At 41.7% G+C, this 72089-nt stretch overlaps 1 protein-coding gene across 1 annotated transcript; it reads right to left on the bottom strand.

Annotated features, from left to right (window-relative positions):
• Positions 1–47682: 47682 nt before the first annotated feature.
• LOC134475153 (zinc finger protein 120-like) lies at positions 47683–66537 on the bottom strand. The gene is made up of 4 exons (XM_063244545.1): positions 66421–66537; positions 66162–66222; positions 64199–64661; positions 47683–47709 (listed from the first exon to the last, which is right to left on the bottom strand). The coding sequence occupies exons 1-4, from the start codon at positions 66452–66454 to the stop codon at positions 47683–47685; spliced, it is 585 nt and encodes a 194-aa protein (XP_063100615.1). The 5' UTR covers positions 66455–66537.
• Between the last annotated feature and the right edge of the window lie 5552 nt (positions 66538–72089).

Genomic DNA, 72089 nt, shown 5'->3' with positions numbered 1-72089 from the left:
AGTGCTGTCTAATGTTGCCTCACCCCAAGGGATTTTGTTTAACCAATATTAGCATCATTTTGACCAGCTGGCAACTTAGGTGGAAGCATGTCTTTTAAATCTGTTACCCAAATAAACCTTTATTACATGATCTGAAAATATAAATGTTGAGGGAAAAAGTTTTTGAGCTTAAGTAAAAAGAAAAAGCTGCTAACAGAGCAGACAATTGGACAAATGGACAACAGATATATAAACTGGCAATCATCTTATAAAATTAGAATGCACTCAAATATATTTTGCCAACTCATACTGTAATAAATAGAGTAGAGTGAACCTTCTTATAGATCAATAATAGAGATCTCTTGAAATAAATATGCCAGAAAAGGAACCTAATTGATGGTTAACCTGAGGTAGCTCAGAAAGTTAAAAAGAAGGAACACAACTATTAGTTAATCTTTTAGGTCCAGCCTGTTCCCAAAGCAGCAGTAGAGATGAGCCCAGCAGGTTCATGTGTGTAATCAATATGGCTGCTGGCAACTGTGTGGCCTGCCACAAGGCTGCAATGCCTGAGACTGAGTATGCTGGGCAGGCCGAGAAAATGGCGATGCAGGGGAAGGAGAAAAAGAACCCTCAGATGGGACAGACGGCTAGAGCAGGGGGATTGAGAAGTCAGAGCCTGGTGAGAAATGCTAGGGGAAGGATGAGAGACCCTAGGGGGAGGATTGGAGACCCTACGGGGAGGATTGGAGACCCTTGGGAGTGATGGAGGAGGAGAGGATGACGCAGGGGTTATAGAATCCTTTGGCTGAGAAAGCAGCGGGATTTGGTAAGAGAGATATGGGAAGAAGCTGTAAAGACAGGAGCCACATCATAAATTTGGGGAAGGGGAGATCCTGGTGGAGCAGAGCGAGCCAGGAGTACTTGGGCCTTCACAGAAGACAGAGTGAGAGAAAACCACGTCCTTAAAGTGAAGAAGGCCTAAAAATAAAGGGTTTTTGCCAACTTTTCACCATTTTTACAAAAGCATAAATAAAAGACCAGCCTTTTGGTTGTTGTAGCCTTTTAGAGGCCAAAAGCACCAAGGTTATGAACCAGGCACGAAGAGGTGTGTTTTCTGGAGGACAGGAAGTGGCCCCCATGACCGAATTATAAGGGAGCTGAGAGAACAATTTCACCTCAGGAACTAAGAGCTGTTGCTCCTCCAAGGAACGTGGAAGCTGTGCTTGGTCACACACAACATAAGAGATCATAATTATTTTGAAAGTGTGTTAGGCGGAGTCCCAACACCCATTCTTCTTGACAGGTAACCAAAGAGAGCAGGGCGGGGTCCCAGCACATAAAAATCTCCATGTTACCTCCAGCTGTGTGGCCTAAGGAGTGTGGAAACTAGTAACCCTGTTTGGGGATGGTAGGATGTGTTTTCTGTCACAAGCTTGCTAAAGAACAGAAACAAACAAGCAAACAAACAAACAAAACCAGAAGGTATCTCACCCATGTTCAGTGAGTAAGGTTGCTGTTGCATGCATATTAGCAGTGGCAAGTTACCCATCCAGGAGGAAGAAACTGGTAGTTTTAAAGCAAAGGGACTCAAAATGGGAGGGATTTCCAGGAGACACTCAATTTGCCTTAGTGGTAAGGGAACCAAATGATAGGATTTTTGGCGTGGTAAAAGAGAGAATACACAGTAAAAATGTCATGTAGGGGCATACATATAATTTTCTATTGGGGTGGTGCTTAAAGGTGGCATTGCTGATGTGCAAGTAGCTGATTGGGAGTCTTTTCATGCCACAGGTAAGTTGCCAAGGAGAGGGGAAAGTGACCTCAAGGTAAATGTCCCCTGGTCTCACCTCCCAGTGCTGAAACGTCCCATCTAGAGCAAAATCCTGTCAATTTATTTCTCTCAAAAAATATATTCTGCTCTTACCTCCATTGTTCCTAATTATTCATTCTTCAATTTTAGAGAACCTAAACTCATACCCAACATAGTAGGTCAGGAGTTGCATTCCCCTATATCACTGTCTGACTGCATATATATATATATATATATATATATATATATATATTTTAATGTTATTTAAGAGGAAAAAGAGAAAAACACAAAACAAAACAAAGCGGTGTAAGGGTACACGTGATACAGAACTACAAAAAAATAAAAACATAACAGTAAGAAATCACCTGTTAATAGATTACATATTATCATCTTGAAAATAGTTGCTCAAATCACAGTATCAAAGAATACAAAGTGGACATTCAAACAGGGAGACTGCAAACAGCTGTGTTCAATGATCCAAAAACATTAATATAGCCAGCTATTTAACACCCCTAAACACATTGGTGTTATATCCGTCTAACGGATATGACTGCTTATATTTCTAACTAACTCAGCTGCCCATAACATTAAGTACCGCTTATCAACTTCTCTTAGCATAATTGTAGCAAATAAAATGTACTTAATGGATATAGTGAAATATATGATTAAAATGAAAAAATAATTATCACAGTTTCTCTATCTAGCATCACCAAATATTTTCAGGTTTCACGTATGTGGAAAAATAAAAACTAAAAACAACTCTCAGCAAATACCCAGAGTATAGGGGACAGTATATCATTCACTGTATTTACCATGTTATCTGTACATATTTTGTAGAACACAAAAGAAAAATTGAGCCACTGAATGATCAACTGTCAATTTCAATAATTGTGCTCATAGTACTACATGCTTGACAACTGTAGAAATTTTATATTTTGTACCAGGGATTGAACTCATGACCTTGTGCTTGCCTGGCTGGTCCTTGTACCACTGAGCTCAATCCCCAGCCTGAACAACCTTAGATTCTAAATATGACTATTACCACTCTTTAATTTGCCATTGACAGATTCAGATTTGAAAATTTTGTTCATCTACACCTTCACAAATGAAATTATTTTCTTTCCTTGCATTTTAAATCTTTTTTTTTTAGGTACTGGGGATCAAACTCACAACCTGGCTCTTGCCAGGCAGGTACTTTTGCCTGCTGAGCTAAAACCCAGGCCCCTATTAAATGATATTTTTTTAAATGTATAAATATTGCTTTATCCATTCAAATAGTATTGTGATTTTACTACAGGATGCCAAGGTAGAAAGAAATTAATATACATTAAGAGAGGAAATGGAACCTCAAAGTAATCAATGTAAAAAACTAAATACAACAATCTCTGCTAGTTGCACAACTGAAGAAAGCCAGACCTGAAGGTGAAGATGCAGTGACCATGTCTACATGCCTCTTAAAGAGAAAAACAATAGCTTGAAATGCACTACAGTTACCACCACCTTCCCCAGGAAGTCCAGGTAGGCATCTATTACCATACTCAATGAACAGAACACCTGGGCTATTGTTCCCACACAATTCCTTGGCTCTTTCTGCATATCTTTTCTGAGTGACTTGTTGCCCTTCTGAATAATATTAGTTAAGCAGCTATACACTTATAGGTAGATTATAGTTTGAGACCCACACTGTACTAACATTCTGACTTTGATGTATAAATCACCCCTGACAATAGATCTGTGGGCTAAACACTGAAGACCACTCCTGCAAAGGCAGGGCTATTCTGTCTTTTTTTCCAAGAAAACTTTTTGAACTTCTTTTGATTTGTGACTTCATTCTTCAATGCCGTAGCCAACCAACTTGCTGAATTTGCCATCAAACCAGGTAGGATTATATTTCTCCTATTTCAACTTGAATATCAAACATCTGCTAAAGCCCATGATTCAAAGCCTTGATTTCAAGCTGTTTATTTGCTGTGAGTTTGACATTTCCATGAACTTTTGGACCTCCTGTCTAGTAGACTCCAGATATATTGGATGAAGGAGGTCACTATTGTGATGTAGCACAAAAGGTCCCATTCATAATTGTATTTTTCACTGCCTCCTGGGTAACACTTCAGGACCAGCTTTCCTCTGCAACATCATTCCATAATTTTCATTTTACTTAAGTCAACTTTCATTCAGCTCTAATATTTTTGTTTTCTTTTAATAGTCTTTCTCTGTTCCTTGGTTTTTATATTTTTTTCATTTTTTTTTTGTTTGTTTTTAAAGACATAGTCCCACTTTGTAGTTCTGGCTCACCTTGCACTCACTATCTAGGGTAGTCTGTCCTTGAATACATGGCCATTCTCCTGTTTCAGCCTCTTTAATGCCTTATAAAAGGTGGGTATCATAACACATGGTGTTTGTCTTTTTTCTTCCCTCCTTTTCACTAATATTCTTTCATTAAGGTGACACTGTATTTAATCTAGGTTCTTGCTTGTGTCAGTAAACTTTCTGGAGCTTGAGGTCAGTTTGTGAACAACAACATACAAATCCCCACAGATAAAGGATAAATTTGGAATTTAAATAGCTGCTCTCAGAACCACTTCTCCCATTTCAAAACCTCCTCCATTTCAAAATCTAAACAAGTGATGCTGGACAGGAATATTAAGAGTTTTTAAAAGAATCACAAAGAACATCCTATTGGAAACAATGTAGCTAGAATCTTATGTTAATTTTTTGTTGACACCTGTATCCTGTTTTTGTTGTTGTTGTTGTTGTTTTTGTTGAGCAGGTTAATTTTTTTTCCTTGGGTACAGCTCATTTTGCTTCTCTCATGGTACTTATATGCTGAGTTATTTTCCATTTTCCTGGCTCAAATACAAGGCACTAGTTAAATGTAGGGCTCAAGATTGTATGATTTATGCCAAGCTACAACACAGCTAGGATACAGTGCCAAGCCTTAATATTTTCTTGATAAAAATGCATAATATTTGACTATTTCAATATTTGTGATGTTCATCATTATAATAAAGCCTGATCTAGAGTCATGAAAGGCTAAATTCACCAGGTCTCTCATTATTTTCCACTGGCCTTTTCGCTCATCTTCCATAAATACTCTCTTAACTCATAATACTGGTGCTCAGATTTGACACATATTCCTAGATGTGATGTCTCCCATTTTTGCAGTAGTGTAGTCTGTTATCCTCAGACCATAAGAGATAGAAACACGTCTTCTGATTCCCTACACTCCAATGGTATTATGTGTTAATTTGAACACTTTTCCTTTAAGGAAATGACAGTTAATGAATACATGTGTATCTCATGACTGTTTCTTCAACTTTCAAATAACACCAGGAATTCTTTCAGGTATCAGGTGTACACCTGTAATCTCAGGACTTGGAATGCTGAGGTAGGATTATCAGTGTGAATTTACTGGACTAAGATGTGAGTCCACAGTCAGCCTGAACTCCATAGGGAAACCCTGTCTCAAACAAATAGGAAAAAAAAAGTATCTATTATTGCTGATATCCTTGATATCAGCAATTATTATTGAGTTTGAAACTCTTAGTATCACACCTTTTAGGATACATCAGGTGAGTATAAAAACCAGTAAGACTCTGTTTAAGGACATGGAAAACTCAAAAAATATCATATTGCAAAGTCTTATACAGATTTAATGCAATGCCCATCCAAATGCTATTAGTATAGCTCACAAATATAGAGAAAACTTTTCCAATATTCATTTGGAAACAGAAAAGATCTAGAATACCAAAGACATTCCTGGGCAACAGAGGCAAGTCAGAAGGCATCACAGTTCTTCACTTACTATAATACTACAAAGCTACTGTCACAAAATCACCAGAGTCCTGGCAGAAAAAGAGACCCAATAATCTATCAAACAGACTGGGATAGAGACACAATGACAAACACACTCTGCTACCTTGTCTTTGATAAAGGAGCCAAATATGTTCACTGGAAGAGAGATAGCCTCTTCAATAATGCTGAAGAAAATGACTTTCCCCATCCTGAAGACTTAAACTTGGTCCATGCCTATCACCATGAAGTAGATTAAAGTCAAACTAGCTTGGAGATCTAAATATTTCAACAGAAACACTAATGAGGCTTCATGAATAAAACACAAAACATGAAGAATCAACCTCAAAGAATCAATCACTGGGACTCCATCTTATTAAAAATATTTGTGCATCAAAAGAAATCACTAACAGTGAAAACACAATGCACAGTTTGGTCAAGGGATAACTTTCCATTTTCTGATAATCTCTTCAGTATTCTTTTACAAAGTACTATAATTTTCAATATGTAAGTCCTTGACTTTCTTTGTTAGGTTCATTCCAAGTATTTCATTTTCTTGGAGGGTATTGTTAAGGGTGTGATTTCTGTAACTTTTCTTTTAGTGAGTTTATTGTGTACTGGAATGCTCTTGATTTTTGATTTGCAACTTTGTCTCCAGCTACATTATTGATTTTGGTTAAGTCTAGAAGTCTTTTGGTGGAGTAATTGAAATCGTCTACATAGAATATCATGTCATCTGTGAATAATGATAGTTTACCTACTTTCTGTTATATGATTATTCTTATTTGTCCCTTATCTCTAATTGTTCTGCCTAATGTTTCCAGAGCTATATTGAATAAGAGTGGTGATAGTAATCATCCTTTTCTTGTCCTTAATTATAGTGTGAAAGTTTTTAGTTTTTCACCATTTAGTATGATTCTGGGTGTATTTTTGTCCTTGCTTGTTTTATCAGATTGAGGTAAAGGCTCTCTATTGTTACATACTGCAGGATTTTATTACAAATCAGTGCTTGATTTTATCAAAAGCTTATCATGCGTTTATTGAGATGATGACCATATTACTTTTGTTTTTGCCTGTGTTGATATAACATTTAAATTTGTTGATTTGCATGTACTGAAACATCCCTGCCTTCCTGGGATGAATCCAAGTTGTCAGGTTTTAAAATCTTCTTGATGATTTGCTACATTCACTTTGCTAGTATCTTATTAAGGATTTTTGCAACTATGTTCATTAGGAAAACTTCCCTGTAGTTCTCTTTTTCTGATTGTGTCTTTCTCTGGTATTAGTATCAGTGTAATGCTGGCCTCCAGGAAAGAGATAGGGAGAACTGCTTCTCTTTCAGTTTCATTAAAGAGTAGGGGCCTTCAATTTTCTATACATTTCTTATAAAATTCAGCAGTAAATCCCTGAAGACTTGGACTTCTATACATTGGTCAGTTGCCTTTTTGTTGTGATTATTTGCTTCATTTTAATGCATTTTGCAGAGGGTCTTACTATGCACTGGAGTGGCCTTGAGCTCACATTGTAGCCCTGGTTAGTTTCAAACTCACAACAATCCTTTTACCTCAGCCGCCCAAGTTCTGGGGTTACAGGCATGCACCACCCAGCCAGTACCCAATAAAGTTTAATTAGATCTTCAGTCTCATTGACAGATACTGCATTATGTAGAATTTTTATATCTTCTTGATTCAGCTTTGGCAATTCATGTGAATCTAGGAATTGATTCATTTCTATGTTATGCAACATAGGGAAGCATGAGTTTTTGAAGTAGATACTGATGATCTTAATTTTCACAAGATCTGTAGTTATCTTACTGTTTTCATTCCTCAATGAATGGTTTTGAGTGGTTCTTTTCTTCTTTTGATGTGGTTGGCTAAAGATTTATCAATTTTATTTATTCTTTCAATGAACCAACTCTTTGATTCATTAAATCTTTTTATTGTTTTTATGTTCTGCACTGCATTATTTTCTTCTCCGATCTCTTTAGTTTCCTCCCTTTTATTGGCTTTGGGGTTTTCTTTTTTTTTTTTTTTTTTGTCTTTTTCCTTTTTATCGGTACCGGGGATCGAACTCACGACTGCCTGCTTGCAAGGCAGGCACTTATGCCACTGAGCTAAACCTCCAGCCCCTGGCTTTGGGGTTTTCATGCCATTTTTTTTTCTGGAAGTGTGAGGTGCAACAGTATATCTTTATTTATGCTCTTTCTATTCCCTGAAGTGAAATTTGAATACTATTAATTTTCCACTTTGAACTGCTTTCATTGAATCCCATGAGAACCAAAGTTGCATCTATATTTTTGTTGTGTTGTAGATACTTTCAGGTTTCTTACTTTATTTCACCTATGACCTATTGATTGTTTGGCAGAGTGTTACTTAATTTCCATATATTTATGAAGATTTTGTAACTTATTTTACAATTATTTCCCAATTGTATTGCATTATGGTCAGGTAAAATGCATGGGGTTACTTCAGGTTCTTTGCATTTACTTCAGCACGTTCTGTGGACTACTTTATATTGCATGTTTTAGAGAACATCCCATGCAGAGCTGAGAAGAATGTTTATTCTGAATATGTTGGGTCATATACTTGGTACACATCTATTCAGTTCATTTGTTCACAGATTCAGTTCTACTTTCTTATTTCTTTGCTGATTATTAGTCTAGTTCATGCATTTGTGATAGTGGGATATTGAAGTCTCTTGGGTCAATTGTGTTATTTTTTGTTTGCATTATTTTCATGTCCTTTAACAATTGCGTTATATTGTTGTGTGCTCTTGTATTAGATGCACACATATTTATGATTGTTATCTTATCCTTTTAAAAACTTTCCATTAACATGTATACAGTGAGGCTCTTTATCTTTTTGGTCATTCTTAGTTTGAAGTTCATATTGTCTCCAAAGAGAATATCTACTTATGCTTTCTTCTGGGCCTCTGTTGCATGGAAGATTGTTTTCTGTCCTTTGACTTTCAGCCTCTGAATTTCTTTTTGAATTAAATATTTTTTTCTGTATGCAGCATATTTTTGTATCTTGATTCTTGATACATTTCACCATCTATTTCTTTTGGTCGATGAGGTGTGACCATTAAAAATGATATGTATTGGTTTGTCTTTGTGGTAATATTGTTCTGCTGTTGATACTCTGCTTTTATCCTCTGTTGAATTACTTGTGCTGCCTGGTTGTTTCTGTGTTTTTCTTGGAATTGTTGCCATTTTTTACCTTTCTCTAGTATAACTTTCATTACTTTTTCTACGGTCAGTTTTGCAGTCACATATCCCTTCAGTTTTTCTTTGTCATGGAAGTATCTTGTGTTCCCATTAATTTTGAAAGTTTTGCAGGATACATCAATCTGGATTGGATGTTCTTTCCTTTCAGGACTTGTATTTCTGTCCAACTTCAGGACTTGTTCTTCTGTTTCAACTACAGCTTTCTTCTTTACTTGGATATTTGTGTTGAGAAGACTGAGGTAGGTTCATGAACAAAAATAAAGGAATCAAAGCATACAAATTGATAAATTTGGAATTTGATTAATAGAGTTCAGGACCACTCATATATATTACCTGCCAATTTCAGAGTCCAAACATGTGACTGAACTGGAGACTTACAAAGCTTTTAAACAGAGAACCACAAAGTGACATCCTAATGGAAAAAATTGACCTAGAATCTTACATTAATTTTTAGTTGACACCTGTATCATGTTTCATTTGTTGAGCAGGGTAATTTTTCTCCAGGTGATGCAGATCATTCTGCTTTTCTCACAGGACTTGTACTCTGAGTCATTTTCCATTCTCTTGGGTTAAATATAGGGCACCAGTTAAAGCAGGGCTCAAGATTATGTCAGATATGCCAAGCTACAACAAAGACTGCTAGGAATATGATGTGCTTTCAATTATAAGTGATCTGTGACTTTTCCTTAACAGCACTTTATACTGTGATCTTGTGCTGTATTTCTGGAATCTTGAATATTATATATCTTGGTGTAGTTTTATTTGGGTAATGTCTGTTTGGAGTTCTATATGCTTCACTTATTTGTATGGCAAGTTCTTTAATCATGCTTGGGAAGTTTTATTCCATTATTTTGTGAAGTATTTTTATGGTATTTGTGTTGTCTCTGGCTTTCTCATTGACCCCAATCAATCTCATGCAATTCTTATTTGATGCATTTTGTACCTGTTGGATTGATCTCTCATAGTCCCTTGCTACTTTTAAGATAGCATTGTTTTCATGACAACTAGCTACAATTTCATCTTCAAGATCTGAAATTCTAAACCTAACTTTTGTTCAGTCTGTGCATATAATTTTATTCTCTTATAGGTTTTATATCTTTCATATAGCATTGAACTTGTTGAACTCTTGTTTGGATCTCTTTCATATATTCCATTTCTTTGCTATGTTGGGCAGCCGTTGTTTTTCATTGTTTTCCTATGTTCATCTATTATTTTATTTGTGTGTTCTCTAATATATTTGACTTAAAGTATGTTTTTGTATCTGAAAGATTTTCTCTGTAAACCTTTCCACTTTTTTTTCAAATCTGGGTGATCAATGCAAACAATTTTGAGAACAGTCTCTAGTTGAGGGGTGCACTGTCATACACCACATAGGATCTAATATGCATTCTCATTAATAAACAAACCATGTGCCTATCATCAGTGTAATCAATATACACTGCAAAGAAGTGTATATTGCATCAGGCAAGGGGTCCTTCATGCAAATGCAGGCTCAACAACAAAGCATCAACAATCCTCAAGTTAAGGACTCGCTAATGGAATTTCTGAGACCAATCTTTTTTATCATAGGAACATGTACAATTATACTTTGTTGTATAAACAACCTAACAGAGACACATGGAGATCTCACTGTGTGCTGACTGCCCACTCCCCAGAAACAGCCAACTTATTTGGAGACAAGTGAATCCACACCACCAATATCTGGTGATGACTGAATCATGGAACAGAAAGTGAAAATGAAAAGCAGGCAAATCTTCTGGAAGAGTCCTCAGTATGGCTCCAATGTCCTGCCTTTGTAGCTTTGTTCAGATCACTGATTCTAGCAAAGTGTTCAAAACTGTTGTCTCCTCTCTGACCACAGGCTACAGGCACAGAAGTGGATGTAACAGTGACAGCTGAAGGTGTCCCCTGCCCCTCTGTAGCTGCTGTCTTGGAGGACAAAGCCACTTGTCCTTCTCCACCTCCCTCCCTGCCTCTCCCACCCAGCTTTGAAGGCTGAGCTGCTACCAGACACTCTGGGTGGAGATGCTTAGCAGGGCCTTGAACATATGTTTATCTTTCACACAGCTTCTGAGTAACTTATCACGGGAAGGAAAGTTATAGTAAAAAGTGACATCTGAATGGCAGGAATCTTGCTCTGTACATCATGACTCCAGCAACAATGTGGTGGAGATCAAAACACATAGGGTTCTTGCCACAATCCACAGCTTTTCACAACACAGAAGACCTATTGCTGGTGGCACAGGTTCTTGACTCACACCAGCACACTGGCCTACAACATCACTGTGCAGCTGGACTTGGGAAATCAATTCTGCTGTGATTCAGGTGAGAACACAATGGAAGCCTGGCAACTAGGCAACCAAAACAAAATAAGCATTGATGGTGGCCATATCCTGAGGATGGTCACTGACTGAGACAAGGTCACATTGTACACAAGTGAGCCTTCCGCCTGTCTCCTGTCAAGGTGCTGTCCAGTTCCTGAGGGGCCCAGAGCCATGCCATTAGAAGGCTAACCGCACTGCCACACCTTATAATACCTTCTATTGCTCTTAGGACAGGACCAATATGCATGAGCCCAGGGGGCATGAATTTGCACGCAGACATATTTGGGCTGGGGCACACTTATTTGCCTTTATTCAAAAGTGTAGCACATATCTGAGGGTCCTGCTTCACGGTCTGGTGCACCCAGCCTTTGTTCCCTGAGTAGATACAATTCTGCCCATATCATATGAGCCATTTCAAAGATAATGTATCTACCTGGATTCTGCCAGACAGGAGCACCTACATTTGCCTCCCCACATATCTAGGAACACATGCATCACACAGAGACCCAAACCTTAGGTCAGGTCCTGGGTTGCTCCACTTTCAGATTGATTTTGATCCCCCAGTTCTGACCACCATGTCCTGAGGAGAACTCTAGAGCTTTGAACCAAGAATAGAATTCCTGGTAGCCTCAGTCCCATGTTGTGAATCAAGGACAACACATTTTGGTTCTAGTTTGTTGTGGGTGACAACAAATCAGCCATACCTGTGGGTACTTGATTCTCTCTTCTGGGGGAGTGCAGAGCAGCTCCCAATCCAGCCAGGGCTAGCACAAGCCCAGATGTGTGCTCTTGAGAGGAGAAGTGTGTATAAGAGGAGGATGGAGGGATACCTGGGGAAAGAGAGAATGGAAGCTGGAAAAAAAAGGCTAAGAAGTCCCTGAGCTGCACAGTGGTTGGTACTTCATTTTGTCACCCATCATACCTTTTAGCTGATAGCACCAAACTGCACCAGCTATATTTTGGGCAGCTACACATGCAGTGTCCCCTCTTGTGGCTCCACTGAAAGGTTCAGAGAAGACTGGGGTGGACAAGGAAGGGCCTGGGTAGAAAAAGTCAAGCAGTCACACAATCTGTGTTGTGCAAATTCACTGCCATACAGAGCCAATGTCTACTGCCACACTGACCCAGAAATAGCAGGCCAGGAACTCCCTTGTTCAATGCAAGAGGCCCATCCCGATGCCCTCAAAGGCACTGGGGTCCACACATCAGAGAAGGGCTGCCCACCTCTGTGGTTTCCACAGCACCTGCTCCTGCCCTTGTTTTGTGCCCTCCCTCATGATGATCAGCTCCCACATGGTGCCACACAGAGGGGCCTGGATTTTTCCATGCCACCTGGCACTGGTCCTGTGCTTCAGCTTGCTGTGCACAATACCAGTTCAAGTGACTCACCTCAGGCTCAGGGAGTAAGGGAGTTCACACTCCCAGTTATATTGCTGACACATGTGAAAGTGGGGCCAAGAGATGCTATTGCCCTAGACTTTCAGCCCGGGAATGATGCCCATCTGAAGGTGGTCAGAACAGCAAGCAGGGGAATGGCACATCTGCTGCTTGGAGAACCATGTACCAGTAGAGGTCAGGACAGCTGAGACCCTCAGTAACCTGTGCAGCACAGGGGCAGGATGGAAGTGAGGCAAATGTCCATCACAGGGCTTAGGAAATGATGCCAGGGAAGAAGAATGAAACTCAGTCTCCTCTCAAAAGGTGTACTCACCAGGAATTTGGGCTTTAGTTAGTCATCAATGCCATGGATCAGGGCACAGGGCATTTGGGTTTGTTCACTGTGTCTGAGATATGACAGTCCTTGCAGGCACTTGGTAACAATGACCAAAGAGAATGAAGTTGCCTCAATGGATAATTCAGTCAAGAACAACCTCCAACCCTCCCAGTTTACTGATGGCCCAGGAGGAGTCATTCACAAAGCAGTTAGGGGATAGGGTTAAGCATTCATTGTTTGGGAAGGTGAGGGTTAAGGAAAATACTACTAGTAATTGCAAACACCCCTTTAAATTGTATACTTATTTCAGATGACATCCTCAAGGTAATGAGAACCACGGAAGTCATTGCTTTAGGCTGAGGACTTCACTCAGCAGGTTCAGCACCTGCCTAGAAAATTCAAGGTTGCTAGTTTGATCCATGCTACCAAAAAAACAAAAACAAAAAATGAGAGTACATTAAACCAAACAAAACAGCACACACACACACTTGTAAGTCATTTAGAGTAATCAGTGCTTGTTAAAATCACCCTTTGAAACTGGCATACTTATGCACAACTGCAATTCCCATACTGTAGGAATCTGAGACAGGAACATCAGAAGTTCAAACTTAGGCTGAAGAATATAGAGACTCAAAAGAGAGAGAGAGACAGAGACAGAGAGAGAGAGATAGAGAGAGAGAGAGAGAGAGAGAGAGAGAGAGAGAGAGAGATGTTACACAGAAAAAAGCTATGCACACATTATAATATCTAGTTCTCCACTCAGAAGTGTTCTAATCCACCATTTGTTTAGTTTAGCTTTGTCTTTTTGAAACAAGGTTTCACTTTGCAGTTCAGACTAGACTTGAGCTCACTGTGTAGCCTAGGTTGGTCTCTAACTTTCAAGAATCCTGACTCAGCCTCTTGAGTGCTGGGATTACAGGTGTGCACCACCATGTCCAGCTTCCACTATTTTTTTTAAAACACGGGCTTTAGAAAATTTTGCTAGAGGGAGACACAAAATGCACTCAAGCATGGAGTGTGGGTGCTCCAAGAGAAGAGCCACCTAATCCACCAGTTTTGATGCAAAGTGCACAATGCAGCAGGATGTATAATGTGATTCCAGGAGAACAGGAAAGTGTCTCCCTCTAGAGGAGAGGACCCGTCCTCCCCACATGGGTGTGATAGGTCTCCCCAGTACAATCCAGCTGCCCTTGTGTTGGGGAGGCAGTTTTGACAGTTATCCCAGCAGCTCTCTTCAATTGCCAATAGTCACAGATCTGTCTTCACTCTGCTATTCTCTGGCAGTGTATGCTTTTGGCATTGAACTCTTCAGGGTTCACCCCCAATGCTGTTCCTTTAGTAGTTATGAAACTGTGTCAGCAAAACAAAGGGGCCAGAGATATAGATTACTGAACATTTATAACAATTGTCAAGACTCTTTTGAGACATGAGCCTCCCATAATCCTGCATCTTGGGCTGGGAACCATCAACCAACTAAGTTGATGGCTGGGTGCAAGGAAGGCAACTGGCAGCCTGAATTTCTGAAGATGCAGGCAGATGCCAACCAATGATGATTCTGCTTTCAGTCAAATACTTACGAGTCAGGAGGTCATTTAGCCCTAGTGCATGAAATTAGTGCCCTCTTGAAGAACATGGGGTGGGTTGCAGCTACCTCTCTTGTCTGTAGCCTGAGGCTCACAGAACAGAAAGGGAGGTTCGCCAACATCTTCCAGGTCACTCTGCCTGTCCATGGGAGCCTGACAGGAAGTGAAAGGGTGCAGAGTACCCTCCCTGGGCAGACACTCTACCTTCTACCCAAACATTGACCACATACTGAAATCCACAGTATCATGTGCCTGGGACCCACCATACCTTGCCTGACATGGGGTTCATGCTCCAGGTGACAGAATATGGTACCCTCGGCTATGGTTCCCAATGAGCCCAGCTTCCATAGATGCCTCTGCCTTTTGGGGCCCAGGTCCACCCCTCCCCTGTTGGAACATTTATTACTTACTGCTCTGTTATTCTGAGACTGTGAGGCAGCTTCAACACAGACAGTCATGGCCTTGGCCATGACCAAGTGCTAGGTCACAGGTTTGAGCAGCTATAGAGAGCATGGGTTGAGAGGACCACACACAGTGTCTGGGTCACTGACCCCAACACTCTATTCTGTGCACACAGGATGAGGGGGGCTTCCTTCCTGTGTAGAGAGAGCCTTGTGGGAAAGAAGCCACTGGCCAGCTCCTGGCTGCAGACCGCCATCATGGTGTTCTTTATTGCTCTGCATAGCTCCCATGGAGCATGAAGCCCACTCTCTGAATGGACTTTTCCTACTAATAATAAACTCCAAGCACATCAGGAGTCTGACTTTGACAGAAGCTTACTCTTTGGGGCTGAGCATCCCTGAGCCTTGATCTTTTCAGTGTGGTGTTTTGTCAGTCAAGGTTCCCATGATCTCACAAGTCAAAGGCCTGGTATCAGACAGTACAAGGCTTGAAAGGTGACCTGTGAGACACAAGGTCTATTGCAGGTCTCTATTTACACAGGGTCAGCACTGCTCCTTTGGGAATCAGATGCATGGTCTACATGGGAAATGGGTTACACTCAGCTGAATTCAGCAATGTGAGCAAGAATTCCTGAGGCTGAGAGCATTGGGACCATATAGCAGATTTGGTCTCTTGTGTGCTGTCTTAGTTACTTTTCTCTTGCTGGTGAGGCAAAATAACAGACACCCAGATTTTAAAAGGGGAGGGTTTATTTATTTAACAGTTTGGAGAGGTTTCAGTCCATTACCTGCTCGCTTCAAGGCAGGGTGGGACATGGCAGAGGGCAACAGACCAAGGCAGTGGAAAATGGTAAACACAACAGGTGAGGAGGGCAGAGGAAGTCTCCTTTCATCCCTTACAATGTAAGCAGGTACTAACTCTAGGGCAGGTGTGCCACAAACACCCTTAATCTCAGCATTAGACCATGAATCCATCACAAACTCAGTTTCAGTGACTTCTGGAAAAACCATGCTCCTGTGACATGAGGCTTTGGGGGTACACTCAGACACAAAATGTAATATGTGCAATGTATATACTGCCAGTGAGAGATGGTATAGCCTTTTGACCTGGCTCTAAAGCAGGGACTTCAATCCAGAATCTAGGTACTCACTGCTTAATATCTCAAGAACCATCCTGTGTACATAAGAAGGTCTGCTGCCCAAGAGCCCACTCAGGTGGCCATGAGTCACCAGCAAGAAACAGGAATAGAGATGGTGGTGTTTCAGGCTTTAGATGCAGAGCAGAGGCCAGGCAACCCAGGTAGAGGGAATCTCACTAGGGCTCTGAGGAAGGCCACATGGGGTCTGATAAGTGATCCTGGGCTGGTCCAGGGTTTGGGAACCACAATGTAAGTATAAATTCTAGATTGGGAGGAGAGGATGGAGGAGATCCACTTCCAGAAGGACCCAGCCTGGCTTTCCCACCATGCCAGCAAGCCCCAGGTGCTATCTGAAAGGTTGCCATGGGGAACTGCAATAAAGGACCTGGTTCATCATATGACTGGTGGCTTTTGTGCTGTCACTAGAAAAGTGAATCCTTTTCCACTTAGGCAATCCCAAAGGAGACAAAGTGAGACCTCCTGGTCTGCTGCCTGGGTGGCTGGTGGCTTTGAGGGCTTCCTGGATCATAAATGCTGGTGAACACCCCTTAGTGACTATCTGCTCTGTGGGCCTGGGTATCCCTATCATCCCTACCGTGGGGGAGCAGGGTTATGAGACAGGGTGTGGCCCCTCCAAGCTCACTGTGCAGGGCTGACCCTGCAGCTCTATGTGCAGCCTGTGCTTCCAGAAGCTGCCAGGTAACTGTGCTGTATTGACATATCTGCGAGGCTTTGTGGGAGTCCTGATGGCCCCCTTCTCTGCTGGTCTGAGATCTCAGAAGCTTCTCACCTACTACTGGGCACTGCACCACCTGTGCTGCCCCAAACATCAGCTTGGAGCAGGTCCCTGCAGGGCTGCAATACACATAGATGTACCACTGTGGGGCCTCCCAATAACAACAGATGCCAGCAGGGGGAGAGTGTGAGCTGAGGGAACTCTGTAATGAACCCACAGGAGGACAGGGGATCTTCAGGATCAGAAATTCACCTTCAGTACCTCCCTCCAGTGTATAGTAAATAGCAGCCCAGTGGTACTGCCTCCAAAGGAACCTGGGGTCTATGTCTTCAACTATCACATCCTCTCTGCCCAGCCACTAATTCGGCCAAGTGCCAGGTCACTCTCCACACATTAGTGGGAGCATCAAAATAGAGACATGGACACTAAGTCACTTCACTTCCTGTCATGATTTACTTCTGCTGTTTTAGTTCACTGTAACTCCTGGGCCCAGCTATCCCTTTGGCAGTGGCATGACTGTGTTTCTACCATATCCCCCGCTCTGACACATCATCACATCAGAAGAGGTGCACTCATCCAAAACCTAGGCCCTTGCTACTTTGTCCATGTCTCAGGGTAAATATCCAGCCCCTCAGGTCAGAGGTTAGGGGCCCACCAGGCTAAATTACATTGTACCAGGAAACAGTGAATACAGCCACTCAGCCTTTCAAGGCTAAGAAAACTGGACCAAATTTTTTCAGCAGCACCACAGGGAAGTACCCTGTGAGTCATCACATACAGGTCCCCATTCCCACACCCAGGACAAGCCTGTTTTCTCATCTCTAGAATGTGTTTTTGTCACAGGACACATGGGATGATACTCTTCATGTAGGGAGTTTATGACTTATTTGCTAACAAACTGATCTGAAAATGCTATCATTTCTAAATGCTCCTTATGAAATTTAACCTTTGAGTATCACTGCAGCTTCCAGCACTCACAGTGGGGCATGGCTGGGCCACTAACTCTAGGCTTCCTACTGTCTCACCACAGACTGCAAATCACTCAGTGTAGAACTTGGCAGTGGTCTGCACAGTGAGGGTGGCACAGGCTGAAGGGCTGCACAGCCTGATGGAGCCCCTGGAACAGGACTTTCTGCACAGCTGCCCTATCAACAGCTCTTCCTTCCCAGGTCCCTCAAGGGCCAACATTTGCACCCCACAGGCCCCAATGCTGGGATAGTGAGTTTGCTCTCAGCTGCACAGTGTGACTCGGCCACCAAAAGCTGAGTCTTTGAAATGTGCTTACATCTCTCAGCCTCACTTCACTGAGAACTGAGAATTATATCCAGTAATAGGGCAATTCTCAGAACAGTGAATTGTACATATGGACAAGCTTATAGGGTCTGTATGGTACAAAATGGGGTTTCCAGGCAATTGCTGACACCAACCAAGGCTCGATAGAAGGCCTGCCGGAGTAGCTGTGTTTATTCTCCATTGAGCTGCCCTCTCCATGGGAAAGGTTTGTTTCTCCCTCACTAATCCCTACCCTAAGTAAACATTCTCTCTTCATTGTAGAGGAGATTGGAGAGTTGCTCTATGGGCTTTCAGATGTATTATTCAGAGCTATATTCTCTGGGGACTGGCAGAGGCATCAGGAACATTCAGACATCAGGGCAGGAACCAGTTGGTACTATGTGTACATGAATATACATAGAGCCACACCATGCACAGACACATTCCAGGCACTGACCATGATCCAATGACCAGGAAAGATATATGTACTCCCCTCTTGACTTTCCACATTAGTGGGGGCTATCCTGGATGGCAGATCATGTATCACTGACATTATAGTACATAAGACCCCCTCTTGGATTCCCTAGGCATGGATGCACAACAGTGAAAGAGAAGCCCAGAGGAAGCACAGAGTACTGGGTGGCAAGTCACTGAGCAATCTAAAGACTGAGGAAAGGTGAAACAGGACACATCTCTCTGTGCTCTCACTTCTAACATACTTATGGAAGACAACCCTTATACCATAGCAGACAGTTTTCCATCCCACATGAAGGCAACATGCCAGTGGAGAGCACTAGACAGATGTGTGTAAAGCTTCCCTGAAGAAGGGAGAGATGGTCACACCAGTGTACACAGACTCTCCATGGAGTCATCTCTCAGTCTCTCAGGGCTGTCTGGAACAAGACTGATTCACTGGTGGTGGAGATAGAGTGGAACTGGGCTCTCCACAGCTGGAGCAGCAGGCAGGTGTCTAACTCAGCAGGTTGCCTTGGGCAAGCAGTTTGGGATTGAGGACTAGACCTCACACTCAGCACCCCACACCTGTCTCCTCCAGAACCACAGCCCTGCTTCTTAGCTCTAAGCAGCAGCTGCAAACCCACATGAACCCTCCAATGCAGCTTCACCTTGCTGAGCTTGAGCATTGTGAACACACTGAGGCAGAAACAAGGGTGAGGAGGACTGGTAAGGTCTGTGGGTATGAGAGGAGGACAAGGCTAAGGGACCACCCTGTAGCTCTGAGACACACAGGAATCAGTGGGTGAACGCAGTGTGAGAAACTTCTGGATAGTGGATTTGTGCACAGAGCTGTCTCTGAAAGGCACTGGGAAATTTGTTTGCACTGCAAGGAACATGGGAAATTGGTGATCTTTTTCCCTTTTGCTGTTGAAGGGTCAGCTGCACACCAAGCTCATGGACCATCTGCAGAGTCTGCACCTGATCCATGTCCAGTGCCTTCACCAGCTCTGGGACCACAGGAAGAGGCAGCACCAGGAAGCCCATTTGTCAGCTCAGAGGTATGACTAACAGGGTCTCCACAGCAGGTGGCAGGTCCTCAACTCCCTTGAGGCCAGCTCCTCCTGAAAACTTGAGTTTCCCATCTCCTCCACTATTTTTTTCCATTTTCTTGGCCTTATCTCTATACTCCTTTTAAATATTATGGCATAAATTAATTTTAAACAAATGATAGGATGTCATTCACTTTAATTAGCATACTCAGTGCAGTGGCATGCACACATTCTCAATATGAACAATCAGTTTTGCCCAGTTCCAGAACATTTCCCACAACTTCATTCCCATTTGGACACATTTCCCTCTCTTCCCTGCCAGCCCCAGCCACCACTGATCTTTCTGCCTCTGTGATTTAGCACTCTAGGTTTTCACATCAGTGCATCACAGCTCTATTTGGCCAAGCATTAATGGAAGAGAATAAAGGTGACAGTCCCAAATAGATCCCAGTTTATAAATAAAACTTAAATACATTCATCTTTGAGGTTGGAATTGCTTCTCCATTTGTTTTGTGAGGTAAGAGACAAATACTTGCAATGCAAAAGGGAATCTCCTCATATGGACAACAAATGTACAAAATGCACAGTATCCCACTGAAGGATAATCCCCGCAACAACCTGGATTTACCAAGCCACATCAGTAAACCCAGGGCAAAACCTACCACAACATTCCATCACCCAGCAGTGAAGGCTCAGCACCTGTGCTCCCTGCTTGTTGCAGCTGCTGGTTGACTATTTCTAGGTGTTTCTATCTGCACAAGCCATCTGCCCCTCTCTCAGCTCATGACTGCCAGGGTATGGGCTGGACTATATGTTTACATAAAATCCCATCACAATTTCAGGATGGGTAGCAGCCTCTTGTCTACTGGAACTTATTTTTCAAGTTTGGGAAAAAGAAATCTTAGACAATGTGCTTATCCAGTTGAGGGGAAGTGAGATTGTTTGAAATAAATGCAGGAAACTCATTTTGTCAGTGGCAGATTCAGTTGGTACTGAAGCCTATATTTTGGAGGTAAAAACACACGAGTCAAGGTTTTCTGTTCAAGGTGCTACAAGGCAAAGAAATATCCCCAAATTCAGTTTCTGCTTTGTTTACACCATGCTACAAAGCTGCAGATTGGATTCTGAGCATTCAAGCTTATGGGTTTGAAGTGCAGTAGAAATTTGTAAGAGCTTAGTTAACTGGGGCATGAAAAGACAGACAAAGGATTTTTGCAAAATGAAATTCTAAATATATGTTTAAATAAAGAAAGAAACCACTAAAAAAAAGAACAAAAAGAAAAGATAATGACAATTTTGTGTATTGTTCCAATGCCAAAGCATCAGTCAAAATTTGCAGACAGGAAGGGTCAGTGTAGTCAGTGATCTTTGTGTATGTGGGGCTGAGAATGGGCACCACCCACTATGCCAGCTGAACACATGGCAGCACCTGAAGCCTGGTGGAGGCTGAGGCCAGGACTCAGGAACTGAGGACCCTGGGGCTGAGGAGGCAGAGTCTTGGCTGCACCCTGGCAGGGCTGCAGCATGGATACAGTGGGGGAAAGGGGTGTGAGGCAGGCAGTGCTGGGCTCCTCTGCATGCTGCTCACTCTCTGAGCTGCCTGGAAGCAGGATGATTCAGGACTTCTTGCTGGAAGAACAAACACTGAACCAAATCTCTTGCTGTCTTCTAGCAGTAGCAGGCACAGATTTGCACGGTGGCTTCTAGGGTGGCTTCTAGCACCACTGCACCGTGGAAGAGCACTGCATGACCTCATGTGTTAGAGATATTGATAAACAGAGTGTTGCCTTTCTGAATATCAAGATTCCTTTACACACACACACACACACACACACACACACACACAGATAGATAGATATTTGAAGTATGTACTGTAAATTTCATTGTATATAATGTAATTAAATCATCCATTTTCACTTACCTATTCAAGATATTAGCCACTATTTGTTGTTAACTAAACTGAATAGAAGTAATATTGAATAGAGCACTATAATTAACTCAATGGTATAAGAAAATGGACAAAAAAGAAATAGGCATACCCCCAGGATCATGGTCTGCCATCAATGAGCCCCTCTCTCCTGTCCTTATCTGCTGCATGGGCCCCTGTGTCTTCACTGCTGGGTAGAGAGAGGGCCAGGCCATAAACTCTCTGTCATCTCAGGTAACATGGGGGACATGGCCTGAGACATGGCCTTCTTGCTGCATTTTCAGTGGCTGTAATTTTGTAATTGATGCAGCAGATCTGCTGTGGTACATTCAGTGGTTTCTAACTATTCACAGCTAACCTGAGTAAGAAGAGAATATGGTTGTTGTCAGCCTCATTCTTCATAATGAAGCCTTAGATGTTGAATTTCCAGGTTAAATGTATACAGGTTGAGTTTCATAGTCACAGATTTCACACCTGTAGTTTCTACATAGAGTTGCAGCCTGGAAGAGGAAGCTCAAAGCTGTGCAGATCTCTGTTGAGATCTGAAGGTGGGGTGCTGAACACCATGACACCTAGCCAGAACCATGGCAAGAAAGGCCCAGATTCAAGCCTACTGATCTATGAGTGAGCTTCTCAGCAAAGCTGCACAGCTTGCAGGCTGGACAGGAGATGCCTGGAATGGTCCTGCTGCCAGAGCTCCTCCTTTCAGGTCTGTGGCCCCTTATCTCCCTCAGGGGACCTTTGTTCAAGAAGGTCATCCTGTTACAGAGCCCAATTTGACAGAAAGTCTTCCACTCAGGTGCAGATTTCAACTGCCGCATGTGGACTCACCAAAGCTGTGGAGCAGTTCAGAAAATGGGGACACTGCAGGCTGGTCAAGGTATGGAGCCTGAAATAAGAGATGGGCTCAGGACTGCTACAGTTTCCTTCAGGAGAAGCAGCATGATGAGAATATTTTGCTTAAAAGACTAAATAACTGAAAGTAGTTACTCACAAGAATATACACTGTAGGGTTAGTTTGAGGATACCAAAGAAAATGGCTGCATCTCTAAGTAAAATGAAATATGACCCTTAATGAATGTGTTATTTCCTTTGATGTCACTGGCCCACAGACATCAGGGACAGACACACTGATGAACAGAGCAAAAATTAGAAACAAAAATCAATATCCAAAAACCAAAACAAACCCTTGGAAAGTAGGCCTGCAGGGAAAATTATATTTTACACTGGCCTGGCCTTCTGGAGGACAGCGTGGCCCAAGTAGCTTTCACTTTCACACCTTTCTGGGGGGTCTGAATTCAAACAACAATCAAATTCCGGGAAGGATCAAATGAAAAGAGAATGTGCTTCAAGGACACCAAACCTCAGTCCCAGTGCAGAAGGCAATTATGCTGATGCTCTGAAGCACATGCTGACCACAGTTAAAAAGCAGAGAATCTAAAACACTGTTAATGGGATTTTCAGTCTTATTCTGTGAAAGAAACTGCAGGCTAGGAAGGTAGCAGATAGATTAAGTAGATCGACTCTTTCTGCAAAGTGTCTAAAAACCAAAGCTGAACATTTTATTCCATGAATACAAAACATTGCTATCAATTGCCAATGCAGGATAATATGCACCTGTAATCCCAGCACTCTGGAAGAGTGAGGAAGAATGAGGAAAGATTTAAGCCTAGATGGGGAAACTTAGAAAATTAGTGAGACCATGTGTTAAAATTTGTAATTAATTTTACAAATGTTGAAAATATCCATCATTTAGAAATTCCAGAAATCCCAGTGCAAGGTACATTAACCATTATTAATCTATAATAATTTTTATGATTTTATACACTCAAAAAGAGTATCTTTATAAGATGCTTATTATTTCAAAAAAGGTAGTAATCCCTTTATCAAATTCTTGTTCAAACTATAAATTTAGGACAGAAAAAATAACAATGATCAAATTCTCTTCATACTGAGTTACTCATATCCTAAGAGGGTATATTCAGTAGCATGTCTGCACTCATTTCAGTACAAACTTTAAAAAATTAAAACAATGCAAACACCAGGCAGAACATCAATGCCTACATGATGGTAAATCTGATGCTAGTTGTGTTGACTAAAACACATATTCAAGAAAACCTCACAAAGATTTGATTTCTCAGTTGACAGGTGACTTTTGACTTTTCATTGTTATATTATTTTGTCTTTCTTTGTTTCTTTGATTTTGTTTTTAGAAAGGGTTTTGCTATGCAGTTCAGGCTGGTCTTCATCTTATCTTGTAGCCCAGGATGACCTCAAACTTACTACAATCCCCCTGCCTCAACCTTCTGAGTACTGGAATGAGAGGTGTGCACCAACATCCCTGACTGGGTTTGCCTTTTTAAATTTTCTCCAAAGCAAAATTAGTCAGATTATGTTATATCCTCATATTTTCTCAGGTTGATTATTCAAAGTCAAATCAGAAAGCACTGAAAACATGCTGAAGGAGTTTCAAAATCCTAAACAACACATAACATAGTGGAACATAACATAGCATGGCATAGTATAGCATAATAAAACAAAACAAAACAAAAACCAACCATTTAACTCTGCTCGAATCAACTGCTTCCAAAGATACTTTAAGAATTTCTAAGGTAGCCATACAACAGAAATATGATCCAGTAATTTCACATTCAAGCACTTTTATTTGAAATAAAAGCGTATATACACACAAGAACATGAATAAAAATGGCTGTGGTACCCTGCTTTAAGAATCAAGCCATAAACAGAACAAATGCCCATCAGCACATAGATGACACATGCATGAACAAGTTGCAGTTGTTTGGTTCAGCCCCATAATAGCAGGTGGTGACAGCACAGGAGGAGCCCATCACGGAGACACTGCTTGAAGTATACCAAGCAAAGAGCATTGCCACTAAAGAGGCTCAGCACCATCACCTACAGGAAAGGCAAACTACCCAGGAGGGACACAAAGCTCATGGTCTTTTTGGGATGGGAGGACAGGAAGTGATAGCAGCTGCTAGCAGACAAGTTCCCCATGAGTGACACACATGTGTCCTTCATCCAAATGGGGCAATGTTGTTCATGGCCTTGCAAAGCCTTCCCTTGCTCTCACCACCTGCTGTCCCCCCTCACAGGCTGTCAAAGTATGGAGCACTGCAGTGTGTGGCTGAGGTAAACATCCAAGGACTCATAAGTAATCATTCATAGGCATGTGAGAGGAAGACTTGCTAGGAATCCTCCTCCCCTGGACATGCGGAAGTTTTAACATGAAACATTCACATCCTTCAAGGAAAAATATTATGGGCAATCTGGGAACATCTCCATGCTCCCTAACAGAATTGAAATGAAACTACCATATTCCCAGGAAAGGAAGTCACCTGAAAATGTGACATATTTCTAAGTGAAGACACTAAGCACCTCATCTTCAGAGACAAGGGACCCTTTGGATGGAATTGTGTGCTTGGCACCATGCCTGCCACATCTGAAGCATCTACATGTTTGCTGCATTTAAATTTTCAAAGTGTAGCAAAATGTAAAACCACACTCAGTTTTCCAGTTTTTCACATGCTCTTTCTAAAGAGAACAGATTTATAAAAATAAATAGGGCATTAGAGGTGGCAGCCCAGCTATGGACCCTAGCATGTGACCTCATTTGCTTGGCAACAGATCTAAACAGAACTCTGAAGGATCTGGTCACCAAGCACCTTGGTCTGGTGACAGTTGGCCTTCACAGGCACTTGGCTAGAGAGAGTGATCAGTCAATATGTTATGCTGCTTTCCCAGGCCTCAAAACACCAGCCTCAGGACTCGCCATGGGAAAACTACCTGGGAACAAGTGAGAGGATGGTTCATTCAGCCAAGATACTTCAGGATGCTCACCGGGCACTGCCCAACCATCAAAGGCAGCACAGGACAGAATTCACCAGGCCCAGTCCCCAGGCACCCAGACAGTCTAGGCCAGATGTCCCTAGGCTCTGCCACCAGCCACTCAGAGACACAGACTCCAGAACAAGGCTATTTAGGCCTGGCCACCACAGTAAGTCTGCATAAACAATTCCCTCCCTAGGTCATCAGTGTGAGGGGGTCTGAGGACAGGCACTGATGGCAGATGCTCCTGGGCAGGGACAGGGAAACTGAGCCTGGGCCACTGTCATGTTCACATTCCCATCTAGGACAGGGCTGGCAGGAGGAGAAGGGCAGTGGCCATGTTTATCCCCAGCCTCCAGAGTCATCTCCTGCCCTCCTGGGTAGAAGTCGGGGATAGTGCTTTTTGTCTTTGAGGAACATAAGTTTATGTTGTTTAACAGAGTAAATCCTGTGGTTTCTCAGAGCCTCAGGCTTTCTCCAGGATTCGGGGCTCTGACCCAACAGAGCTATACACAGGACATGGGCATGGAGCTGGCCCCTGGGCCCTGTGTGACATGTCCCTGCTCCAGACATGGTACCCAGAATAACAATAGATATCTGCCCTGGTGCAGGGTGTGTCAACCGAAGGGACTGTAAATCGGCCCATAGAGTACTGAGCGGAATTTAGGGTCAGATTAACCGTTTAAGTACATCCATGCAGGACTTGTCAAACACTGCACCTGTGGTCCTGCTCTCAAGGAATCTAGATTCCAAGTGTTCAAATACCATATGCTCTCTACTCAGCATCTACCTTGTCACAAGCAAGGTCATTGTACACACATTGGTGGAGAAGGGGAAATGGGACACAAACACAAAGTCACTTCATTTTTTGGCATGATTGCATTCTGCCCTTGTATCTCATTTTCAGCCCTAGGCCTGGTGTCCATGGACCATTAGCTTTCTGCCTCTCCATCCTATCCCCAGCTCTTACACATCATCAACTCACCAGAGATGTGCTCACCTCATATGTCAGTCCACTCTGTCCATTTCTCTGGTGCTTGTCTTATAGGAATTTTTCAGGCACCGCATTTCCTTTCATAGAAGCCTCAGGGCTAAAATGAGCACAAGAAAAGAACAGTTAACACAGCTGCTCACCTTCCATGGCTATGGAAGAGTAGCTTAGTTCCTTCCTGTGGACATTCTCTTAGAAAACTGGGGAACATTCTGTGGGGTCTCATTAATGGATCTGGACATCTAGAATGATCCTCCATTTTCTCATCTCTAAAATTGGAGGCCATCTTAAAACTCATAGGTTTTGTTAATGCATAGACTTCTTTTCTGCCTCTCCTCTATCAAGGTGATGTGAGCATGGTAGTATTCCTTAGTGAGCCCTGTAGCACAAGCCTCTGTGGACAATTTAGAGTGTGGGCTTTGCTTCAGCTCCAACCCTTCTGAGAAGTCATGTGCACGAGACCAATTCTATGTCCGCCCACTGTCTCATCACAGATCGGAAGTCAGCCAGCAGAGAGCCTGGCAGATGTCTGTACAGCAAGCCAGGTGCAGGCAGATGGACCATACAGCCTGAAGGAGACTCCAGACTTAGCCTTCCTAGACAGCTGCCCCAGGTCTGGCCATTCCACTCTGGCTTCCTCCATGGCTGACATCTCAGACCTGCAGGCACCAAAACTGAGAATGTGAGTTCTTACCTTAGCAGCCCAGCGAGACTTGGCCACCTGCAGATTCAGGTCCTGGCCATGTGCAAGTTGATCACTCAACACCAGTTTACAATGCTGAATGATGAGGTGCTGAGTGCATTGAGAACTCAGGGTCACTGGGGATGAAATGGGGTCTCCATGCAAAGTGGTTAGCTGTGGCCTTGGCCCCATGAAGACCTACAGTAGAGGCTGGGCTGATTCCCATGAATGATCTTCCACCCCCTTTACTGACCAACACTTGGGAGAAGCTTTCTATTCTTTGGAAAGGAGATTGGAGTGTCACTATATAGGCCTCAGGGTTTGTTCAACACAGGAAACCCTGAGTACAGCAAAAAATCCATGACTGTCAGATATCATGGAAGAGCAAATAGGTGTAATCATGCTACAAATACACATGAAGACACACTGTGTGCAGACACATTTCTGGGTATTGGCCCGAGACCTTGTAAGCAGAGCAGATGCAACTCCTGCCCTTTTGAGTTACAATGTTCTTTGGAGGCCACAGAGTCACCATTTGCAGCAGAACGGATATTGCTCACCTAAAAGCCATTTTTCTAGACCCCAGGCCTTCCTCAGTGTGGGTACAGACCATGCATTAATGGGTAAGCAATGGATCATTGCCTAAGATAGAGACTGCAGAGAGGCAAGACAGATACCAACTGACCTCTCACTTCTCAGATATTCATGGAGCATCAGCCCTGATCCATTTAGTGCAGTGAAATGGCATATAGCAGTCACTGCCTTCACAAAGCTGACTGCACTGGGCAGGGGCAAGAGACAATGTGTCAGAAAGTACAAGTGTGATAAAACTATGCAAGGTTTGCCTCTCACAGAGACTTCTTCAGCCTCTAATGGCTCCTTGGGCCCAAAGTGCCCCACTGTGGGTGGGAGAGGATGTGTCTGGATGCTGTACAGACTGGGCAAAAAGCCTACACCCCTCCCACAAATGAGTTCCCCAGGTATATCAGGCCTCTCACTCAGCTGGCTCCCTTCTGCCCCAGACCCACATCTTCTGTGCTTGAGTCTTCATTTGAACTGTACTTCCATGTAGATCCCCAGGCTAAGCTTCTTCAGGAACAGCTAGAGCCCCCTGAACCTCCCGGGCCTGAGCTCCAGAGTTTATGGGCTTGTGGGCAGGAGATATGCCTTGGAACTCAGCAAAGTGCCCAAATGCTGTGTGACCCAGGAGCAGTCAATGTGGGGATGTAGTCTGGGAGGCTTTGCTAGGGCTGAGCTGGTGCACACAGCTGCCTCTGACAGGCAGTGGGAAGGGTTTGCCCCAAGAAATCCATGGACAGTTGGTGATATTTTCTCTTCCTGAAATTACAGGGCCAGTTTCAGTCCATGCATAAGTTGCACCTCCTGACCTTGTGCCAGCTCCACCTGCAGCTCCCTCACCAGCTCTAGCCCCACAGCAAGAGCCAGCACCTGAATTCCCTTGTCCATCAGCTCCAGAGCTGGACCTCCTGGGTGCTCCACTGCAGGAGTCATCTCTTGAGATCTAGCTGTGGGCAGTTCTTGACCCACACCTGCCATCCCCCTCTCTTCCAGGTTTATTTATCATTGTATTCATCACTACTCTTATTTCTCAGAGATTTGTTAATGACAGAACAAAGTAAATAAAATTTAACATTTTAATGAAGTTTAAGTAATCAGCTTGCTGGCATTCAGTGTATTCTCAATGTTGTGAGGATTTCCCAACTGTCCAATTCCAGAATGCTCTTCAAATTTTTACACGATGCTTTTTTTTTTACTTTCCCCTGCTGTTCCACCCCAGCCAACAGTTGTCCTATGTCCTTATAATTAACTTATGTTACATTTCCCACATCAATGCCATCAAGTTTTCTTTGCCCAGAGAATGGTGGTAGTGAATCTTTAGGGTTAGTTAGATTTACAGTTCAGGTTAGAGTTAGGGTTAGGGCTGGACTAAGCTTCCAAATATTGCATCATACCCACTGCAATGATCATAAAGAAAGAACAATCCATACAAAGCAGTGCTTTGTGCTGGCAATGGCTTGACCCTGAACTAGGTTCTCAATGCCTGCCACATTGAGAACAGTCACGAATTGATGGACTGCACCACTGGGCACAAGTTAGGGTGTAATTTCCAATTCTTTGCATCACATGTGCCAGGGACCTATCAAAAACATAATCAGTACACACTGTAAATAAGTACTAATAAAATATGACAATTTATAAGCAAAACACACAGCAAGAAAATCCACTTCTGATATGTGGGTATAAAAGCACAACTGTTGAAAAACCTCATGCAGGAAGGACACACTCTACCTGGCCAGCACTGAGTCCTTCATGCACATGCAAACCTGACAATCAAAGCATCAGCTGTCCTCAAACTAAGACCTCACTAATGGAATTTTTGGGCCAACCTTACTATCACGGCAACTGCACTTTTATACTTTGCTCTATGCAAAACTTAACAGAGATACATAGAGATCTCACTGTATGCTGACTACCCAAGATGCCCAGAAGCAGCTCACTTGGGAAGACAAGTAAACCCATACTGCCAAAAGCTGGTGACGACTAAGTCATGGAACAGAAAGTGAAAACAAACTGCAGGCAAATCTTCTGGAAGAGCCCTCAGTTGGGCTCCCAAGTCCAGCCTTTGCTCAGACTGCTGATTTCTAGCAGAGTGAACAAAATAGCTGTCTCCTCTCTGGCCTCAGGATACAGGTTCAGAAGTGGGTGTAAGACTTACAGCTGGATGTGCCCCTTGTCTTTCTATATTTTCTGTCTTGGAAGAGAAATCCCCTTGTCTTCCTCTACTTTCCTGCCCTGCCTGCCCAAAGGAGGTTCAAAGACTGAGGACTGCTTTCATTGCATTCCATAGGTTACAGTATATTGTATCTGTGTTTTCATTGTATTCTAATATTGTTTTGTTTGCCCTTTAATTTCATCTGTAACAGAATGGTTATTCAGAAAGTTGTTATTTAATTTCCATGTATTTGAAGGCTTTGCACTTTTTTGCCATTGATTTCCAATTTTATTGAGATATGGTCTGATATTATGCATGGGACAATTTTGTTCCTTTTGCATTTATTTAAGCATGCTGTATTGGTTAATATATGATCTGTTTTGGAGAAGGTCCCATGTAGAGCTAAGAAGAATGTGTGTTCTAATATAACTTATGATATGGTTTGGTGGAACACTCTGTAAACATCCTTCAAGTCCATTTGCTCACAGGTATTATTCAGTGCTGTTATTTCTTTGCTGACTTTTTGTCTCGTTGGTCTATCTCTAACAGTGGGGTGTTAAAGTCTCCTATTGCAATTATGTACCTGTGTTTGGTTTTTTATGTGCATTAGTATTTGCCTTATATAGCTGGGTGCTCCTGTATTTGGTGCATATATATTTGTAATTCTTCCTTTTGCAGTTTCTCACTTACTCGTATGTAGTTGCCTTCTTTATCTCCTTTAAACATTTTAGGTTTAAAGTTCACATTTTCCACAAACACAATAGCTACCCTGCTTTTTTCTGGGTTCCTGTTTCATGGAAAATTGTTTTCCATCCTTTGTCTTTTAATCTATGAATTTTGAGTAGGATATGTTTGTTGTATACAGCATATTGAGGGGTCCTGTTTCTTGATCCATTCTGTCAACCTGTTTCTTTTTATAGGTGAGTTATGCCCATCTACCTTTATGGATATCACTGATATGTACTGGCTTGACTTTGCCATGTTGGCTTCTTGTTGTTGATTTCCTGCTTTTCTCCCTTGTTCAATTTCTTGCCCAGTCTGGTCATTTCTTTCTGTTGTTCTGGAGATTGTGGTCATTTTTATCTCTATCTAGCATGTCTTTCAGTAATCCTTCTAGGGTTGGTTTGGTGGACATGAATTTCTTCAGTTGTTCTTTGTCATCAAAGTATCTTGTTTCTCCATTAAATTTGAAAGTCACTTTTTCTTGGTACATCAGTCTAGGTTGAAAGTTGTTTTCTGTTAGGGCTTGAAATTGTTCACTCCAAGCCCATCTTAACCTGAAGGTTTGTGCTGAAAAGTTTGACTTAATAGTAATCATAGTCTTTCCTGGACAGGTGAGTTGTGTCTGTTTTCTAACAGTTTTAGTATTCTCTTTTTAAGCTGTATGTCTGGGATCTTAAATATTATATGTTTGACAATAGACTTATGTTTGTTGTGACTGTTTTGCACTTTGTGTGTCTCACTTTTTTGTATCTCAGAATTTTCTTCATGTTTGGAAATCTTTCTGTTATTTTTTATGGGAATAGCTTAGTTATGTCATTTGCATTGACTCCTGCATCTTCACTGATGTCTATTAGTCTTACATTGCTTCTCTTGGCATCATGTTGAAGCTGCTGGATTGTCATTTCATGATGCTTTGCTATTTTTATATGCTCTACACTTCCATGATCACTCCCTGCAATACGGTCCTCAAATTATGAAATTCTATCCTCTGCTTCATTTAAATGGTTTTGCCAGCTTTCAATATTTTTTGTTGCTTGAATATCTCTTTGCATATGTTTCATAGATTCTGCTTGTTTTCTAAATTTTTCATTCATAGTTTCAATTTACCATGCTCCTGTATTTTTTGTTTTATCTGTTTCTTCTCTAGCTATGTTGAGAAACATGTTTAGTACAGTTGTTACATCTGTTATTTCTTTACATGAGACATTATTTCTAGTTTGATTTCCTCTATAGCTTCATGGATCTGTTTCTTTATTCATTTGCTATTTTTGAAGTTTCTGATTTATGACTTTTAAAGTCCTCTATTTCAATGTCAGTTGGTCTTGCTCCTGATGGACTAGATGTTTGAGATTGCATTTTGCCTTTTCTTTTTGTCATTTTCCCATAGGTATTACATCCATGGTGGGACTGTTTCACTGACATTTTGCTTTAGCTCTTTCGGCTGCTACCATATTCCAAAGCTGTCTAGATTGTACACATGTATTATGGCTAGAGAGGAACAGTCCCCTGAGTCCCTCTTCTTGGGCTAGGGGCTCCTCTACCTCCATCTTCTGTCAAGTCATAGGCCTGTCATGCAATACCAGGGAACTCTCACAAGAACTGTCCTAGCTTTGGGGCCTTAACTTCAGGAGAAGTCAATATTACATGGGTCATGCAGTGTGATTTCCACAGGAGCCAGCTGTGATTCCAAGTCCTTCAGTGGACTCACAATTCTATCACTTCTAAGGCCTTCAACATGCCCTTGGCCGTCAAATGAACCCTTTCCAGTTTCTACATGCCTCCTATCATTGTCAATTATCAGGTAAGCGAATATTCATCCCACAAGAGAAACCCTGTTGATGTTTTGAAGAACACAAAGGAGACTTTCATTTTTGTTCAAAACACACTGGTATTCGTGAGGAAGTGCACGAAGCAAATTTCTTCTGTCTTGCTTGTGGTACATTCACTTCAGATACCATTTTGGCAGTTAATTTCAGGTTAACTCATCTGACTGTCTTAGGATTCTGTGCGTACAATCCTCTATGTCATGAAGAGAATTTTATAAGATTTTCACTTGAACTTTGTTTCCAACAACTGAAAATTGCAATGTGAATATACAATAACATTTGAATGAATAAACAAACCACAGCAAACCATGAAGTGAGAACCTACTAAAGAAAATCCATAGGAAAACACTGTACAGTAATCTCACTGTACATAATCATTAATGATTATGATTGGTGAAAGAAGGCCGAGAGGTCAAATTCTGTCCACTCATTACATACATTTTGAAAATATGACAAGACACGTGTGATAGAAGACAGGTCAGATCATATAAGAGATATACTCTGTTCTCTCAGAGTTGCTGTGTATCAGGAATCCAGGAGGTTTCGCTGGGTCTGCTACCAACATATCTTTTTGAAGACAGGCTCAGGAGAGATGGCACTAGGGCAAAATTTGCTCTCAGGCTCTGTCCCTTGTTACAGGCAGGACCCAAGGCAAAAGCCTGATTCCTTTTGGACTGTTTTCCCTTTACTCACTCAAAGCTCATCAGCCTCTCCTCTTGCAAGCTTCAGAGACAGCAGTGACTTCCCCACAGCCAGAGATCCAGAGAGGGAGAAAAATAAATACTAAAATATAAGAGAGAACATAAGAGGGAAAGAACAGAAGATGTATAACAGTTATTTTAATGTGTGAACCTTAGTATTCGCATCACATGATGTCTGCCATTGTCAGTTATTTAACAGTGAGTCAGGAGCTGGGGAGAGAGCTCAGCATAGTGTACTTGCTTACCATGCATAAGGCCCTGGGCTCAATTTCAGCACTGCTAATGCAAAATAACAACACTAATAATAGTAATAATAAAAATAATCCACTAAGTGAGGCCAATAATGTAGGGAATGGGCTACTCAGCTTTTTGCATTAGAAGATCAGCTGTCAGCTATTGATTAGGAGTCAGGTCATAGGAGTGCTAATTTGCAAAGGTGTGAATGTAGAAGCAATGCCAGAAGATTTGGGGTGCAACTCCATCCATAGTGCTTGCATAGCCTGTGTGAGTTCCTGACTCGAGGCCATAGCACCAGTACATAGCAGAGATTGTGATGCTTAGGGAACATAAAGATGATTGAATTGAAGAACGTCTAACCCCTCACAATGCCTCCAGGGAATATGTCCAGGAGGTCAGTGTCATTTCTACCACCAGGCAGCACTGTATTCCACGTTCATTGCGCCCATTCCTGGATTTAACCTCTAATTCTGTATACTATGTACACAAGACACCAGCTACCAGGCATTACAATTGTCATTTCAGACTGGTGATAATGTCCCTTGGAAGTAGATGCCAGGATGACCTCTATAGTGCATGGGGACACTCTGTGAAAGACCTGAGGGAGAGTGTCTTGTCTAGGTTTACATAGGAAGACAGGAGGAGGATTTGGGTCTAAACTCAGATCTTTCTCCTCAGAGCTGTGACCCTGTCAGCACTGCTGGTTTTTCTTAGCCTTGGAGAAGCCTTGCCTCCTACCATGGATCTGTCACTCGGGTGAAGCTGTTCTCTTCATTGTGAAGGACACCATAGAGTCATTCCATGGGCTTCCAAGGTATCCACAGAAGGAATCTCTGGGTGATACCATAGGACACAAGTTCACACAGACATCATAAAAGGAGATGGTGAGTGCCTTTAACCAGCAATTTACTAGACTGTGACCATGATGCAATGACCAGAACAAATGTAGCCACTGTTCTCTTGTGATTCCATGTTATCCAGGACACAAGTCCCTCTAAAGAACAGATCAGGTTCTACCCACATTACTGTGAATTTGCCTAACTTCCTGGCCTCTGTATAAGTGAACACATAATAGGGGAAGAGGTGTCCCCATAAGGCACACAGAATGGAAGGATGCATCCTGATATGAAGTGAAGAGGAAGGAATAGCAGGCAGAACACACTCCCTCTGATCTCTCACTTCACAGATATTTACTGTGCACCAACCCTGTAGAGTAAGCACAAGTAGAGTAACACTGCAGACACCATTCTCTTTCTCACAGAGACAACACCACGAGGGTAGGAAAGAAGAAGGATGTCATGCTTTCCTAAAGAATGGAGGACAGGTGGTCACAGCACTTTTAGGGACTACAATCAGCAGGGGAAGGCTTCTTGGACCAGCACTGTCCCATTCAAGGCAGAGAGAAGGCTGGGCTGGGCTCTCTGCAATTGGAGCATGAGGCTGGTGTGGAATTCTACAACATGTCCCAGCTGAATTGGACCAACCTGAGCTCACTGAATATAAGCACTGTCTTCAGAAGATTTTGGCTTTGGCCTGTGAGACTTTGGGGAGTGCATGGAACACTTGACACGGAAAAAGACTGCCAGTATTGGGACCTCCTACAACCCTGAGGCATGCAGAAATGAGTTGGTGAAAGCTGAATGAGAAACTTTGCTGGGGTGGATTTGTGCACAGAGTTGTCTGTGACAGGCATTGGGAAGTTCTGGGGCCTGCAAGGAGCAAGGTCAGTTGGTGATTTTTGTCCTTCTGCTGATGCAGGGCTGGTACTTGAGTAACCTCAAGTCCAAATTGCAGAGCTTTGGTCATCTGCACCTCCAGTGACTTCACTAGCTCTGGGATCAAAGTGAAAACTAAGGTCAGGCACCCTGTTAAGGAATTCCATAACTGGCACTTTCACCACACCATGACAGGTGTTTTGAGCTCTACTTAGGGGCAAGTCCTACAAAGCACCTGCTTTTCCCTTCCCATCCCCTTAACATCCCTCCCCTTGTATTTCTTTCAGCTTTGATTGTTTACTCCTATGTCTATAATTATTCTCAACATCAAATTCTAAGGTACTTTTAATTAAAAGTTAAGATATCATGCATTTCAACATATTCAATTCAGTAACACGTCAACACATCACTAATTTGTACAATTTCCACATCCATTGAGTTCCAGCACTCTGCTCAGTTTGGGAACTTCAATATCCTTGTTCTCTCATGCTACTCCCCACCCACTCTGACATTTTTGCCCTCTAATTTAGTACTCTGGGTTTTTAATATTCATGCATCAGATTATGTTTGGTCAAATATTCCTAGAGGAGACTGGCTGCTATTGCTATTCAATAGAAGAGAAAATCCCAGATAGACCAAATGTACAGATAAAATGTGAAGATTATTGTTTATCTACTCATCTTTTCATGTTGAAAAGTTTTCCCATGATCTCAGTGATACAAGGGAGAGAGAAAGATCTGATTCTTTACATTTGAAAAACAGAACTAAGAATAATGTAGAATCCACAATAAGAAATCTTTGCTTACAAGCAGCAGGCAGATAAATAGTTTGTATTAGAAGTGACAAAGAGGTGTAATGAGTCCATTCTGTGAGAGATGAAAAATTCTTGTAATTCAAAAGAGAATCACCACATGTAAACAAATGTAGAACATGCTGAGCTTCCCAAAGTTGATTCATGCAAGCACACATCCCTGACATTTGCTGTGTCCCCATCTGATTGGCAGGTTTTAAGGCAAGTGCTGAACATCACTAGGGAGAACATGGTGTGCAGAGAAGAGCCCTGTCCAGTAGCTCCCATCACAGCTATACGCAGGTGTCCCCAGACCTTGCAATGCTCACAATAGAGATTTATCCCACACAGAGATCCGCATAACTTTTCAAGCTTTCTGTTTAAGACTGTGGTTCACAGCACTGTTTGAAGCAGGAGGAAACTGGGAGCCTTGCTACACTCCACATAGAGAGTTCAAGGCATCAGAGTGGGTCACGAGAACCAGGGAAATCTGCAGGGATGCTGAGCTCAGTCTCTCTCTGCCCACAAGGGAAGAGGAAAAGGAATCTGATCACGAAGTAATACACTGATGAGAGAAGGTTGTGTGCATGGAAGATCTTGGTTTTGAAAATGAAATGTCTCTGACATCAATGTGTGTTCACACACAGACATGTAAGAATCTATGGCCAAGATTGGTGTCTTAGCAGTGTACTTACTTATGCAAACCCTGACTCAAAATAAAAAAGAAATTTGAAAACAGAATTTACTGTAGTTCAGTGCAAGGGCCTACATTCAATTCCCAGAATTGAGTTAAGGAAAAAATTGGGAGCAAGCTGAAGGACTACAAAGCACCATCACCTGGTCTTTCTGGAGAGCAGTGTGCCCCAAGCAGCTTGAGCCTCCACATCTTTTTTGGGCACTTTGATTTTCAAGAATGATCAGTTCCATGAGGGATGGGGAAAGCAGGATTTTCATCCAAGAATACAAATTGTCACTAACAATGGAGAAGAAATTTTCAACTATAACTAAACTGCATGGTGACCACTGTTAATAAGAAGGATAGCTTGCAAAACTGCTAAACAATGGGATTTGCAGTTGTAGTCACTGTGAAAGTATTTGTAGGTTAGTAACGTGGTAGACACATGGTAGACACATTACCTGGATTGATTCTTTCTACAAAGGAGACATAGATCAAAAGCACATGTTACCCCACAAACATTCATAATTTTTGTGAATTACCAAAGGAAGATATCCTATACCTGTACTCCCAGCACTCAGGGAGAGTAAGGAAGGAGGACCACAAGTTTAAACCCAACTTGGAGTGCTGAGTAAATTACTTAGAGATTATCTCAAAAATTAAAAAAAAAAAAAACAAAGTTTTAAAATGCATGGGCATATAGCTCATACAGAAATCCCTGTGATCATTGAACACAGTGTATTAACCATTATTCTGTTATGAAAAAAAATTAATCTATTTATAAAAGTGTTTTCATACTTTATTAATATCTACCTGTGCTACATTAAAATAAAAAAGAAGAAAAAATTGTTTGTTTGTTTTATTTTCCTTTGAGACAAGGTATTCCTATGTACTGCAGGCTGACCTTGACTCAACAAGTATTTCAGGCTAGCCTTGAACTCCCTGAGATCCTCGAGTCTAACCCTCCCATGTACTGGGATTACAGGCATGCACCACCATGCCTTGCAAGAAAGTGTTTTTTTTTTAATTGTCAAGAGGATAAAACCAAATGAAATAAAACAGAATAGATTGAATCAAAACAAAAGGATGATCATGGTACATCAGTTAAAAATAAAATTTGTGTGGCCTCTCAGCTGGCACAGAAAATGACTCAACACCTTACTGAACTCCAAATTTCTCCAGATAATTGGGCAAATACCTAAATTTTGCAAGGTGTCTATTTTTAACATGTCTTGTCTAAGAAGCAATTCATATGAAGTACCAGGGAAAGAATACAGAACTTGGATTTACTATTTCCAATGTCTGGAATTTATTCCAAGAAAAAAAGATATATGCTCAATGCAGTTTTTCTATGAGGAACTAGACTTGTGTACATGGTCAATAACGGATAACTAAGTAAAACTCTACTTATGCATATAATATAAATATTCAACACTATGCAAATACATAAATGATGTGAGCAGAACTGGGGAGTATGGTTAGAGACAGCCGAAAATGGACAAGATGGGTATTCTGCAGCAGGTTCAACAATGTGGGTGAATTGTTTTTTTTTTGTGGATTTAAATTTTTAAACTGCTGATCACACTTTCTCATCCCTCAAAGCCCCATGCCACATTCAGACTCCTCACAAAGCTTAAACACCCAAGAGACACCAATATTAAAACAAGCAGAAAGCCCTTATCAATGGAATGGACTGGAGACAAAGCATGTGCAGGTAGAATAATAACTGCTGTCTTAGTATAACATCTAGGTCCTGTCTCAGTCTGCAGGGAGGAGCTCCAAGTGGAATAAAATCGTCCTATTGGGGTAAATGTCCGCAGCTCAGGAGGGCCAGGCTCACTGAGAGCAGAGGCCATGTAAGACCCCCAGCCGCCCTGCCACAGGTCCCACACCAGGGCTGGGCTCCCAACAGCACCTGGGGGGGGGGGGCAAGGATCCCGGGCCCCGTGCCAGGCGGACCCCGACAGAAAGGAGGGCCCTGAAGACCTGAGGCTAGGTTGCCCCAGTGCCGCACCCGCCGCCTCCCCGGACCCCCGACCAAGGGCACCTGCGCAGCTAACATCGGGGCCACTGGCTTGCGCCGCCACTCAACAAGGGCTGCCGCCTGCCTACCTGGCCCAGACCACAGTCCCAGCCCAGCCACAGCCTAGGCCGAGGAAGGAAGAGTGCTCAGGTCTCCAGAAGGGGTCGCTAGCGGCAAAATGGCCACTCCATTGCATCCACTGTGAAGGGAGGCTGGGGCGGGGCGGGACTGAGTGGGATGCGGAGGCCAGTGGCTAGGGACCATCCCTGGGCCCGGGCCGCCCAGATTGGGCTGGGTGGAGTGTAATCTTAGCTCGCGTCCAGGGGTTGGGGCCAAGAGAAGTGAGTGGCGGGGCCAGAAGCTGGGACCCAGGAGGTGCAGAGCCCTCCAGGAGGCAAGAATGAGGCAAGAATGAGGCAAGAATGAGGCGGTGGGCGTGGCAGTGGGGGTTAGGGTTTCTCTGACACTGGGTGTGGCTGCAGGTTGAGCTTCTGAGAGACTGAGCCCCAGGCCTGCTGTGAGAGGAAGCAGAGGAGTGGACTGAGTCTGAGGCTTGGAATTTATAAATGTCTGGACTCAAATCTTCCTGGGCCTGACACCTTAGGTACACTGCTTCTCTTCTGAGAGCCTCAATTTAAACTATTCTTATTCTCGTATTATTTTGCTTTGAAATATTGAGTGGTTTTTTTTCTATTAAAAAAAACAAACTGTGATGAATGGCAATACTCATCTCTTGGCACTGTTGTGAAGATCCAACGAAAACCCTGCAGAGTCTTCCCATGGTCCCTACCATATAGCAAGTGCTCAGAAGCCATTGTTATTTGCGTTGTTGCCCTTCTTTTATTAAAGAGAAATGAGTGCTTTCGGTATCCGTCATCTGATGTCTTCATAACTTAAAAATATGTTTACATGTTAATATAGCACACTAACAAGCATATGTAACACTTACAGGTGTAAGGTCAGGGCCTCTCTGAGGTGCTTTACATATGTTAATTCTTACAAGAGTAGGGGTTAGGAATTATTTTTATTTTCATAGCTGACTGAGCCGAGACACCAACATTTAATACCTTTTCCAATGACAAAGGTGTGGACAGAATTTTAACCCAGTGGGCCTCATACCAACACCTCCATTAAATAACCCATACTTTGCACAGCAATGCTACAGTTCTTCTTTGGATTTTTCACATGAGTGAGGCATGAAATTGTTCAGGGGAGGTTGCACAGGTAGCAAGAGGCAGGTTGTGTCAGGGTTCACTAGAGGATCAGATTTAATTTGTGAGAGAGAGAGAGAAAGAGAGAGAGAGAGAGAGAGTGTGTGTGTGTGTGTGTGTGTGTGTGTGTGTGTGTGTGTGTGAAACACATAATGGATTTATAAAGTAGGATTAGAATGGCCTTCTGCAGACTCATGGGGAGAACACAAAAGGGCCTTGTTCTCCTTGAAGATGCAGAAGAATTGGCTGAAGGTAAAATGGACTGTTCGTGAGCACTGTGTGAACATTTGTTGGCCTGCTTTGGGAACTCAAGAAAGATTTTCTGGGGTGAGGTCCCAAGGTCAGAGAATGTACATGTTCAAGACATCAGCAACAGTGGTAGTCAGTGTGGAGCAGAGCAGAGAACCACTGTTTTTGTTGTATAATTCTTACAGTTTTCTATCTCATATTTATATTCTTATATAGTGCTCTAAGCAGTCCATGGTGGCCAGGAAGCAGAGTAGAGGGACAGCACCAGGGAAGAAGGAGCCAGAGACCAGATGGAGCACCTAGCGTCATTCCTCCAGAACCCCTACAGATGAGCCCAGAAGTATACTTTACTAATCCCTTGGACAGCTCTCAAGCCCATCAATTGACAATGAAATCAATCATCACATAGCAGAAGTTTTGTGAGGTTAAAATTATAGGTGATTTACATATGTGCATATATATATATATATATATATATATATATATATATATTGTTTTTTTGGTTTTTTCCACCTTTAAAATTCTATCCAAAGTCAAAAAATGCTGAATTTTATATATTAGAAATAACCTTTCCTTAGGTAAATTTTACAAAATGAACTGAAAAAGACTGAAAAATAAACGAACAAGAGTTTAAAAAGAAACAACTACTTGAAATACAGTTAAACAATTTCTGTGTTAAACAAGCAAGACCTGAAATATTCAACTGCACACTGAGTATCTTCCCCTTGGAAATCAGTGCTACAGCTATACAAACACAAGAATGACTACAGCAACTTTATTTTTGAGCTCAAAACTGGAAACACCAAAAAGGGCCTCAGCTGATGGACACATGAGGATCTGTGGTTCTTCCACACAATGGGGTGTGATGGCACAGCCACTGACAAGGAGCAGCACTTGGAAAACCTAACATGGTTATGAGGATTGAATAAACCCTACCAGCTCCCCCCAAAACAAAAACAAAAACCTTCTGCATCCTGTGTGGTTACAGACCTGTCACCTCTAGAAAATACAAAGTGTTTCCCAGAGACAAAAGCAGACACATTGCTTAGGATGGAGGGAACCAATTTTAAGGAGCCATAAGTAAAATATGAAGGTGATGTATACATCACCACTTCGGTGATGATTTTCAAGGGCCTCATGGATGACAAGATTCCTAGAGGATTTTTTGTTTGTTTTTAGTTTCAGTTTTGTTTAGTTTTGGTACCAGGAACCAAATTCAGGACCCTGTGCTTGCAAGGGAGCACTTTGCCACTGAGATATACCCCGGGTCCATGTCAAATTTCATCCAATTTTGTATTTAAACCTGTTAGTTCATTGTATGTAAATTATAATGAAATAAAATTGCTTTTAAAACACTTCTCATCTGAGCTATCCACAAAAGCTTTATTTACTTATAGATTTACTGACAAGAAATTTTGTTATTTATAGATTTATTTCTAAGCAGTATTGTTTATTTATAGATTATTTTATACAAAGTCTGTTTATTTATAGATTTATTTAATTTTGCTGTGCTGAAGATTGAGTCCAGTGCCTTGGTCCTTTTATCATAATTTATTCCCAGACAGGGCCTTGCTAAATTGTGAAGTTGTTTACATTGGGCTGGAATTTTATTACACTTATTAGCATTTTTTTGTACTGAAGTATAACAAAGGTAACTAAATTGAGTAGTCTCAAGTAAATCAATAAATACAGATTAACAAACAATAGCTGGGTGTGATGGTACATGCACGTATTCCTGGCACTTAGGAAGCTGAGGCAGGAGGATCATTGCAAGTTCTAGATAAGACTAATTTACATAGTGAAATTCAAGGCCAGCCGGAACTACACAGTGAGAGTCTTAAAAATTAAATTAATAAAATAAAATAAGATAAACCCTGGACTAAGGCAAGGAATTATCTTCTAGTCCAAAGCATGGGCATCTTCAGAGGATTTCCTTTCAAAGGTGATATTGTTTGTATCTGGGTGTCCCCACCAAAGCCTCATGAAGTCACAGAGGCAGCTAAACCTAGCATCTGTGATTGGTTCATTGTTTAGTGCTGTGATTGGTGATGAAAGTGCTTCACCTTCCCGGGGTTTAAATTATCGGAGTAAAAGAAGTCTCACCAGTTCATTTTGTGAGAGAAGTGAGAAAGTCTTGTAATTCAAAAGGAAATCACCACCTGTGGCCAACAGGTACAGTAAACATTGGGCCTCCCAAAGTTGATAAGCACAGGCACAAATTACTAAGATGTGCTGTGTCCCCATCCAATGGCACCTTTTAAGGCAGGAGCTGAACAGCACTGGAGAGAACATGGGGGATAGAGCAGAGTCCTCTACCGTAGCTCCCATCACAGCTACATCAGAGCCATCTTTGGCCTCACAGGACTAAGAAGAGAGGTTTCTCCAACAGAGAATACTACACAAATTTTCAAGATTTCTTTTCAAGAGTTTGATTCATGGTACTGTTTGAAGCAGGAAGGAACTGGGACCCTCCCTAGCCTTCATTTAGAGCATGCACAGGAGAGCTGTTTGAAGAATGCCATGCATGATTGTTGGAGGGAACTCTGGCCAGGGCCATAGAGGTGCAGGTCTAGGGGTGAAAAACGCATAGCACAGCAAGGTTTTTCATGGGCTAACCAGTGCGCTGGGAGTCTACACTGCAAACCAGTGCTTCCCAACACCAGGGACAACAATGAGCAAGGGCATTTGGATGCCAGAGTGGCCAGTCAGGTGAGGGGCAGCCCTGACTGACACACCTGAGAAGAGTATCCCTCTGGAGCTGAAACCCCAGCAGGTCCACCTCATTTCCTTTTCAGGTCTGTCAGCAAGGACATCACACAGGAGCACGGCAATACAATTGAAGTTTACTCAAACTAAATTATTTAGCTTCCTTTTGAAGAAATGATTGAAAATGCACAAGTGTGAGAAATACAAGGCTGAGAACAGCATTCTGCATGTTGTGTAAATAAACTGACCCTTTACAAGTCATGGAAATAATGCCTGTGGGTGAGTCTGCAATGGCAGAGGTGTGCAAACTCATGCATGCAGGTTTCACAATTGCAAAAGAATAACTCCAAATAAATGCTACATGGACATGACTTCCCTTTGGGACTGCACTGTAGCAAGCTAGATTTACTGAGCCACCTCAGTAAACCCAAGGGAAAACACACCAGATGATACCATCACCCAAATATGAGGGTTCAGGAGCTCTGCTTCATGCTTGATGCTGCTGCTGGTTGACAATTTCAAGGTGTTTCTATCTGCACAACCTATCTTCACCCCTCTCAGCTAATGATTGCCTGGATGTGGATCAGACTATGTCTTTACTTAAAACCCCACCATGATTTCAGGATGGATAGCAGTCTCTTGTTTACTGGAAATTCTTTTTGAAGTTTGGGTGTAAGCATCCTTAGACCATGTGCTTAGCAAGTTGAGGGGAAATGAGATTGTTTGAAGTAAATATAGGAAACCAATTTGTCAGTCGAAGATTCAGTTGGTATTGAAGCCCATATGTTATGGGTAAACAGGAATGAGTCAGGGTTTGCTGTACAAAGTGCTGGAAGGCACAGCAGTGTCCCCAAGTTCAGTTTCTGGTTTGCTTCCCTCATTCTACCAAGCTTGAGAGTGGATTCTCAGCATTCAAGCACATAGGGTTTGAACTAGCGTAGAAATCTGTAAAAACTTCTGTTAACTGGGGAGTGAAAAGACAAAGAAATGTTTTTTGGCAAAATGCAGTTCTAAATATATGCTTAAATAAACAAAGAAGCCAGAAAAATAACAACAAAGAGAAATGTAATGACAATATTGTGTTTTGTTCCAGTGGCACTGCCTCAGTCTCAAAGATAGGAGTAAAATTTGCAGAGTAGAAGGGTCACTGAAGACAGTGGTCTTCCTGGTCTTCATCCCCAGAGGTGCAGATTGGGTGCCCTGCCCTCTAAGCCAGATGAATTCAGGATAGCACCTGAATCCTGGTGGAGGCTGAGACCAGGACCCAGGAACTGAGGCCCCCAGGGCTGAGGAATCAGAGTTTTTGCTGCGTCCTGGCTGCTCTGCCTTCCCTTGCCTGCAGGGCTGCAGCATGGATGAGGTGGGGGAAAAGGGTGAAAGGCAGGCAGTGCTAGGCTCCTGTGCAAGCTGCACACTCCCTGTGCTGCCTGAAAGCAGGAAGATTCAGGTCTTCCTTGCTGGAAAAATAGACACTGAAGCAAATCACTTGTTGTCCTATGGCAGTAGCAGACACAGGTCAGCACGGTGGCTTTTATTGTAGGAAGGGCAGGGACACCCACCACAGCAGGATCCTCATGGATTTATGTATTGTAATTTTTAGAAGTTAGTTGTGAGCGATGTGTTGGCTTGCTGAATACCAAGCCTCCTTATTTTATATTTATAGTGATATTTGAAGTGTCTGTATTGTGCATAACTTTCAGTATATATAATGAAATTAAATCATCCATGTTCACATACCTATTCAAGAAATTAGCCACAATTAAATATTAACTTATTTGAATAAAAGGAATATTGAATAGAACACCATAAATAATGCAATGGAATGGAAAAATGGAAAAAACACCAAAAAGGCTCCCCCCCAGGTTCAGTGCTCTGCTCTCCAGGAGCTCCTCTCTTCTGTCCTCACCTGCTATTCAGGCCTGGGTCTTTTAATTGCTGGGTGGAGAGAGGGCCAGGCTATGAGCTCTTCTATCATCTCAGGTAGCATCCAGGACATGGCCTAGGACATGGCCTTCTTTCAGCATTTTCTGTGAGTATAATTGTATAATTGACTGAGAAGCTCTGCTGTGGTACATTCATGGTTTCTAACTATGCACACTCCTAACTGAATAAGAAGAGATCACGGGTATCTCTCAATCTCATTTTTATAATGAGGCCATAGAATTGGAATTTCCAGGTTAAATGTATATAAATTGAATTTCTTGATCATAAAATTCACACTAAAACTCAGCATAGAGTTGGAGCCTTGAAGGGGAATCCCAGGGCTCCTCAGATCTCTGTGGATATTCGAAGTAGGAGGAAGATGGACCATGCAGATGTGGAGGACACCACAGCATCTAGTAGTGTACCATGGGGAAGAAAGTCTTAGGTCAGGATTCCTCATCCATCAGTCAGCTTCTCAGCAAACAGCCTACACTGCATGCAAGAAAAGAGAGGGCTGTTGTGGCCCTGCTGTCCAAGTTCGTCCCTGCAGTCATGAGTCCCCATGTCTCACTCACAGGAACTCTGTACAAGAAGATAAGCATGTTTCAGAGCCTACCTTGACTGAATGTCTTCCACCCAGGTGAGATCTCAACCACCACATGTGAATTCACCACAGCTGTGGAGCAAGACAGGTGTTTACAGGCAGCAGGTCAGGAGGTGGGAACACTGCAGGCAGGTAAGGGTACATAGCCTGAAATAAGAGACCTGGCCCTACCCTTCCCCAGTGTCCTTCAGGAGTAACTGCACCTGCAACAATGTGCTTTAAAAGACTAAATAACTTAACAGAGTACTCACAAAAATATATACTGTAGGGCAAGTTTGAATATACAAAAGCAAATTGCTACATCCCTAAGTAAAATGTAACGTGATCATTAATCAGTACATGATCTCCTATGGTGTCCCTGACCCACACCCTCAGAAAAAAACACACCATTTCACATAGCATTAACAAACACGGGCAATGAGTCAACAATCATAACTGCTTAATAACAACAACAAATGCCAGAATATGATAAATGCCCAGCTGACTGGTATGAAGTGTATAGTAAAGAATAAATACTGAATCTGGCCATGTTGGGACTTAGGCAGCTGAACAAGAAAACAATTCTCCTGCCTTCCTGGAAAGCACCCCTGATGCAAGCCAGGAGGAGAACCAGTCAGCATCTCCGGTGAGCCTACTGGTGCATGGACTGAGAGCCATACATCTCACTTGACCACCCTTGGTTAGCAAGGAGAGGCAGAATTCTGAGCATCTCTTGGGAAGATGACTGTGTGTAATATAGAAAATATGGGGGATTTCCATTTATCTTGTGTTTGAAAACAAATGTTGTCTTTAATTTTTTGCTGCGTTCTGATTAATTGTTTTGCTCTATTCAATATTATCTTTTGACTGGTTTTAAAATGTTCTGTGTTTGTTTGGATTTCACAATAACTAATTGAATGGAAACGAATTGTGAAGATGAGATATACTATGGTACCTATTACTGTTATCACGGACCATGCTGTGAAATTCTGTACCAGTTTCACTGCATTGTCTCGATGTGCTTTGTTCTGTTTGCTCTGTTGTATTTTACTATCTTCAAAATAAAATTTTGAAAAAGAATAAATACTAATCAGTTTTCATGTCTTTCAAGGGAAGGGAACCACCACCAATTCCTTTCAGATGATGAAGTCACCCTGAAAATGAAGACAGACCATAATGCTCAAAAAAATGGTAATGCTCTAATGGCAAATATTCTTAATGAACATACACAAAAATATTCAACTAAATGCTCATCAGCTAAATTCACCAGCACTTGCAAAATTTAAATACCACAATAAACACTGGGTTCACCCTCAGTGGTGCTAGAATGGTTCCACTTGCACAAATCATTCAGTGTCACTTGCCACATTCACAACATGAGGCACAACTAACCCCTCAAGAGATTTGGAAAAATCACATTGAGAAATTCAAAAGTTCACCATCATTTCATGATAAGAACCATTCACACAGCATGTGCAGGAGGAATGAATCTCAGCACAGCAAAGAACAGACATGACAAGCGCATCACTGACATCATGCTCAGAGGCTGACAAGCTGCAAGATTGGCTTCTCAGGTCAGGAACAAGACCAGGCTTTGGACTCTTTTCAATACACTACTTGAAGTCCTAGTCCTAGAATTGAGTCAACAATAAGAACCCAAAAGTTTACCAAATCAGAAAGGAAGAATTAAGAGGTGTCTCTGTTTTCTGAGGACACAACATTTCATATAAGAAACTTAAACCTACACTGAAAAACTTTTAGAACAAATGGAAAAATAACTTCAGTTTCAAGGTACAATATCCTTATGTCATAATCAATTCATATCTATGTGCTTCAAACAAACTGCAGCCCCAAATACAAGGAACACAATTCATTTCATAATTCATCCAAAAGAATTAATACTTATGTAAAATTTGAACCAAACTCACCTCTTCTTGGAAAATTGTAGAAATTGAGCAATGAGTGAAGTGGCACTAAGAGAAGAAAAGACAGACTGTGGTGGTGGATGGGAAGAATTCATGTTGTTATAATGTACATGCTACCCAGAGCAACCAGGTGTTTAAATGCCATTCCTCTCAAAATATCAGTGCCATTTTCTTAGAAATAGAAAAACAAAGTGAAAATGCACAGGGAAGGACAAAGAATCATCCTATAGCCATGGAAAAAACATTAAAGTTAGAGGCAATAAAAACATAGTTTTCTGGTATATAATAAAGTGACAACAGTCCAAAGGGTCCTATACTGCAAGAATTGGACACAGATTAAAAAGGCCAGCCCAGTAGAGAAAAACTCATACAGTCACCAGGAATTCTGTTTTGTTTCTCCTTTTTCCTTTCCTTCCCTCCCCTCCCCCTCCCCTTCCACTTTCATTCATTTCCCTTTCCTTTAGATTTCTTTCTTTTTCTTTTTCAGTTTTTGGTCAAGTTTTTCCTCCGGCCTAAGCTGAACTCAGAGTCTGTTGCAGGCTTGTCTGGAACTCCCAGGAATCCTGCTGCCTCAGCCTCCTGAGTGCAGGCATTGCAGGCATTTTCAACATTCCATGCTCAGCCAATGAGTTTTTAACAACACTATGATGAAACCAGGTCTGGTGGAGTGTCTGGTAATGCCAGCATTCTGGAAGGCTGAGGCAGCAATATCACAAATTTAAGGAGAGCCTCAGCAGTATAGCCACTTCTCCAGAACCTGGAAGAAAATAAAAAGAATTTGAAATGTGGAAGGCCATGGAGCTAAGTGCAAATCTCTATATTCAATCCATAGAAACTGAATGCAAAACAAAAAACTTGGGAAGTCCAACAGTAGAAAAAACAGTATTTTACACTGTCCTGGCTTTCTGGAGGGCAGTGTACCCCAAGTGGCATTAGCTTTCACACTTTTTGTGTGGTTTGACTTCAAAAAATCATCAAAATCCATGAGGGATAAAAAAATAAACAGAAATTGCTTCAAGGATATCAAGTCTCAGTCCCAGTGCTAAAGGCATTTGCAGTGATATTCTGAAGCACATGATGACCACAGTTACAAAACAGAGAATCTACAAACAGTATTAATGGGATTTTCAATCTTAGTTACTTTGAAAAAACTGCCATTTAGGAGGTTGATATATAGCTTAACTAGATACACTCTTTCTGCAAAATGTCTAAAGATCAGAGCCAAATATTTCATTCTATGAATGCACAAAATTACTGCTGATTACCAACTCAAGATAATGTACATTTGCAATCCTAGCACTCTGGGAGAGGGAGGGAGATTGAATAAGGAAAGGCTTAAGCCTCACCTGGGAAACTCACAATCTTAGTGGGATCATGCCTTAAAATTTGTAAAAAGATTAACAAATTTTACAAATCCATGAAAATATGGATCATTAAGAAATCTTTGCGCACAATACAGTAGCCAATGTTATTCTCTCATTATTCTTCTGCATTTTATTCTTTTACAGACTTAACAATACCATCTTTTATGTGGACCTTATTAATATGTACTTGAGTTACATTAAAATAAGACAAGAAAGTCTTTCCAAAAACAGTAATCCTTTGCTTAAATCCTACTTCCATATATAAAGTTACTACTAAAATAAAAAAGTACCATCAATTCTCTTTATACGATGCTCTCCAAAACCTAAGAGTGTATATTCAATAGCATATCTACATTCATCTCAGTTAAAAGGTCAAAAAAGTTGAAACAGTTCAAATTCTTGGCAGTAGATCAATGACTACCTCATGGTAAACCTAATGTTCAGTGTGCTGACTAAAGTACATATTTAAGAAAAATTCAAGATTTGAATTGTCGATTTATAGGTGATTTTTGTGTCTTTTAAACCCTTTTTTAATGTATTATTTATTTCAATTTATTTATTTATTTTTGAGACAGGATTTTTCTATGAAGTTTAGGCTTTCATTGAAATCACATTGTAGCACAGGCTGATGTCAACTCACAGCAATCTTACTGCCTCAGCCTTGTAACTTCTGGCATTAGAGATGTTTACTACCAAACCTGGTTCTCATTTACTTTTTAAATTTTTTCCAAAATTAAATTACCCAAGATTATGTGATATGTCATAGTTTATCAGGTGAGTTATACAAAATGAAATCAGAAAGCACTGAAAATGCACTGAAGGAGACTCAAAATCCTCCCCAACAGTAAACATAGTGTAACATAACATAACATAACATAACATAACATAACATAACATAACATATTATAGCATAAAAAACACAATAAAACAAAGCAAAACAAAATAAGAAAACAGGGTTGGAGATTTAGTTCAGTAGTATAAGTACCCTCTTGGCAAACTTGAGGTCATAAGTTCAATCCTCAGAACCAAAAAGAAAACAACCACCTAACTCTGATTTTAAAAAATGCTTGCAAGTGTACCTTAACAGCTTGTAAGCTAATCATAAACAAGACATATAATCTGACAATTTCACATCTAAGTACTTTTTCTTTGAAATAAAAGTCTATGTCCACTCAAGACCATGTATATGAATGGCTGTGGCAGCTGGCTTTCCAGGGCCAACCCAGAAACAGAACAAATGGGATCAGTAGATGGGTGACAGATGCATGAACAAGTTGTAGTTGGCGGGTTCAGCCCCATGAGAGTGTGTGGTGGCTCCACTACCAATAAGCAGCAGTATGTGGAGAGCCCAGCACAGAGACGCTGCTTAAAGGAGACCAACCAAGAGCATTGAAAGTGAACAGGCTCAGCACCATCACCTCTAGGACAGGCAAACTACCCAGCAGGGACACAAAGCCCATGGTCTCTTTGGGATGGGAGAACAGGAAGTGAAAACAGTGACTAGGACACAAATTCCCCAGGAGGGAATCCCACGTGTCCTCATCAGCACGGGGTGAAGATGTCCATGGCCTTGCAAAGTCTCCCCTTGCCCTCACCACCTGCTGTCCCTCCTCAAAGGAGGTCAGAGTACGGAGCCTACAGTGTGTGGCTGAGGTAAACATAAGTAAAACTTGCTATGGATCCTCCTTTCCTAGACACATGGGTGTTATAACATGAAACAGTTCATGTCCTTTAAGGAAAATTATTGTGGGCATTATGGGAACATCTCCATGCTCCTTAATGATAATGAAATGAAACTAACATAAGTCCATAAAAGACAGTCAAAATTAAATTTGAGAAATCTCTAAATGAAGAAACTGTGAACCTCATCCTCAAGGGAAAGGATCTTTTGAATGGAAAGGTCTAAAAATACACACATTGCGCTAGTTTTTTTAACTTACTGTTTCTAAGGAGGACACAGATTAGCTCACAATAAAAAGAAAGGAGGCATCAGAGGGGGAGCCTCAACTGTGGACCCCAGCATATGACCTCACTTCCTTGGTGATATGTCCAAACAGAACTCTGAAGACTCTGGTCACCAGGCACTGTGGTCTGGTGATAGTTGGCCTTCATAGATGGCTGGCTCAAGGGAGTGAACAAGGAACATGCTATGCTGCTTTCCCAGGGCTAGTGGCCCAAGCATACGGACCCCGTGTCAGGGAACCACGTGGGAACATATGGAGAGGATGGTTCACATGGTCCAGATGCTTCAGGAAGCTCAACTGGAAACACCCAGCTGTCAGCAACCCAGGCCAGGACTCATTGGCACACAGAGGTGCCCAGAGGCACCCAGAGACAAGAGGAAGCCCAGAACACATATCCCTAGGCTCAACCACCAGCCATTCAGAGACACTGAGTCCAGGAGTAGTTCAGATACAGGCAAGTTAAGTTCTCACCTGAGCAGCCCCGTGAGACTTGGCCACCTGTGTATTCAAGTCCTGGCCATGTGCAAGCACATCCTTCTCATTTTACAACACTGAACTGTGGGGTGCTGAGTGGATCCAGAGTGCAGGGTCACTGAGGATGAAATGGGGACTCCATGGCAAGGGATTAGCTGTGGCCTTGGCCCCATGAAGACCTGCTAAGGAGGCTGTCCTGATTCCCAGGGATGACCTTCCACCCACCTCACTGACTCACACACATGGGAAAACTGTTCTGTTCTTTGGAAAGGAGATAGGAGAGTCACTCTACGGGTTTCAAGGTATGCTCAGGGCAGGAATTCTTAGGAATGGAAAAGTGTCCATGGGCCCCAGGCATCACTTGGAAGTGGGTGGTTGTCATCAAGCCAAAATACACATGAAGACACCCTGTGTGAAGACACTTTTCTGAGTATTGTCCATGATCTTGTAAGCAGAACAGGTGCAACCACTGCCCTTTTGAGTTTTGACATTCTTTGAAGGCCACAGAGTCAGCATTGGCAGCAGAACAGATATTGTTCACCTCAAGGAAGTCTTTCTATGTCCAAGGCCAACCTTAGAAGTGGTTACAGACCATGTAGGAGGAGTTCTACAGAGACTAAGAGAACTGGGCAGCAGATCTTTGCCTGACCTATACACTGCAGAAAGGCAGGATAGACATTGATGATTCCTCACTTCTCAGATATTCATGGAGCACCAGCCCTGAGCCCTTGAGTGCAAGGACATGGCAGATATCAGTCTTTGCCTTTGTTGAGCTGACCTGCAGTGGGGAAGGGCAGGGAGAATCTGTGTCATGCTTCCCTAAAGAAGGGAGTGGTATCACACCACTAAGCAAGGACTGCCTCAAATGGAGCATTCTGTCAGCCTCTCAGGGATCCCAAGGCCCACACTGCCACACTGTAGTTGGAAGAGGGTGGGAGTGGACACTGAACTTGCTAGACTAGAGACCCATGTGCCCCTCACTAAGGTAACCTGTGTAGGTAGTGTTTAGAAGAGAGGCCAGAACTCTCCCTTTGCTACTGCCCTGTTTGCTCCAGGTCCGAATCTCCAGTCCTTGACTCCTCACTGGAGCTGAACTCCAAGGTGGCTTCCCAGGCCAAGCTTCTCATGGACCAGCTTGAGCCTCCTAAGTCCCTGGTGCCTAAGTCACAGGGTAAGGAGCCCTGGAATGTGGGTTGTGGCTCTGAGAGGAGGAATGTGCTAGGGAACTCAGCAATGTGCCCAGATGATGGGAGACACAGGAACATGATCACCTCAGCAGTCAGTGTGGGGATGCAGTCTGGGAGGCTTTAATGGGGCTGTTTTCATTCACACAGCTGCCTCTGACAGGCAGTGGGAGGTTTGTTCCTGAGAAGTCCCTGGAAAGTCAGTGATGTTTTCTTCTCCTGCAACTGCAGGGGCAATTCCAGTACATGCTGAATTTGCACCCGCAGAGCTCGTGCCAGCTCCACCTGCTGCTCCATCACCAGCGCTGACCCCACAGTAAAAGCAGGCACATGTTTCCTTTCTCTACCAGCTGCATAGCTGGATCTCCTGGTGGCTCCCCAGCAGGAGTCATCTCTTGACCTCTACCTGCAGGCAGCTCTTGACCCACACCTGCCATTCTCCTCTCTTCCAGATTTACATATCATTCTATTTATTATTATTCTATTCTGGGATGTGAGTGATAGAATTATTGTAAATGAAATTTAAGGGTTTATTCTTGTTTCAGTTGATGAGTTTGGTAGGATTTAGTGCATTCTCCATATTGTGAAACCTTCACCAGTGTCCTCTTCCAGAACATTTTCATCAACTCACTACACAAATATATTTTCTTTTATTTTCCTTCCTATTAGATCCTGGCCAACACTCATCCTATGTCCTTGTAATTCAGGTTTCCTACCTTTTATGCATCACTGCAGTTGTGTTTCTCCTCTGCCTTACCCTGCTGTAAGTAACTGTTTAATCTTGCCTTGTCTGAGAAGGGAAAATCCAGACAGATTGCTTCAATTTTTCATGCATGTATTCATGGACTCTTGGCAGGGCATAGAAAAAGAATACAGGAATTTTTTTGTAATTCTTAGGATTCTGTGTTTTGTTAATTATGTTCCTGGCTTTATAGATATATACACATCAAAACTGCTCCATGTTTAATTACATGTAGGTCATTTCATATCCATTTCATATGAAAGAGGCTAACACACTTTCTTTTGTTACAGAGCAGCACCATGGGAGTGTCACACCCATGTATATTCTTTAGATATTTCCAATGATAAATTATTAATTTTAATTTATGAGTGCTTAACTTGAAAAAAATCACAAAAGTAAAGTTTTGTAGTTGTAATACAACCATTAAAATGTGAGGCACTGTGTGTTCCAAGGCAAGTCTATAACCCAGTTTAGAAAATGCAGTGTCACAGGCAGCATGTCCATTGAATTCCCCTGTGGTTTATCTCCATGCAGTGTCATGAATATGGCTGCCTATGTCCCCTTCTCTGGACAGAGTAAATTTACATAAAATCTGGCTCAGCATGTCACCACCTATAAGTTTTAGTTCTTAACCAGTAGTTCAGTCAATGAACAAGACACATGAACACAGCCCAATTAAAAATGGGCTGTGTTCATAAGAAAAGAAACATAATGGTCAAGGAGGCAAACAAGCTGGAGAAATGAGCACTGGGAAACAGCACAGGAATCAAGTCCCAGGTAGAAAAAACTCGAATCCACCAGGCTCATGGCCAGGCTGGGGTAGATGGTGGGGACCCAAGAGTTCTCCATGACTCCTCAGGGCTGGGGTGTGGCCTTCAATCACAGATCTGCTGTGTCATGGTGTAAACCCCTGCAGCCTTCACAGAGGGCAGCTGATTGGATGCTCCAAGCTATAAATGCTCCAGGCTGAAGTTATTCCCCCAAGTCCTGGCTGCACTGTGCTGCCACTGGGGGCTGGGCAGCAGGAGAGGTTAGGTCACTGATTCAGCAGCCACTAGGATTCCCACAAAGAAATAGCTGAGCACGTGGGTGCCCCAGTATGACCTAAGGTGTAGTTCCTGAATTCGATGGACAATAGAAAGTTTTCCCATGGTCTTTGAACTAAGTAGGCCTATAATGTGTCATAGGCTTGGGGCAAGGCATCAGTGACAGTGAGTGGTGAGTTCGAAGTCCAGGCCTTGCTCTATCCAATGGACTGCATGTGACAATGGCAATGTGAGGTAACCCGAAGATGATGGTCTTAGTAGGGATGATATCAAATTACAGGCAGGTGTGGATGGGGACAGTGGGCAGGTGAAGAGAACCCCATGTGACCCTCTAGTGCCTCACCCCCAAGCATGATAGAATCTCCACAGTAAAGGACTATGTGTGTTATTCCATTCCCAATGGACATTTCAGAACCAGTGCCCAGAAAGGGACAATGCCAGGCCCAAGGCACAGGACATGGGCAGAGTGAAGAGGATGGGGGAGAAGTCCAAAAGAGAAAAACCTCCTAGCACAGGACCCATCCCACTCCCAAATGCATCAGAAAAGCAGCCCTCAAGCTCCTGGAATCTGAGCCTAAACATATGGGACTGATTTCAAGCAGCATCCCAAGGGATATACACACATGCACACATACATACACACACACACACACACACACACACACAAACACACACACACACACATGAACACACAGTGATGCCATGGGCACCCACTGGGTAGCTCAGAGGAAAAGGGATCTGATTCATTCAAACTACTGCCTCAAATTCTCACCTTATTCCTGGGCTGAGCTAGGCTGGCACCAACACAGAACAGGACAATATGTCACTGGCCACCCAGAAGCTGGAAGGCTGAAGGAGAGGGATAAAGCACTGCAGATTGTCATGGAAGAGAAGACCCAGAGCTATATCCCAATAAAGCAAGGGCACACAGAGGTCAAGGTCACTACATGGGGGCATCTGAACAGCCTCACTGAGATGGAACTGATGCCTGAACCTGAGACATGCAGGCCCTAATGCTGTACAGAATTGAGTCTGTGTGGCAAAAGATAGAGAACCAACCATTTAGAGATTCAAAGTCTACTTTATTAGTCAAGAAAGAGATGAGAAGCGAGAACAGAAGGCCTGGTGAGGGACAGTGGTGGGGGCAGAACCTCACATCTGCTATAGTGCATCAGTGACCACTGAGGATTGCATTGCTGCAAACTTAGGTACGACAGGTAAACTTCAGTTCTCTCAAGTTCTATGGTCAGGCATTCAGGAGATGCTGCTGGGGGATCACCATAGTTTCTCCTGACCAGGTTGCAGGCTCAGTGGAAACACTGCTGTGGCAGAACCTGTTCTCAGGCTCTCTCTCTTGCTAAGAGGCAGGAACTCAGTTAGGATGGAGGTCTGATGACTTCTCAGTCTGTAACATTTTTCTCTGCAAAGAGTCAGATTCTCCTCAGGGAAAATGCAGAGATAATCAGAGATTTAGAGAGGAAGACAGAATGAAACAGAGAGGAAGTAAGAACAGAGGAGAGAGAGAGCAGGAGGTTGGTCACAGTCATTTTATGTGTGAACCTTGATAGTCACATCCCATTACATCTGCCATGTTGTGTTATTAAGAACAAGTAAGGAATTGGGGAGAGAGCTCAAGATACAGCACTTGCCTAACATGCCTGAGGACCTGGGCTCAATTTCAGCCTGGCTAATGCAAACCAGTACAAAATTCACTACGTGTGACCCACACTCAAGGAATGAGCTACTCAGGAGGTGGCCATCAGAAGGTGAGCTGTCAGCAGTTGAGCACCCTTGCCATGGGTGTGGTGACTCACACAGGTGTGAATGTAGGCATAGTGCTGGTAGATTTGAGGGTGCATCTACATCCATAGTGCTTGCTTAGCCTGTGTGAAGTCCTGACTTGAGGCCACAACACCAATACATAGAAGAAATTGAGATGCTTAGGGGACATAATGATGACTGATCTGAAGAACTTCTGCCCCCTCATTATGCCACCAGGGAAACATGTATAGGAGGAGAGTGTAATTTCCACCACCATTCAGCAGGAACCAGGCCTGTGTGCACTGTGTTCACCTCCCTTCCACCCCTTCATGGAATTCACCTCTAATTCTGTATACTGTGTACACATGACACCAGCCCATAAGGTTTAAAAGTGTCACCTCTCACTTCAGATGATGTCCCTAGGAAGCAGATGCCATAGTTCAGGGGGACACACTGGAAGGGAACTGAGAGGCATTGTGTCTTGTCTAAGTTGACAAGGGAAGTGGGAAGGAGGAGTTGGGTCTAAAACTAGGTCTGCTCAGACCAGGGATCCTGGCTTTATTGTGGTTTTTCCTTTCCTGTGGGAAAGCTTTGCCTCTTGCCAAGGATCCATCACTTGGGTGGAGCTGTTGTCTTCACTCTGAAGGACACTGGACAGTCATTCCATGTGTTTCCATGGTATTCAGAGCAAGAATCTCTGGAGGATGCCAGATGACCCAGTTCCACACAGACATCATGGAGGAAGCTGGTGAGGGCCTTAAATCATCAATGTATCAGGCATTGACCATGATGCAATGACCAGAGCAGAAGCAAACACTGGTCTCTTGTGCTTCCATATTATGAAGGCCACAAATTCACCCTGCAGAGCTGACCAGGTACTACCCACATTATGGTGAGTGTCCCTAATTCTTGGCCTCTGTACACATGGACGTAAAATAGGGGAATGGGAGACTCACAAAGGTACACAGAATGGGGTGTTGCATCAGTATATGAACTGAAGGTGGAGGGAAGGCAGGCAGGAAGCACTCCTACTATCCACTCAGTTTTCAGATAGTTATTTATAGAGCAGCACCCTGTTGAGCACCCATGATAAGAGTAACACTGCAGGGGCTGGGGATTTAGCTCAGTGGCATAAGCGCCTGCCTTTCAAGCAGGCATTCATGAGTTCGATCCCCAGTACCGATAAAAAGGAAAAAGACAAAAAAAAAAAAAAAAAAAAAAAAAAAAAAAAAAAAAAAAGAGTAACACTGCAGACTCCACTTTCTCACAGAGGCAATATGCCACAAGGGTGGAAAAGGGAGTTGCATTTCAGGCTTCCTGCAGAGTGGAGGACAGGTGGTCACAGCACTGTCCAGGGAACTTTGTGAGCAAGTGAGGGCTGATTATGTTTAGCACACAGGATACCCTGGGAAGGCCGTTGGGGAGGGAGGCCAGGCCTGTAGTGCTGCTTACACCTGTCCTCCTCGGGATCAGAGTTTCCCTTCTTGGCACCTGGCAGGTGCTGCCGAGGAAGGTGGGACAGCCAGCCAACCTAATCTGAGTTGGCGCAAGCCTAGCTCACTGAAAATGTGAACTACAGTGAGAAGGAATTTGCCTGGGTCTGTTGGTTTCTGAGGAGGACATGGGGCACTTTACAGGGAGAAAGACAGACTTGGGACCTCCTGCAACACAGAGGCATGCAGAAGTGAGTGGGGTGAGGCAAAACAGGAAGCTTTCCTGGGGTGCATTTGTACACAAAGCTGTCCCTGACAGGCCCTGGGAGGCTTTGGGGCTTGCAAGGAGCAAGGACAGTTGGGGATTCTTCTAAGGCAGGGCTGGTACTGGACTGAGCTCAAGGTCTACTTACAGATCTTGTGCCAGCCTCACCTGCAAAGACCTCACCAGCTCTGGGATCAACCTGAAAATCAAGGTCAGAAACCCGGTCTGGTGGAATTCCAAGGCAGGTCTGTCACTGGCTCCATGGCAGGTGTCCTGAGCTCCACTTAGGGCTCAAGTCCTGCAAAGCACCCGCCCTTCACTTTCCCTTCCCTTTACCTCTTCTATTTCTCTCAGTTTTCATTTCTACTCTTAAATCTATAGTTCTTTGAAACATTAAATTCTAAGATAATTTAATTTTAAGTTAAGATTTCATTAGTTTCCACATGTTCAATTGAGTCACATGTAAGCACATTGTCAACTGGTACAATCTTCACATCTGTCTAGTTCCAGGTTTCTGCTCACTGTTAGACCCAGCCATACCCCTGGTCTCTCCTGCTAGTCCCCACCCACCGCTGACCTTTCTCTCACTGTGATTTACTACCCTGGGTTTTCCATATCAGTGCATCAGATTCTGTTTGGCCAAACAATCCTGGAGGAGGCTGGATGCTATTGCTGTTTGATAGAAGAGAAAACCACAGATAGACAAAATCTGCAGGGAAAATGTAGAGACCATTGTGTATGTACTCATCTTTTCATGTTGGAAAATGTTATCCATGATTTCAGTGATACAAAGGAAGCTACAAAGGGCTGATTCATTGGATTTGAAAAACAACAATAATGCAAAAATCACAACAGGAAACCTTTCTTTACAAACTTAGTCAGATAGATGGTTTTTATTACAAGTATTAAAGAGGTCTCATGAGTCCATTTTGTGAGGGAAATGACAAATTTTTCTAACTCAAAGTAAATTACCAGACATGGCCAACAAGCACACAAAACACTGAGACTCCTAAGCCTGATTCATGCAGGCACACATCTTTGAAATGTGCTGTTTCCCCATCCAGTGACATATTTTAAGGCAGGTGCTGAACAACAATGGGAAGGACATGGGGGGCAGAGCACAGCCCTATCTTCCATCTCCCATCAGAGCTCTAAACAGCCTTCCCTGGGACTAAGAATAGAGTTTTCTCCACAGAATGCTGCACAAATTTTCAAGAGTTTGATTCACAGTACTCTTTGAAGCAGGAAGGAACTGGGACCCTCCCTAGCCTCTGCGTAGAGTGTGCACAGGAGAGTTGTCTGGATGATGCTGTTCACTGCAGCTGGGGGAACCTTGCCCTGGCCCCAGGGCAACAGATCTGCAGGGCTAACGATGACCAACTCATGCCAAAACAAGGTTTTCCCTGGGCCAACCAGCGCACTGGGCATCTCCACTGCAATCCAGTGACTCCCGAAGCCAGTAACAGCACTGGGAAAGGGCATTTGAAAACCTGGGTGGCCAGTCAGGTGAGGGGCAGCACTGCCTGACACAGCTGTGCTAAGTATGTCCCTCTGGAGCTAAACCTCCAGCGGATCCCAACCATTGCCTTCATCAGGTCTGGCAGCAAGGATGTCACACAGAAGCACAGCAACACACTTGGTTTACTCAAACTAAATCGTTTAGCTTCCCTTCAAGAAATGACTGAAAATGCACCAGTCTGGAAAAATCAAGGCTGGGAGCATTGCTCTGCGTTTTGTATAAATAAAGTGATCCTTTACAAGACATTGTGGTAATGCCCGTGGGTGGGTCTGCTATGGCAGAGATGTGGACTCTCATGAATACAGGTTTTGTTCCTGGAATAGAAAAATTGCAAATAAATGATGCATGTGCATGACTTTCTGTTTGTATTGCACTGAAGGAAAGGGGATGGAAGCAGCAACCTAGATGTACTGAGTTGCCTCAGTAAACCCAGGGCACAATCCACCACATGATTCCATCACCCAATTGTGAAAGCTCAGCAACTTGGTTCCTGCTTGCTGCTGCTGTTGGTTGACAATTTTGAGGTGTTTCTTTCTGTGCCAGCTTGAGAGGAAATGAAATTATCTGATATAAATGCAGGAAACTCATTTTGTCTGTGCCAGACTCAGCTGCTCCAGAAGCCCATATTTTTGAGGTAAAAAGATATGAGTCCGAGTGTTGGAAGGCGCAGTAACATCCCCAAGTTCACTTTCTGCTTTGCTTCACTCATTCTACTAAGCTGCAGAATGGATTCTGACTGTTCAAACACATAGGGTGTGAATTGCAGTAGAAGTCTGTAAAAACTTCAGTTAACTAGGGTGTAAAAAGACAAGAAATGTTTTTTGGCAAAATACACCTCTAAATATGTATTTGAAGCATCAAAGAAACCAAGAAGACAAAGATGAAGTGGAAGAAGAAGGAGGAGGAGGAGGAGGAGGAGAAGAAGAAGAAGAAAGAAAGAAAAGAAAGAAAACCAAAAAGTAATGCCAATGTGTGGTGTTTTGTCTCCAATGCCTCTGCCTCATTTAGAAAGAAAAGGATCAAAATTTGCAGAAATGGAAGGGTCACTGTGGAAAATGGACTTTGCCCCAAGGCACTGATGGTGTGTCTGGCCCACTATGAATGTCCAATCCATGGCAGAGCCAGGACCCTGTTGGAGGCTGAGGCCAGGACCCATGAGTTGAGGCCCCTGGGGCTGAGGTGGCAGAGTATTTTCTGCATCCTCATGGCTCTGCCTTATTGGGCCTGCAGGGCTGCAGCATGGATGCGGTGGTGGAAAAGGGTGTAAGGCAGGAGGTGCTGGCTCCTCTGCATGCTGCACACTCCCTGCTTGGCCTGAGCACAGGAAGATTCAAGTGCTCCTTGCTGGAAAAAGAGACTCTGAAAAAGAGGTCTTGTTCTGTACTGTTTTGATCCATTCTATTATAGGCAACTCTTTTTAAAAATAGCAAGAGGAACAATGGTAACCATTTTTGATCATCTGATAATCTATTTTTGCATCATGTCCTATGCCCACCCTTCTGTTCTAACTGACTCTGTTTTATTTAGTCATGTTAGGACTTATTCTCTTCAAAAAAATGTAATAAGAACTGTGGGAGTAAAAAAACTCAAAAAGTGTAATTGTTATTGTAAAAAACAGGAAAGGAAGGTGGTCTAAGGGATATAACTGCATGCTTGAGTGTGTAGGATGGAAAACCGTATTACTGAGCTTTTGTTGGATCATTGAACAGAACTTTCTGCAATCTCACTGTATGAATGTCCACTTTATATATTCAATGTGTGTGAAGATGGGAACAACTATTTGGAAGAAAACTAGAGACAGTAACATAGACAGTGAACATCTACAGTGGACTTGCTTGTTTTGTCATGTTTAATCTTACCCTCTTTAATTTTATAATTTGACAACTGCTTCTAAGATGACAAGATGTAACCTATTAACTAGTGAATTCTTATTGAATTTTTTCTGGAAATTCTGTATTACTTGTACCCTTTTACTGCTTTGTTTTTTATTTCCTATCTTTGTTCTCTTTAATTAAAAATAATCAAACCTGGAATGGATATCTTTTATTTATTTATTTATTTATATATTTATTTGGCACTGGAGACCAAACTCATGACCTCACACTTGCCAGGCAGGTGCTTAAGCCACTGAGCTAAATCCCACAGCCCACCAATGGATATCTTTTACATCTTGTCATCTTTACAGTAGTTGCCTCTTCTCTTGAACTTGATACTAGCAAGCATACCAAAGGTGAATAAAATCAGTCAAGGCCAAATAACATTCAAACAAACCAGCTTCAAAGATCAGTCATAGAAGACAATGTAAGTAATATAGGGTTTCAGTTTTAGTTAATAGAAAATTAAGGATAGTTACCATGGTATAACCTGCTATTTTTGGGTTATCTCTCTGTGCCCTCAAATCTAATGTGTGTAGACAGACCAGAACAAGATATAACCAAACAAAATAGAGCAACAAGACTACTGTATATTTTAAATCCTGATACACTTTTATCAATGTCCTCTGCCTTCTTTTTTTAGAAAATTCCTCACCTTTCTCCTTCTCAGGATACTATTATTCACTGTTCAGTGATATTAGTCTAGTCTCTTATGTTAAATTTCAGCATACATAAAGATAATGACAGCTACTATGAAGAGAATAAGAGACATTATGGTAGTCATTACCGATTTCCCCAAAATCAGTCTTGAAGACCGAAAAAGCCTGCATCACCCTGTAACTATTTGATTAGTTCTATAATGTTTGGTATATATTCAATGTGTGTGAAGATGAGAACAACTATTTGGAAGAAAACTAGAGACAGTAACATAGACAGTGAACATCTACAGTGGACTTGCTTTGAAATCTGTTTGCTTAACTTGTTTCCTTATGAACTGTTCTGTTCGGTTTTGTCATGTTTAATCTTACCCTCTTTAAGAAAAAAAAAGTATGCAGGACAGATAAGCATACTAGTAACTTTTTGTTGGATCATTGAGGTGAACTGTTGACAGTGTCATTATTTGAATATCACTTTGTATGCTTTAATTTTGTTACTTGAACAACTATTTCTAAGATGACAATATTTAACTAATCAACTAGTGATTTCTTATGGTTTATTTTTCTGAAATTCTGTATTATTTCTACACGTTTTCTTTTTTCTCTTTAAATAAACAACATTACAATTCACCAAAAAATATAAAATTTAAGTTTTACAGAAAAATATTAAGTACATAGACACTATCCATACTTCAAAGTGAAAAGCCCATTTCAGTTTAGCATGTTTAATTAAAGATGCCATGTTGAAACACAAAGACACTTTAAAAAATCTAGAGAGGTACAAGTGATTAACTGAGAACCATACAACATGTGCACCTAAGGAGAGCTCCACCTCAGGTTTGTCATTTCTGGAATATTTGTGAAGATATATTGACATCTAACTTCTGTATTGATTATTTCTTCAGGTCTCCCTGTGATTTTTAAAGTAAATTTAGATCTAAACTGTCTGAACAGTGACACTTTTTCTATGTATTTAACAAGAAACATGGATTGCTGTATTTCTCACATGGTTAATCCACATAGGATCTCTGCCCAGTGAGCTCTTTCAGATATGTAACAATGATCAAGTATGCTGAGAGTATTCTCATAACACATAAGATTTATCTCTTGGGTGAGTTTTTTCATGTATTTCACTTATAATCTGGCTGCTGAAAGTGTCTCCACTTGCTTACATAGCCAGTGGTTTTTCCCAGTGTGAATTCTTTCATGTGTTTTACAGTGACTGTATGTGGTAAAAGCTTTGCCACATTGTTATATAAACAGGGTTTCTCACCAATGTGAAGTCATGGATGTATTTTACAATATCCATGTTTGGTGAAAGCTTTCCCACATTCTTCATGTACACATGGTTTCTCAACAGTCTAAATTTTATAATGTATTGCACGATGAGCATTTCTGCTGAAACCTACCCCACATTCCTTACATATATAAGTTTTCTGCCCAGTGTGAAGATTTTCTTACATTATGCAATATATACGTGTGCTCAAACCATTCTCATGATTCTTATATACACTGGTTTTATCTTGAGTGTGAACTTTCATGTTGCTTACAATGTCCATGTTGGGTAAAAACTTTCCCACATTGCTTACATACATATGGTTTCTCTCCAGTGTGAATTCTTTCATGTTGCTTACAATGTCCAGAGTTGGTAAAACCTTTCCCATATTGCTTACATACATAGGGTTTCTCTCCATTGTGAATTCTTTCATGTTTCTTACAATCTCACTACATTTTAAAAGCTTTCCCACATTATTTACATACATAAGAGTTTGTCTCCAGTGTGAATTCTTTCATGTTTCTTACAATCTCCCGATGTGCTAAAAGCTTTCCCACATTGCTTACATACATAGGGTTTCTCTCCAGTGTGAATTCTTTCATGTTTCTTACAATCTCCCCATGTGCTAAAAGCTTTCCCACATTGCTTACATACATAGGGTTTCTCTCCAGTGTGAATTCTTTCATGAACCTTAAAATATGCACGTGTTTTAAAAGCTTTCCCACATTGCTTACACACATATGGTTTCTCTCCTGTGTGAATTCTTTCGTGTTCGTTACAATTTGCATGAGTGGTAAAAGCTTTCCCACATTGCTTACATACATATGGTTTCTCTCCAGTGTGAATTCTTTCATGTCTCTTACAACCTTCCTGTCTGTTAAAAGCTTTCCCACATTGCTTACATACATATGGTTTCTCTCCAGTGTGAATTCTTTCATGTTTCTTACAATATCCCTGTGTTTTAAAAGCTTTCCCACATTGCTTACATACATATGGTTTCTTTCCAGTGTGAATTCTTTCATGAACCTTAAAATATGCACGTGTTTTAAAAGCTTTCCCACATTGCTTACACACATATGGTTTCTCTCCTGTGTGAATTCTTTCGTGTTCGTTACACTTTGCATTAGTGGTAAAAGCTTTCCCACATTGCTTACATACATATGGTTTCTCTCCAGTGTGAATTCTTTCATGTCTCTTACAACCTTCCTGTCTGTTAAAAGCTTTCCCACATTGCTTACATACATACGGTTTCTCTCCAGTGTGAATTCTTTCATGTTTCTTACAATCTCCCTGTGTTTTAAAAGCTTTCCCACATTGCTTACATACATATGGTTTCTCTCCAGTGTGAATTCTTTCATGTATCTTACAATCTCCCTGTGTTTTAAAAGCTTTCCCACATTGCTTACATACATATGGTTTCTCTCCAGTGTGAATTCTTTCATGTATCTTACAAACTCCCTGTGTTTTAAAATCTTTCCCACATTGCTTACATACATAGGGTTTCTCTCCAGTGTGAAATCTTTCATGTTTCTTACAATATCCGTGTCGGGTAAAAGCTTTCCCACATTGCTTACATACATAAGGTTTCTCTCCAGTGTGAATTCTTTCATGTTCCTTACAATGTCCAACTTGGGTGAAACCTTTTCCACATTGCTTACACACATAGGGTTTCTCTCTCCAGTGTGAACATTTTCATGTATTTGAAAATGAATTTTCCTGCTAAAAGCTTTCCCACATTTCTTACATATATGCGATTTCTGCCCAGTGTGAATTTTTTCATGGATTACACAATAAGTACATGTGCTGAAAGCTTTCTCACAGTGCTTACATTCATAATGTTTTTCTCCAGAGTGAAGTCTTTCATGTACTTGACAATATGTACGTGCTGTAAAAGCTTTCCCACACTGATCACATATGTAGGGTCTCTTTCCTCTGTGAATTCTTTCATGTTTCTTACAAATTCCATGTGTGGTAAAACCTTTCCTGCATTGCTTGCATACATAGGGTTTCCCTCCACTGCAATATTTTTCATGAATCTGAACATTGTCATGTGTTTCTGTTTCTTTCACATTCACATTACCTTCTTCAGTACCAAGGAAGGCTTCTTTACACTGATTCCAAGATGTATGTCCATAGGATTTCCCTAGCTTTCTGTAAAGAAACCAATCACATATAAGATTTATAACCATATTACTAAGTTTTTGCAATCTCGCTGTTTGAATCCCCACTTCATATGTTTCACTTTTGTATTTCATAACTATTTCCATGAGCAGCATATGTAATCATCATCTTGCGATTTCTCACTGTTTATTTTCACTTTGAAAGTAGCATTATTTCTACTTATTTTGTTTTGTTTAAACTTTCCTTATATAAATTTAAAAAAGAAAAATTCACAGTGAAATGGGTCTCTGTTTAATGACTGCATTAATGTCAAGTTCTGTTTTTAATGCCTGCTAAGAAAGTCTGACTATGAAGCAACAGAATGGCCTTGTAAGATATGTTGAAAACAACCATTCCCAAAAGACTGGCACACATTTAGAAATCTTAAAAGTTGGTACTTTGAAATGCAGAATCTTTAGCTTCACTTTGGGCATGGGCACATATGTGTATCACATATGGATTATTCTGATATGTTTCCCCATTCCAATCTCCCTTCTGTCCTTAACCTGTAGTTCCCTTTTCCATATGTTCAGTCTTACTTTTATCTATAAACTGTCTTTCATTTCATTCCACAATTTATATTTTGGTGTCTCATCTAAAAGAAACCCTGTGACCTTTTAGGTTTTATAGCTGAGCTATTTCACTGAATTGATGGGTGAAAGACCCATCTATTTCTTATGGCAAATGACATTATATTATTTATTTTTTGACATTATATAACACATTTTTTTCTTTTCTGGGCTGGGAATTAACAACACGTATTAGCATAAAATCTGTAGCTTTTTAAAAATCTATTTTAAGAGATTCTCACTGATCATTAAGCTGTGAAGTTTGAACTTGAATTTGCCATTCTGCAAAATCCGATTCCTAGTGTGTTGGGTTTACAGAAATGCATAATCACAGAGAGTCTATTAACATTTTCCTTCTCCACAAATCCAGTGATAGATAGCTAAGCCTCAAGGCCTGATCTGTTATAACTTGATCTGCTTTGTATATGAGTAAGTATGTATCAGTATTTTATGCAGATTTGAGATTTTAAAAATATCCAGGACAAGTACGAGGGGATCAATTTCTAGAGACAACTGCATATTGATATTCAAAATGAGTGCACTAACATTCCATCAGCCTACTAAGAATATTAATCAGAATGGCTGATTCTCTAGAGAATGGCTGGGAAACATGAACACTCAGTTTTATTTCAAATTCTATTGCAAACTTAGCAATTGTTAGATAATGAATGTGTTATATTCACATGTAGTCATGGGTAGAAAAACTGAAGGCAGAATGTAATAACTCAAAATGTGTTCTTTTCATACTCATCTATATGCAATGTCATACATTTTCATGATTTAATTCCCTCATATATACACCAGCTTATACATCTTCGGAGAATATTACTGACACTAAATTGAATGGTGCCTCATTTCTTTGGCGGTCATTTTTCTGCTGACTCACTAATTACTCATTCCTATACTTGTGTGTATGAATTACCTTAAGTAACTCCAGTAAATTTTGCCTTCTTTTTCAGCTTCCTGGATATCCCCGAGTCCACCTGAATTGTAGACATAGAAATACCAGGACTCTTAAAGTAATACATACAAATTAATAGGTTTTGTTTAGATTTATGATATAATCTGTCCAGGTGTGAGATATTTTTTAAAATGTTTTCATATTCTTTTTCATGAAACAGCACTAATGAGCAACAAACAATATTCTGACAGCATGAGTGACAAAAAGATTGCATCCTTACCTATCATAGTCATGTTCCTAAAGGTTTCACCCATCACATCTCTGTAGAGCTTCTTTTGGGATGGACTCAGCAAAGTCCACTCCTCATTGCTGAAGTTCACAGCCACATCCTCAAAGGTCACCACCTCCTAAAGGATCATAAATATATTTCTCAATGGAAGGTTGAGACCCCAGGTTTGGGATATCTTAAATTCTCTCCTAGAAATCTGAATCAAAAGCAAAGTGTGGTGGTGCATATCTATAATCCCAGCACTCAAAAGGCTGAGACAGGATGGCATCAATGAGGTCAGGGCAATTCTAGGCTCCATAGGGTGTTCAAATCCATCTGATATACATACAGAAAGCTTGTCTCAATAAAACAAAACTAAACTAAACAACTAAAACCAAACAAAACAGCTGAATGAAGACTGATTTCTTCAAATTTTAATCCATGTCTTGGTCAGTAATTTTGTGTATATACACATTTTTGAAGACAGCAAATTTGATGCTAGATTGCAACTCTCTGCAAATGTAACAGCCAAATAGGAACACTGATTCTTGTGCTGAATCATGGCAAGATTCCTCGTGCACTGTCTCTAAAGCAGAGCTCACAGTAACAAGCCTACAGGACCAGCAACCACAAAGCACAGAGGCAGATAAATATCCCACCAGTTGACTGGAAAGCCAAGCAAGCACCTTCCCTCCCAGGTCAGCGGTGGTGGTTTGGCAAATTGAAGCCCTTCCAAGGGGAAAACAAGCAGAAGCTCCTGAGATCCATCCCATGCTGGAATTTAGGACACTGGGAAGCCAGTCAAGCACCACTTCTCCCTGGTAAGCAGTGGCAGTCTGTCAGACTGCAGCCCTTCCAGGGGGAGAACCAACAGCAGCTCCTGAGATCCATGCTATGTTGGAACTTAGGATGCTGTGAAACGAAACAACCAGCCTGTCTCCCTACTAAGCAATAGTGAACCTACTGATGCACCACCTAGAATCAAACATCCCACTTCCCTACCCCTCTTCTTCTGTCACCCCCCATTAGCAAATTGGAACCAGAAATCTAAGTGCCTCCTGGGAAATAAACCATAGCAAATAAGGGGGACTTCCTTCTACTATCTCTTTGAAGGAAAATGGTTTTATTATTGTTTCACTCTATTCTGATTAATAGTATTGCTCTATTCAATATTTTGTTTTGATAAGTTCTATAATGTTCTGTATTTCATCTCATTTTGATATATGTGATTAAGGAACAACTATTACAAAGATAACAAAATATACTGTGATACCTATTACTGTTATCCCAGTAACCCGTTGTGAAGTTGTGCACCAACTTCACTGTATGACCTTAGTTGACCTTATGCTGCCTTGTTCTGTTGTATTTTACCAATTGCAAAATTAAATTAAAAATCTAATCAATCACTTTGATAGACTACAGATGATGTCTCTTCAAATCTCATTTAGGCCAATGAGTACTTTGTTCTTAATATACTTAAGCAGCATTTTGAAACATTAATTTGGATTCATAGAACAAAACATAAATAACATCAAATATGGTATATAAATAATAACTCAAGTGTTAGGGAAAAACAGCTGTATTTTAAAAATATGTATATAAAATGAAACCAGGCCCAAGCTGTAAATTATACCACACTGTCACCAAGTGATCACTTTCAATTCAAATATAAGAAATCTATCTTGGGATGCTGGTGAAGGATTTCTTCCTTGAATTTGGGGCTATCCTAAGTTACAGAGCTGTCTAAAATAGACAAACCCTGATTGAGACACCGAACAGACAAAGTGAAACTTAAAAAGAGACTGCATAAGACACCTTTGGTTTGTTTTTAAAAAATTATAGCCATACAATACAGAAAAATTCCAACAATATTCAACACTTTCTGAGAAACAATGTGGATCTCTTCCATACTACACAGAAAACACTTTCCTAGTTGGGTATTGAGCTCAGTGGCATGAAGGACTGCCTGGAAAGCGTAGGTCATTCATTTGATCCTTGGTACAAAAAAATTGAAAATTTCACCTTCATGACACTGGGGCATAATTAGAGATAATCAAATTAGATCTCAAGTATGGAATACAAAAATCATGTGTTGACAGGGATGTGGAATACTGATTGTTGCCAGAGCTGGTGTTGATCACCTCAATGAAGCAATCAGAACCCAACTTTACTTCATACTTACTCTAAAAACTACCTGACTTTCAGTGAAGACGCTCTCTGTTGTATGTCCTGCTATTTGCTGCCTGCATCCTGTCAGTCACTTCCACATCTTTTCCACACTCCTCTGATCCATCCAAACAGAAAACACTTCATGCCTAACTATTGATATCATTGCAAAATTTCTATTTGGGGCTTCTCATTTACACCAGTTTGGTATGTTCATTGTAGAGAATTTCCATATTTAAACTGTCTATTAACACCCAAGCTACTAAACCAGCTCTTAATTCAGAGATGACACCTCTATTCCTTTCCATTCAGAAGGATATCACATGTATATGTCCATGCAAATGCCTAAATTTTGGCATTTTCCGATGAGAATTTAACAGGTAGCCCTTTCTGGAATTTCTCCTTCACAAATTTTTACCCTCTCTTTGATAACACTTTCATATTTGCTTCATTTTTCTCAGACTTCAAAACTCTATGGCTGTTTTCACAAACCTAGTCTGTGAGTATGGGTGACACCTAAATAACTAAGTATGTTCAGAAATTATTTTGAAATGTTCAAGAATACACAGGAGTTCACCAATTGTTTGGGAAGCCTTTCTCCACTGAGGCACACTACTACATATCTCTGAATTCTCAGGACCTTTGTCACTACCTGTCATGAGGATAGAAATAGGAGAACATACTATAAATTTAGGAGATCACTATAAATACAAAAAAGCCCAAGTTTAAGTTGAGCCATTGTGGCTATGAGGCCCTGCATTACATACATTAATAAACTCTGGACATTCCAGATCAGCTGCTCTGAGGAAAGAGAGCATAGACCTAGCTCATTACTGCTCTACAAGCTACAAAAGCATCATAGTCAGGGTCTTCCCAAGCTCCTCCCAGTGCCTAAGATGGTGGACTTACCAGGCTAGCAGTGAATTTCAAAGATAATACTTGTGTCTGCTGCTATCATAGTGAAGCCAGGGTTCTGGTGACCCCAAATTACCCTTGCCAACGGCAAGAGGCAAAAGGGATAGTGAATGACCCATGGCCAAAGCTGGAGGACCTCAGGAGCTGAAGATAACTAAATACCTGAGGCTACCAACACCGGAACTACTCCTAAACACTTGGAACTGGTTTTGCCCAATCCATCCTATTTCTGGGCTACTATCCACAACCTCACTATTCCATGGATCCAGGATCTCTCAGGTTCTTTGCTAATCAGGCTACAGGACATCAAAAGTATTAAATGAGATCCAGCAAGCATTTTGCTACCAGTGTTGTACTCAGAACAGGTAAATCATGCTGAGACACCAGAACAGACAGAAGTCACAGCCAGCAATGGCCCACCTCATTGGACAGTTCATATAGCCTGCCCCTTCATCACTGATTGACTCCTGCTCTATTAACCTCCTTCTGAGTCAAGAATAAACAGAGAAAGGAACCACTCCCTGCAAGAGAGGATCCCAAAAGATAGACTGTAGTGCAGAGACTTCTGGAGCTGCCATTCTTCTACAGTGGTGAACTCAGCTCGACAGAGGAGTGTTTGTATTGAAGAGCTTTACCTCAGACTTTTAACTTTTAAATCCATTTTATTTCAAAGAAAAAAGAACACATCAACTAAAATTAAATTTCAAAACATATCAATCAGGGGGCAACAATGGTATATACATTGCACATTGTCATCCCCAGATCATTCACCCAAAGCACAAGACATCTGTACTCAATTTTCCAAACAGTACTGTTACAGGGACGTGAGTTATTTAAATACTATTGGCATAAGACATGGATAGGTCCCCCAAGGAGCCCATGCAGGAGACCAGATACCTTGCAACTATGGGGAAGACTGACACCTCATGCTATGGGCCAAGGCCCAAGACAAATGATAAGCAAATTCATCCATATCCTAAGGATTGATATTCTAAATAGTTCCCTAGCACTCTGAGGAAGTCAGGAGTCACCATTTAAAGAAATGTATCCTTATCCTAAAGACTGACATTCTAAATAGTTCCTATCATCCTGAGGAACTCAGGAGTCACCCTCCCAAACCTCTAAGGGAAGAGATACAGCTGCCTAAGAATGCCTGCTTTCTATGTGACTCCCTTCCCCCTTTGTTCCCAATTTAATCAACTTTACCTGGACTTATAATCTTATTGGCTACCATAACTCTGTCCCATCTTATGCCCATCTGCATTGTGATTTCTTAGTTTCCCCCACCTTAAACTCACTTCACCACATGATTTTACTCTATAAAGGTCCCTAGAATGCACAGTGTTTGGCAACCTGCTCAGGATACCTTCTCTCTCTCAGGCAACATTTTTTCTCTCAATAAGTATATTCTTCTCTTAATTTCTGTTGTTCCTAAAATTCATTCTTGGACTTTACAGGACAAAAACCTAATATCAGACATAGTAGACAGGGAGATTCATTCCAGTATATCAATATCAGTATAAACTTTTCTCTTTCCTGAAGTCAGAGAAATCCAGTAGTGTGTATCACACATTGTTGATCTCACCATGCCATGGATATTTGCATTGAAGGCTTTTATCCCTGCCTTTAAGTGCTGCTTCTTTTTCTGAAACTGAAGTGATCTGTAATTTTGGTTATGGTATTGAAAATGCATTAAGGAACTGACTCAAAATATTTCTTATGAATGGTTTACCAACAGCCATGGAGGAAGACAGATAGCAAAAATTCTTTGTTTTGATTTCTTCATTCAAACCAAAGGATGTACTTGAAAGAGCTTTGCCCTTCAAACAATTACAGGACCTCATGGTTGTAGTTCAAGGTGGAAGAATATGAAATCAGGGATACTTACTCATAAGGCCACTTCCTCTTTTCTCCTTGAACACAACTTCCTCTTTCTTTCCCAGGGGCTGAAAGAAAATTCCCATCAGCTCCTTGCATGACATCAATGTCCCCTTCAAGCACCACATCCAGTCAAAAGTCACATATACCCCATAACCCCATAGTCATTGGGGGGGGCAACCCTTGGGGGCTGTGGGCTCCTCTCCACATTCTTTAAGTTAAAGGCCACTTTTACATTGCTTATATTCTGCTTCTCTACTGTGCTAATTTATCTCCTCAGTAACTTCAATAATCTAACCCACTTTAAACCTATCTCACGACATGATTTTATTCTATAAAATCCCTAAAAAAGACAGTCCTTTGCTACCAGCTCTGAACCCCTCCTGTTTCTCCCAGACAGAAGCTTTCTGATAAGATTTTTGGTTTAGTAAAGAAGAGAATATAAAATCAAAATGGCCTTTATTCTAAGATGATGGAGAGAACCCCATGAAGACTGGGGTCTGGCTTTTTCTTCTGGAAATGTGTGGGAGGCATACATATAGGTTTTGACTTGGGTGGTGCTTAAAGGTGGCATTGCTAATATGCAAGTAGCTGATTGAGATTCTTTTCTGGCCAAAGGTAGGTTGAATAGGGGAGGGGAAAGTGACTTCAAGGTAAAAGTCACCTATTTCCACCTCATACTTCCAAAATGTCCTATTTAGAGCAAAATACTTTCACTTTTT

Source organism: Cavia porcellus, unplaced genomic scaffold (assembly GCF_034190915.1).
Source record: "Cavia porcellus strain 051 isolate PalLab524CR breed Dunkin Hartley unplaced genomic scaffold, mCavPor4.1 scaffold_233, whole genome shotgun sequence".
In the NCBI taxonomy this organism is placed as follows: domain Eukaryota; kingdom Metazoa; phylum Chordata; class Mammalia; order Rodentia; family Caviidae; genus Cavia; species Cavia porcellus.
This window is presented reverse-complemented; position numbering and strand designations above follow the sequence as displayed.

What these genes read in the sequence shown, in the direction of transcription:
- LOC134475153 (XM_063244545.1), bottom strand. Translation starts at nt 66,454, where the DNA reads ATGGGTGAAACCTTTAGGAACATGACTATGATAG. An exon ending in TAGGAACATGACTATGATAG is followed by an intron (nt 66,223 to 66,420) that starts GTAAGGATGCAA and finishes TCTACAATTCAG; the next exon opens with GTGGACTCGGGGATATCCAG. An exon ending in ATTTTCAAATACATGAAAAT is followed by an intron (nt 47,710 to 64,198) that starts GTTCACACTGGA and finishes ATTTTCTTCCAG; the next exon opens with GTTCTGGAGAAGTGGCTATA.